Raw genomic sequence first — 63399 nt, 5'->3', positions numbered from 1 at the left:
ATATAATATAAAATCAGTGTTTAGTTGTTAAATAAAATACAATAATTAACTAAGAATATACAAAAAAGAAAAAAAAATGTTACGACCTGTGTTGATTGCTTTATGGGCAATAAAGCATAACTGCGAGACACTTTTTTTTTTTCATAAAACAAGTGACATGTAAACCGGATGCAGTAGTTCTGTACTGACGTACTTCCTGTTGTCACCACCGTATGTGACCCCCAGCTACAAGAGACACCAGCCTCCTCCTGAACACACCTTTCTGACTCCTATTTTCTGAAACGTAGGTTGACTTGTGTTTTTTTATTTGCTTTATTGTCGTGTCGCTGCTATTAGACGTCGTTTCGGCCTCGTACTGAACGCGACGTGTCTTTAAACCGGGCTTAAACTAAGGTCAGCGCCACACGGCTGCTTACCGAGGTAAGCTAATAAGCTAGTGAGGGAGGTGTGTGACTTTCTGGTGGACCAGACCAGCCATTTTCTACTCTCACTAATGCCACCGGGAGATTTACTCGGCGAATATCGGTGTTTCAGCTTCAGGGAGGGACCAAAACAAAGCTGGGGCAACGAAGGACAAGAACGGGTTGCGATAAAATGGTTTCCAACGTCCGGGCGGCCATGCGTGTTTTGCAACTAGTTGAAGATGAACAAACCCGAAGAAGGAGCATGTGGATATGCTTGTATGGTGAATTGAGAGCTTCATAACTTTTAATTAATTAATTTATTTTTTGTAGAAAGTTATTCCTAAGGTTCACCTTTCATGAAAACAGGTTTACCTTTGTATATTCAGAGAAGTTAATACATACGTATTGATTCAGTATGGCTAATTTGTTTGTTTTGTGAGCTAAGAAGCAGAATACCGTACTTTATGAATGTTTATTGAATGTTCTAATGTTTTACTTAGTAAATATACTTCCATTTAAAGCGATTGTTACACCAACAAATGTGTATTAAAAAAAGGTTATGTGTAATAGTAAAGGGAGTAGAAGTAGCTTGTTTTGTTGATGATAGGTTAAAGGCATCTCCTGTATAAATAAACTAGTCGAGTTCATTTTGATGACGCCCCAACTATCTGCAGAAGTTCAAGGATCAGGCATTCTCTTTGAACTGTGATCTTCAGCTCTTAAATAGATTTTCAATTGGATTAAAATCAGGCGAATGAGTGGGTCATTCCCGCAGGTTTATGTTGTTGTATGTTCAGGATTGCTGTCTAGTTGAAAAAGTTCACACTTGTCTCATCCTTTGATTTATATCAGAAATGTCCATTTTTCTGACAATGAATCTGCCAGTAGCTTACACTGAACAGCCCCACCTCCAAAGTTCTTTGTTTTTAATGTTGTTTTTTAATTCCTTTTCCAAACTATTTGTGCATCATGACATCCAAAGATTTTAATTTTGATTTCATTGTGCGAGGATCGACAGTAGTCTCCAAGCTTTTCATTGATTTGTCTACAGGTAGACCTGGGGAAATTACATATTTTTCTGGACTATAAATTGTCCCTTTTTATTATGTTGTTCTTTTTGAGACCGTTTTCAAGTAATGTATTGATAATAGAATAATAATCTCAAAGGCCAACAAACTTTAACTTTGTACAGAACAGTTAAGACTGAAACTGGAAGATATCATAAATATACAAAATAGAACGCAACAACTGAAACCATAAATAAAATGCAGGATTTCCCCCAGAAGTCTAGCTAAGCCTGGTGGTAGGGTCCACCTGTCTCCCCACCGTGTTTTTGTGTTAAAAAATGTTGAACGTTGACAGGAAATTTTGGAAAGAAAACATCAAAAACAATACAGAAGTCGTCTTTATGTAGGTTGTGTATAATCAAATGCAGTTATCTGTTTAACAAGGTAAATGTCTGCTAAAGATTACTTATGTTTTATAAACCGAGCTTAATCAGTCTTTGCTCTTAATGTCACTGGTGTATATTAAAAAAAAAAAAAAAAAAAAATTGAAATAAGCCAACAACGCTTAGCCTGGTGGGGAGGTAAGTAAAGCCTGGTGGCTCGCCAGGCTTATAATAATGCTTTGGTGGGAAATCCTGATATTGTCCTTCAAAAAATATAAATCATCAAAATGTAAATGATCAAATTTCAATTTATTTATTATGCGATTAATTGATTAACTGCGTATTGCGACAGGCAACTTAAAACAGGTTTCATTTTGTTTTCTTCATTGTCGTTTATTGTTTTCATGCAAAAACTGCACCTGCTACATTCAGGTCTTGCTGATGTTCTTTTTAAAAGTTTCCTTGATTCTCAAATCACTTCTCTGAGGAAACTTACAAGGACTTCCTGGTCCTCTCTGGTTCAGGGTGAAATTTTTTATTTTTTTTCTTCTTCCACTTCTGAGCAACATTTAGACGGTCAGCGTTGCCTCAGCCTGATCGTTGTCCTTTTCACTCAGCATCTAGGGTCACCACCCTATCCATGTGTGTTCCCTGATGGGCAGCTGGTCCCCCGGTGCCGTGCTGGAGCTGTACAGGGCGCTGCTCCGCGCAGGGCGTCACCTTCAGTACACCGACCGGAACTACTACCGCCGGGCCGTGGCCCGTGAGTTTCGGCGCTGCCAGGCCCTGACCGTACCCGAGGATAAGGAGGAAGCGCTGAAGAGGGGCCAGTTCTTTCTCAAAAGCAGGCTGGGTGGGCTTATGTAGGGCGGGGGGGAGGGGAAGGAAACACCCGGTGGTGGGCTCGAGAGGTCGTCAGGATCTGCAGGTCGTCAGGTAGCGTCAACAAAGAATGCTTGTTTTAATTACCAAACCTGTTTTGTATTATAACCTCTTGACAATGGAACAATAGCTTCTTCTTCTTCTGCCTTCTTTCTGTTGCTATGACCAGGTTTGTGTGTTTCCGGCAGCAGGATGGCGGGCGTGAACGGGGACCGCAAGGGGAAAAAAGATGACAACGGGATCGGGACTGCTATCGACTTCATGCTTTCCAATGCCAAACTTGTCCTGGGGGTGGGCGGGGCAGCCATGCTTGGCATCGCGACCCTCGCTGTCAAAAGAGTACGTCTGACTATCCCAGTCTCTTTTTTTTTTTTTTTTTTTTGGTTACCTCCACATGTATGATTTAGGAGAAAACTTCCCTCCTGGAGGCTTGACCTGAGACTCTGTTGTTTGTGCAGATGTATGACCGGACCATAAGTGCCCCCACCAGCCCCACCAAGATGCAGCAGATGGGGAAGAGAAGCTGGGAAGAGCCCGCGTGGGTGGGCTCATCTCCACGAGTTCTCAACCACGACATGAAGTCCACGGTTAGCCGCTCCCTGCAGTCTCTGCCCACGACCTCTTGCTCTTTTGAACCAGGTGAGGCGGATATTCTTCTGTCACTCTGAGGTCATCGTTCTATTTTCAGATGTGCGTGTTTTTTTGTTTTTTTTTTTCCTGTGTTGCACAGTATTTGAGTTTATGAAAAAGACAGTCAGCCAGGTGTCCTTTTTTCTTCATCTGTCGACAGACGGCTTCCTCGGAGGATTGTTACTCTTTCTTTACAGTGGGTTTGGACCTTCTGTCTTCCCATAGCTGATGATTTCCTGATGTTTTTAGGTTCCTGATAACAAGACCACCTATAGAATCACCCTAAGTAATTTATTGCTTTTAGATTTAGTGTTGTTGTTTGCCACCTCTTGATAACGCAAATGTAGTGCTTTGCAAAATCCTTCATATCCCTTTGAACTTTATTCCATTTTGTTACCAAACAACAAACATTAAAGTATTTATTATGTACTTTGTGTGATAGACCAACATAATGTAGAATGTAGTTGTGAAATTTTCAAGTGTGCGGATTCTCAGTTGGATTCTGTCTGTCTGCAACTAACAATTATTTTACTAATCAATTAATATATCAATTATTCTGACAATTAATTGGATGGCCCAAAAAAATTCAGTTAACCACCTAATCCTTTATAACATACAATTAGAAATACATTAAAATATGCAAATAGAGAAATAATTAAATTGTTTTTTTAAATTAGAAAATTGATTTTAGTGTCTAAAATGCAAAAACTGGATTTGTTTAGTAAACACTTAATCTTTTGTTGCAAAGGATGCATCCGCACTTTAAAAAATACTTGAAAATCTTTTTTGCACAGTTTCGGCTTAATTACTGCTCTGATTATGTTTTTCTTTCAGCATATTGCTTCTTTTTTGTGTTTGTACTTTACATTAATTGATTACCAAATTAGTTGATGATTATTTCTTTAATGGATTAAGTTCATTATTATTCACTAATTGAAGTCTAGAGGCAGCTGGTCACACTGTCAGAAAGTTTAGATTATTTATTAAAAACCTTACATTTGTTTAAGGGATTTGATGACGTTTGCAAAGAACAGCATCCGTCCCTCGGCTTTGAAGTTTGTTTCCCTCTTCCTCTCTCAAAGTTCTGCTGCATTCTTAACAAAAGTGTCTCCGTCGTCTCCTCAGACTGCCTGCGCAGGGCCGTAGGTCGCTCCGCGGTGGGAGGAAGCGGCGCCACCCAGTCCAGCCTGATGCAGGCCCGCATGCGCCTCTCCCTGCAGGAGCGTCTGTGGGACTTCTACCAGACCAGGGTCAACATCCCTGCCGAGGAGCAGGCCACGGCCAGGAGGGCGGCGCTGGACATCTGCGCCGAGCTCCGGGTCTTCCTTCACGCCAAGCTGCCGGACATGCCGCTCAGAGAAATGTACCTCAGCGGCAGTCTCTATGACGACCTGCAGGTGAGCGCCGTCGCTGCTCGACCGGTTCCGGAAGCGCGGCCCGTACCATCGGCTAATTTGCGAGTGTGTTGAAACGAACACTTCCAGAAAGCGTATTTTAGTTCTTTTTTTCTTTTTGTTTGTCTTTGTAATTGTAAAAATAGTATGATTGAATGATTTGAAGAGAATAAGAAGAAATAAAGACAAAAATGCTTTAGCCATATTTTGCTAGGCTGCTTCTGAAAAAAATAAAATAAAATCAAGTACGTACTGTATATGTGCCTTTGTGGAATGATGGAGTAATAAGTTTGTGTTCCTCACAAACACATTGGATATAGTCTTGTACAGTCTGATAATGCCTTTAGTTGATCTCGTAAAAGATGTGATCATTATAAAAGTAGGTCTTTTTTTTTTATTTGTCTGTGGTGAGTCCACCAGAGGACAGACACGTTGACGGCACAAGTAGCTAACAGTCCTGAAATAAAAAATTTGTACATTTCTGCTAAAAAAAACTCAAGAAATTTGAGATTATTAGAAATTTTCTAGAAAAAACCCCTGAAATATTCTGGGTTTCAAAAGTTGAAATGTTTTGAATTTCAAAGTTTAAGAGATTAATTTCAAAATTTCTGTTTCTTTTTCGCTCAAATTTTCAGGTTTTCAAAGTCAAATATTTCCAAGATTAATCTAAAAACTTCTGAGGTTTATAGAGAAAATTCTCTCCCTTTTTTCTATCTACAATGGCCTTAATACACCTTCAACCATTACACTAAACAAAATTATGCCAATTAGTATTCATTAAGAGATTACAGTATCTAGGAAAATAGGTCTTCTCAAAAGTAGTATTTACTTGTAGATATGCCACATTGTCTCAATGTGTAGTTTAAGAATAATCCAGAAGTATTTTTTTCTTCAGCGCCTGCACAAACTAGCCAACGGTACGGATCATGCAATGGGAAACAAATACAAATGTTCCTCTCCAGTTATCTGGGATTTTGAATGAAAATGTTCCAATCCTGTAGGTGGTGACGGCCGACCACGCCCAGCTGATGGTGCCTCTTGTGTTGGAGAAGAACCTGTGGTCGTCCATCCCCGGGGAGGACACCATCATGAACATCCCGGGGTTCTGGCTCGTCCGCAGGGAGAACCTGGAGTATTTCCCTCGCAGCAGCAGCTACTGGGACCGCTGCATGGTCGGCGGCTACCTCTCCCCCAAATCGGTCCTGGAAGTCTTCGACAAGCTCGTCGCCGGCTCCATCAACTGGCCCGCCATCGGCAGCGTCCTCGACTACATCATCCGCCCCGTGGTTCCCTCGGAGACGCTCACCCTGGAGGTCCAGTACGAGACGGACCGCAGGCTGTACGTGGACTTCCTGCCTCTGCTGGTGATGGAGGACGGAACGTCGCTCATCGCCAAGCCACACCGGCTCGCCGCCGAGCGCCACGAGAACCTGTGGCGGCAGAGCTTCCGCGTGGCGGAGACGGCGCGCCTCCGGGCGCTGGACCAGGAGGACGGCGGCTGCCGGTACGCCTGCCTCAAGGCAGCGAAGGCGGCGTGCAAGCTGAACCCTGCCCTCCACCACCTCAACTCCAGCCAGCTCACAAACGCCATCCTGCTGCTGAGTGAGAAGGAAGGCGACTGGACGCGGGAGGCGCTGGCCGACCGCTTCCTGCACCTGCTGCGAGCGCTGGTGGGACACCTAGAGGCCGGGAGGTTGCCGTGCGCCCTCAACCCCAAAGTTAACTTGTTCTGCGAGCTGACGGAACAGGAAGTGGACGAGTTGGGGTACACGCTCTACTGCGCTCTGTCAGATCCAGAGCAGCTGCTGAGAACTGCTACGGAGCCGTAAAACGATTCCACCAAGCAACCAATTAGATGCCAACCTCAGTTTTGTTTTGTTTTTATTTATGGGGGTCAAATATTCTTCAGTCGTGATGAAGCTCCAGAAGAAAAGAACCTGCATGGGAAAAAATCACCTCTTTTTGTTCTAGTTACCTCTAAAAAAAACATCAGTGAGTCACCAAGACACAGTGTTAAGTCTCCTCAAAGCCATTGTATTAATGAAGTTTAGCCTGTTGTGTTAAACTCAGACCGCCTCTGAGGTCTTTACCTTCCTGTCGTTTAGAAAGAGGAACGCACAAATTCAGCTTTATTTGGACTCCTTGCACCTCCATTTGCAGTTACTATGGCTATTGTTATCAATCTGTTTTTAATCTCGTTTCAAAGGACTGAATGTAATGTTAAGTGTTTGTATGGCAAGCCAATGTGTAATAAAATCCTGATCAGCCTCAACGACGCGGCGTTCTTAAAAATAAAAAGATGTAAGAATCAAATTTCAGCATATCTAAATTTCATTAATTCAGTGGCTGATTCACATATTTCACACTACAGTACCTTGCAAAAGTATTCACACCACTTGAATTTTTATTTCACGTTTTGTCAGCTTACAACCATAAACTTAAATCTGTTTAAGTAAAATTTGTTATACACCCAAACGAGGTGGCTCATGATCTGAAAAGTGTGGCTTGCATTTGTTTTCAGCCCCACTTACTCTAAAATCTTCAAATAAAATCCAGTGCATGAGTAAAATAGACTCAGACCTGTTTATAATTTAATCTACTAAAAGAAGATGAATTATTTTTTTAGTGGCATCAAAACAAAGATGGCTGACCTCGTTTATGCCAAACCGCTTCAACTGCTGGCTAAAACATTTGTTCTCCCTCATGTGTTCACTTGTGACAAAATGTGGAAAAAGGTTCAATTGTTGTGACTTTTGTGCAAAAATGATGTTTTGAACGTCGCGGTTCCAGCGCAATGTAGAGGGTGGTAAAAGTTTAGTTGAGATTCTAAGAGGAGGTCAAACGGGACGAGCAGGAAATACCCGATTTGTTGCCGGTGAGGATACAATAGAAAGCTGCTCTTTGTTTGTTGGAGTAAAAAGGAATTGTATTCTCTAATTGCTTGGATGTGGACACAAATTATCAGAAAATATTTTAATGATGTCTGGTTCATTCAGATGTAGACCCTGCGTTACCCAGATGGAGCCTAAATCTATGTAGCAAATATAAGAGAACCCATAAAAAACGACCAGACAGGCTGCAGCAGGTTCTCCAGTTTCAGTTTGAGCACTTTGTTCATTCTGATGCCTGTAGGTGTGTGTGTAAATGCAGATTAACGTAAAGGATCCAGGCAGTGTTGTGTTGAGCAGCCAGACATTAGATTGGATTACGGTGCAGGTCTGTGTCGCTAAGGCTAAAAGGACCAGGAGGGATCCATTATTAACCTGTAGTCTGTAAGCTGCTTCTGCCTGTCTGATCTTTGTGTTGAACAATAGTTTCCAGGTGCTAATCTTAGGTCACGATCAGGATCTTAACACAGGCCTGCAGGTACAGCGTCTCGCTAAAGTACTCATGCTTCTTGAACTCTACGGTTTGTTGATTTAACGCTGCAGGATCTGAAGTGGAGCCGAACAAATGTGGCTGTCAAGTTTGTTTGTTTTTGCAGGGTTCTGGCAAATCTTCCCTTTCCAAAATTTTCAAAATGTTTCCATTTTCAACATTTGAGCACAGACATTTGAACTTGGTTGGCGTTTGTTTGTTTTTTGCTACGATTTTGCGTCTTGACAAACAGAGACGGACCTTTCGAATTCTCATAGTCATGAGTCACAGCTTGTGATCTTTTACGACTTTATTTGGTGAGAATAAAAGAAGTTGGTGTCAGAACTATCTCTAGCATCTTAATTGGACCAATTTGAGACACTTTTGTGTCATAAGTTTTAAGAAGGTCCAAAAGTTCAAAAAGTTGAGTTGAATTATTTTCAGTGAGTTCTGTTTTTATGTTGCAAATGAAAGCCAAAAGTCCATTTTAACCCCATTTTCTCAGAAAAGTTTCTGTTTTTTAATGGATTAATAAACTTACCTTTCAATGCCCTATTATGCTTTATGCCATACTTCTAACGACTGCATTAGAACCCTGATGCACAAGTTGGAGAAAAGTTACATATTTGTTTTCTACCATAGTAGGAAAATGTTAATGCAGCTGTCAGCTTTGGGAATTTGTGTCAATTGTCTTTGCAAAACATCTTAAGCTCACTCAGAATGGATGGAGGGCATCTGGGTAACATTCAGGTTTGACACAGATAATCTTATTTCGGTCTGGACTTTGACTAGGCCATTGATGCTCATGAACACCCTTTGAGCTACAGCATTCCACTGTCGCTCTGGCAGCTGGAAGGTGAACCTCCAACCTGATCTCAGGTCAGTGCAGCTGCTAACTGGTTCTCTTCCAGAATTGACCTGCATTGAACTCCTCTGTCCCCACAGCATGCTGCTGCCACCGATAAGAGATGGGGTTGGCGTGCAGCGCAGTATTAGTTTTGCTTTACTCATAGGAAAATGTTGGAGTATTAATACTTTTGCAAGGCAGCTTTCCTTTTGTTTTTTTTTAGCCAAAGATTGTGCTCAGTTGCTCAGAAATCAGTGTTTAGCTCTCGGGTAAATCCAGAATATATAAGTTTATTCCAAATTAAAGTGTGGACGAGTAGGAACAGCTGCCAGACTAAAGTAGAGAGTTAGTCACATCTAGAGTCGTTTTGTTTTCACTTAGGATAAAGTGGAAACATCCCCACACATGTAATCTTGTTCATATCGTGTACATTGATCGATTTATTTAATCATGACAAAAGAAACCAAGTGAATATTTTTGTATTTATTAAACATTTGTAACCAAAAAAAAAAAAAAAGAGCTGAATATTTATTTTCACTGATGCAGAACAACATAGAAAGAAAGGTACATATCTGTGCATCATTAAGTGCTTTGGTCAGAGTGTAGAGTTTTCTGTGCATATGATGAGTCTTCCTTTGCATATTAATTTATGCTGTACATTACTACTGTGCTAAAGTCAGGCGTCACCGGGCCACGTCCGAAAATAAAACCCAAAACTGGTCGCTTCTTCTGAGTGGAGGGAAGCCATATGCTGTGATGCATGTAACCCCGAAACCCATGAGTTATTTTTAAACATTGCAGCACTTTGCATACTTCAATAAATGTTGAGATGATCGTAGACTGTCTCTGCGTTTTTGTAAGGACATGATTTGAAGTAATACAAAGCATTCAATATTTTTATTCAGCTTTGAAAAGCTCACATTGGATAGAATTTTAATTCAACTACAATACAAAAAACAAAAAGACAAAATTGGTTTTAAGCAAAGGAAATGAAATCCGCAGTTTGAAAATATACCAGAACAACGTAAAGTTAAATTTGAATGTTAGAACGCAGCTTCACATGAGTGCAACAAATAAGTATCCAAACAGAGGCATCGATGCACGTCAACATGCTGGATTTTCTAGCTTTTAAAAGTGAATCTTTGGAAAATGGTGAACTGTAGCATTTCTTGCTGTGCTTTTTAATTTGATCAGCTGATTATTTTTCTTGAAAGTCTAATTAGAAGTTGAAAGGAAATTTTACCAGTCGTCTACTTGGCGGGTGCAAACCCGACTCGGTCCTCATTCCTGTCAAACACGGTGTAGTACTTCCCAATGAATACGTCTCCCAGGATCCAAAGCGGCCCGGCCGGCGGCGGGATGTCCATGCCCATGAACCCGGACAGACAGATGGACACTCCCATCTGAGACTCCTGCAACAAAGGGGAAGGAGAAAAAAAGACAAGATTATCGTACACTACTGCCCATGAAGTTGGAATAATTCAACTGTATCTGATTCACACACAGTTTATATGAACTTTTTCACAGATTGTGTTCACTTTTTGAGATGAGCAACCATTTTAGATACCTTTGAATTAATAGTAAACAATGCTCTTTGAATAAAATTCTTTTTTTATGCGAGTTTGTTCTCTCTTAAAATGTTTTTTTGTTTGCTTTTATTTAATTGTACGTCAGTAGACCCTGAATACAAACCAATTCCAGCCAGTGATTTTTAAAAAATACTTTTTTAGAACTGATTTTCTTCTGAGAAAACAGTTTGAATGAGTAATAGATTGTTCAGGCTTTGAGTGCAACGTGCAATAAACATGCCGAGTAAAGCTCCTCCTTCACTTTACTGTACATTATTTCTAATAATCAGTCCACTTTAAATTGAAGTGTAATTATTGTGATTCTCTGAATTTTTAAATACATTAATCTAACTCCTTTCTACACTGTATGCAATTACAGCTCACTGAATAAGGTAATCTACCCTTAAAGGTTGGAATTGTTATTATACTTGTTTATTTCGCAATAGACAAGCAGTGGATAAGGGTTTTTGTCGATCTGATGCCCCTTTGAAACGTGATTTTTGAAAAGTACTCAAAAATACATTTTGTATTTTGGTATCCGCTCCTTTAGTGTAATAATCAGTAAAGTTTGAGTGGTTCATTTATTGTTTCTCCTGACGTGGAATGTTTGAAAACACTACTTTTTGGGTTTTCACAAACAAAATAAAGGCGTCAAAAATCTGTGCTCTAAAGAATCTTATTCGATGTAAAATTATTCAGTTCAGGTTCAATCAGGCAAAGAGAAAGTTGACCAAATTGGCCTCTAATTTAGTGCAGTTTCAGCATTTTTAGCAGCTAATAGCCAACCGTAGCACTCACACAGTGCTTACAGAACATTCATAGCCTTATGCAACTTTTTTTTCTACACAAACCTGCCAGATAAACACCTTGAGGCTCCTCCAGCATTTTTCCCCACCAAGTTGTTACAAACTAGAAGACAGAAACTACTTCTGTTTTCTGACTTCAAGAAGTCTCAAATGCAGCATGTGTCACTTTCAAATTCAAGATTTTGCAAAACTGGCTAACTTATGTCATTCCATTAATTCAGTTAGATAGCAGCTAGAAAGAGATTTGAAAGTCAGACTGATGTACTTATTTGCAAGATCACTGCTAGGAAAAACGACGTGAACAAGTGAATAAAATACCTCCCCTAAATAAATACCTTCATGACATAATCCTCCCCAGTTAAGTTGAACACCTTCCCTCCGATGTTGAATGAAACGACAGGAAGCGTTGGGATCTTCTTGCAGTCAATCATGTACTAGAGAGGAAAAACGAGCACGCTGAAGTCGACGCAACAAAAGACGCAAGACTTTTAAGATGTGCGACTTTTACCTCTCCCATCAGCAGAGGCAGAGCGCCGATAGCTTTGTTCAGCGCTCTGACTTCTGCAGCTGGACCCACGATTAGAGACGTTCCCGTGTCAACAATTGCCTGGCAACTGTCTTTGCAGAGCGTCAGCTGGTTGCCCACGTCAACTCTGAAAGGTCAGAAGAACCACAGATTAAAAGCTATTCGTGTGAATTACTGTAAAAAAACACCAATAAATGTCACTTTTGTACAGTCAAACGTGTTGACACTTCCTCTAATTTATTCCAGTTCCTCAAAGCAGCAAAGCCTCACCTGTTCATGTCGATCTGCCAGTAGGCCTTTCTCGTCACGTTGACGTAGTGTAGGTCTCCGGTGTAGTACTGCGGGTCGGTCCCACCCAGCATCAGCTCTCCTCCCACTGCTGCTTTCGGGTCCCTGAGAGTTAAAATCCGTTTCAACAGAAGCATTTTCTCAACGCAAACGGTTTTTCAACAGATTACGTAACACAAACCAAAACCTTGCAGTGGTTTCTTCCTCGTCGCAGTGAAAGTAAATCCCAAAAACATCCTTTGTAAAACGTATTTGTCTTAAACCCACCTGCTGATGTAGACGGAGAAAATGTTCTGTGGCAGCAGCTTGGCCGCCATGGCTGTGTCGAACACCGGGGTGACTTTAGCCACCGATATGGAGGGATACGCCATGCCCAAGACGCCATCGAAGCGGGCAACGGCAAAGGTGATGCCAGGCTGCTTCACCGCTTCTCCAAACTGCTGACCGGGCACGGATAAACCCGCAACCTGCAAGCGACGGGATTAAATCCAAAATGACACAGAGTGATCACTGAATGTAGCTTTAAAGGTCGAGTGATTTGTTTTCTAAACTCACCGAGACGGTGTCCTCACTGATGAAGCCAGACAAGCTGCCTCTGCCGTACCGGATGGCAAACTCTGTTCCGTTCTTCACGTACGTGCTCGACTTTTGGGAGTTGTAACGACGATGAACCCCTGGGTGGAAAAGTAAAGAAAAAAAAAAAACTCTAAAAAGATGGCTTGTTATAATGCAAGTTACCAAAAGCCATTGCTACCACTAAAACCAGAAACTGGTTGTGTTGCAAAAGGCTTCGGTTTCAAATGGAGTAATAAATCCTCAAACTGCTTTGAATTTGAACTCTCTCTATGAAGTGACTGAATTAAAAGGTCGTAGTTGGAAGGCGAACTCACAGCAGGCCAGATCGAAGAAAGCGCAGTGGATAGACGGGACCCAGAGGTTGGAGGAGCCGGTGTCAAACAGGACGGAGAAGTTCTGCGGAGGGGTGCCGATGCTGATGACGCCATAGTACTGGGCCTAAAAAATAAATAAGTAAATAAAATAAAGAGGCTTTTTCACATTTTGTCATATTACAGATCGCAAAATTCATTTTGTTCCAACTTGAATCACAGGATTCATTTCAGAGTCTTGTAAAAATGTAAAATCTGCGTGAATTTTTATTCGGTTCCATCTTTACTCTGATAGCCACAAAACAGAGTCATTTCATTATCTGAGCTTTTAACTTCCGTTTCTGTTTTAGATCTTTTGTGTTTTGCCTTACTTTGAATATTCGAATCAAACCTGCGCATGCAGACTAGCTAGCATGGCTAAATCAGGCAGAGACGTGCTTATGAACAATGCACTGTGCATTTTAAATAAATAAATCCAATACAATCTTTAGAAATCACAAAGGTAAATAAGCAGTAATTTCTTTATGAATCCAGCCGTTCTTTGAAGGCCTAAGAGCAGATATTTCTCCTTTCCTGATCTAAATGAATGCTTCACTGCCAGACTACTGCAGAAGCTGATCATATGTTGAGAATTTGAAGCAGCTGTATTGGATCCAGAGGCAGTTTTTGATACGGGCAGTTACCCAGGGCGCCATTAGAAATGGGGAGGGGATCTGGGGATCTGGGTGAGTTTGCAGTCAGTGCAAGACATTCTGTGACATCCTGACTTCCTTTTACCTGTAGTGCCAGGGGGCATAATTAAGCAAGAACCGCCACTGGCTGGGAAACGGCTAAAACATGCAGAAGCTGGCTCTTGAGAAATCACGTTGGGACACTCCTGTTCTGTCACAATAAGGCTCAATAAAAAAACACATTGGAGTTTGTTGTTTTTAACATGACAAAAATTGTGACAAAGATCAGGAGGTATGAATACGGACAGCCTGAAACTCTAAAGCGCATCACTAAAGGAAAGAATATTTGGTCACAATAAACACTTGCATAATTATGCAAGCTTCCTGTTCCATTGCTAATCCTGTTTGGTTTCGTGTAAAGTGAGCTCTAAGAGTAAAGTCGTCCTAAAGTTGATATTAGGAGTTTTACAGTCAAATATTTGCTTAGATAAATGCATTTCTTGCCAAAGAGCGATCCTTTTTTTAACAGAAAATGTGGCAAACGCAGAAGGTATTCATGTAAAACAGTAGCCAAATGATAGCCAGAGTCAATATTAGCGCTGTAAAAAAAAAGAAATGTGATGAAACATGACGTTTAACTTGGCCGCCATTTCAATCTGAACCGAGGCGCTCTGCAGGTGCACATACATCCATGAAGTTGGTCAGCCTCTCCACAGGCAGCCTGGGGGACGGAGAGCTGTCCGGAGATCCGACACTCCTGGCCAGAGCCCGAAGTTCCTCCACAGTCCTGCCATTGTCGCTCATGAGGCGGCGGAGACTTCTGGTTTTATACAGAGGAACTCTGTAACGACATGTTTATTAGATTAAGACGCGGCGACGCATATGAGCATCACGGGGGTGAAAACACGCTTCCGTGTCCATCGCTCCTCCTCGTAAGCAAACTTTAAAACACAGTTTTCAGTTTTTTAAAATAAACTAATTCATTAACACCACTGGCTGTAGAGGAATTGAACGCGCGCGCGTCCAATTCTGCACTACAGCAACTTAAATGACGCACGCGCATTCCTCAACCCAGTAAGTTGTTAGCTAACCAAGTGAGAAACATTATTTACCTTACGACGGCGGCGCATTGAGTAACAAGCAGCGCCAAGACAACACAAAGCATCCTGACTCGTCTCATGTCTGTGCTCCTTACGAGAGAATAAACCCACTTCCCACTTCAGAAACAAACTGGTCCGCGGTCACAGCCCACTTTTTAAACTGACGCACCCAGCTAAAGGGTCCTTCGGAAATGTCCGGACTCTCTCGGGTATTTCCGTTATGCAGCTCTGTCATTGGATGGAAAAATAACCAACAAGAGGCTCTGATTGGCCGAAAAACGTAAGTATTTGAGTAAACATGTCACTAGTTGTTACGTGAATACAACAAGAACTAGAAAGTGCGACAATGCAAGTGTGAATGCTGAATGCTTTTGTTGAAGATGCCAAAAATGTTTGAAATCAACTGCTGAAGACTTGCAGAAATGCAAGAAACAGGCAGACGCACCAGAACAAATTATAATCCTGCAAAGTGGCTAAATGTTATTATTATAACAGAAAAATTGTTGAAGAGGAGTAAAAGCTTTTGAATAATGGGGAAATTCCACCTAAACAGTATTAGAAATTTCTGGAGAACAGTGGCTCCTAACCTAAACCGTAGGGTCACCGCAGTTTATTAGGTAAAATTATACAAAAGGCTAAAAGTAGCTAAAATACTAATGGTTGCATCTAGGCTTCCACTTGCATGAAGAGTTACAGTAATATATTCTATGCAATGTAAAAAAAAAACTCATGTAAAACCTAAAATTTGAAAAAAGAGAGAAATGTTCCCCTATTCCCTCTGATAAAAACGGTGGGTGAATGAAGTCCATACCTTTTATGGTTCCTGATATATCAACATTTATTTGGAGGCATCATTTAGCAGGGTGACTACAAAAAACATGCCACATGCAGCACGAAAAAACCAATGTCAAAAGCTGAAATTATTCCCAGGTGTCCCACAGTAAAAAAGCTGTTAGACTGCCCAAATTCAAAATGGCCGCTGCCTTGTTTCCTCCATGACAGTCCTGAAACTGCCATGGAGTGACAGTTTCATTGATTGATCAATGGGAATCAATCAATGATTGATTGCCATTGATTGCCATGAAAATAGCGAAAAGTATGCAGGAGAAGAAGCGCGGCGAAATTTACGGAGCAACCAGGAAAGTGGAACTTGATATAAAAAACATGTGTAGGGCAGTAAAGTGGAGGGACCAATGGTTCCCTGGCTCCCCCTGTTCCGGCGAAGCTGTGCAGGTCACTTCCAGTTCAGACTTGTGAGAAAAATTTATTTAGTGCCCACAGATTCTCTTTTCTTTTCATAGTGCATGCTCACTGTGTGCTATTATTACTCCTAGCAACAGTTGCCATGCTGATGACATCATTGTCAGCAGCATGACTTCTAAGGATGCCTCTGTGATGTCATAAAGGCCATCATATGACCAACTGATCAGTTAATTCTCTGGTCAGTCAACAGAAAATTCATTTGGACGTTTTGGACCGATGAAGATGGCTGACCAAAGCTCAGAGAGTGACGTTTACGTGAGACCCAAGGTTTCCTTTTGGAGTAAAGTTAAGAAGACTTGCTCAAATAAAGTTCATCCTGGCCACACAACGCCAGATTATCAGAAGAGGAAATTCCTTAGCGAACTTCTGTGGAAAATCATTGAGAAAGTGGCAGATGATGCCACAATGCATCTGGTCAGAGAGACATTTTGCGAACAACATCGCAAAGCTTTGCTTTTAATTTCAAGAAAGACAGGAAAACTAAATGTGGACGTTCTTTCAGAAGTGTCAGAAGAGTTAAGTGAGAGAATTTTTCAGAGCATTACAAGAGATGCATTCCACTTCGCTTCTGAACTTAATTTGATCGCGCTACTCGATTACCCAGAAGGACACAAATTTATGGCGGAAAAATTCAAACACCACCTGGCGAATCCTGTTCCTCCAAAGGAAATGTTTTCATCGACAAAGCGAAAGATCAGAAAGACATTTTTTCCCAGTGAAGACTTGTATTCTGCTGAAAACTGTCTGAGTGAGGATTATACTCAGGCAGGCATGGATCCAGAACGATTTTTGAGGGACGCGAACGAGCTGGGTTTCAAACGGGGAACCGAAGAAGAAAGGAGACATATGGTATATTTAATTCTTTGGCGGATAATTTATAAGACGAGCTACAGGTCTACCTATGGGGCTTATAAAAGGAAGGACACCGAGCCTGTCCACAGAAGGCTTGCCCCTAGACTCTGGGAAGAGGTAAAGGATATAGATTTTGTCATTTTTGATGATATGAAAAAAAAAATCTGCAATGACATCGTTCAACTTCTCAGCGGCAATGACGATGTAGTTAAAGAAATGCTGTTTAAAATGATAAAAAGTGACAACCCTATAGTTATTTACAAACTTGTACAGTGTTTCAGAACCACCCTGGCAACTCCTAGAAAAGTTCATTTTCAGCAAGACTATCTAAGAAAGACTTGGAAATGGATTCAACATGCTGTCTGCTGTGGAGACGATTCGGACGATGTTCAGACACAAGAACCCTTTTACAGAGGACCAGACGTAGAGCCAACCTCAGTGTTGGGACCGGCCTCAGAGTCAGGACCTGCCTCAGTGTCAGGACCTGCCTCAGAGTCAGGACCGGCCTCAGAGTCAGGACCGGACTCCGAGTCTGGACCGGACTCCGAGTCAGGACCAGCCTCAGAGTCAGGACCTGCCTCAGAGGCAGGACCTGCCTCAGAGTCAGGACCTGCCTCAGAGTCAGGACCGGACTCCGAGTCTGGACCGGACTCCGAGTCAGGACCTGCCTCAGTGTCAGGACCGGACTCCGAGTGTGGACCGACCTCAGAGTCAGGACCTGCCTCCGAGTCTGGACCGACCTCTGAGTCAGAACCTGCCTCAGAGTCAGGACCTGCCTCAGTGTCAGGACCGGCCTCCGAGTTTGGACCAACCTCCGAGTTTGGACCGACCCCAGTGTCAGGGCCGACCACTGAGTCAGAACCTGCCTCAGAGTCAGGACCGGCCTCAGTGTCATGACCTGCCTCATAGTCAGGACCGGCCTCCGAGTTTGGACCAACCTCAAAGTTTGGACCGACCCCAGAGTCAGGGCCGACCTCAGAGTCAGGACCGACCACTGAGTCAGTACTGACCTCTGAGTCGGGACCGACCTCAGAGTCAGGACCGACCTCTGAGTCAGTACTGACCTCTGAGTCGGGACCGTCCTCAGAGGCAGGATCTGCCTCCGAGTCTGGACCGACCTCAGAGTCGGGACCTGCCTCCGAGTCTGGACCGACCTCAGAGTCGGGACCGGCCTCTGAGTCGGGACCTGCCTCCGAGCCGGGACCGACTTCCGAGTCAGTACCGACCTCAGAGTCAGGACCGACCTCCAAGTCTGGACCGACCTCAGTGTCAGGACCTGCCTCCGAGTGCGTACCTGCCTCCGAGTCGGGACCTGCCTCAGAGTCAGGACCTGCATCCGAGTCGGGACCTGCCTCTGAGTCGGGACCAGCCTCTGAGTCATGACCTGCCTCTGACTTGTGACCGTCCTCTGAGTCAGGACCTGTATCTGAGTCCCTCTGTGTCAGGAACACATCTGACAAGGATCCGACAGAGACACAGCGTACACTAAATACACAAGAGTTTATCAGGGAACAAGACACTCCTGGGAACAATCAAATGGAGGACAGGACAGCACAGCGACTCAAAGACACAGAAACTCAAAATAAGCACACAACTCAAGAACTCAAATCACGACAGTACCCCCCCTCAAGGGCGGCTACAAGATGCCCAAAACAAATCTGAAACAAAAAACACAACAAGGGTGGGCGGAGGGGCGCTGGACGAGGGAGGGTGGGGGGAGGGGGCAGAATCCAAAAATCAACACAAAATGACCCACCAGGGTGGGCGGAGGCAAGAGTCCAAACACAAAAACAGAAAGCAAACCAACAGTGGGCGGGGTCTTGGGAGGAGAAACCACAGGCGAGGATTCGGGAGGAGCTCTAGGGGAAGACTTAGAGGGATCACTGGGACTTCTAGGGGATGACGAGGGAACACGGGGACCGCAAGGGGGAAAAAACCCGGGAGAAACACTAAGAACACTAGAAGGAGACGAGTCAACACTTCGGGGAAACAAAGGATCACTAGAGGGTGACGAAGAAACACTGGGAGCACTAGGGGACTCATAGGAAGCACTAGGGGATGACAAAGTAACACAGGGACCACTAGGGGATAAGGGAACACTCGGAGGGGGCACTAGGAAGCTCGGAAGGAGCAGAGAGCACACTAACTGTGGCGGTAGGCCAAGCCACCAACCTTGAAGCCTGTCGGCTAGGTGCCAGCCTGTCCACCTGGAACCCCAAGACCACGGGGACTGTGGCTGGAGCAGAGGTAGACGGAGCTAGGGTGAGCTCCAGGTGCGGGGGTTGCAGCGACTGCGAGAGGTGTGGCTGGTCCTGGAGACGACGGAGCTGGGGACGGATGTGGCGCCGGCCCCGGAGGCGCAGAAGGCCCGGACGTTGGCGTGGATCCAACGAATTGTTTCCTCTGATCTATCTATCTATATAGATACATATATCTACAGTTGTGTAGATATCTGTAAATATATATATATATAAATATATATATATATATAGATCTATCTATCTATCTAGATATGTGGTGAACAATTTACATAAATTGTAAATTGTTCTTAAAAAGCCATACATATATACTATATATATATATATATATATATATATATATATATATATATATATATATATATATATATATATATATATATATATATATATATATATATATATATATATAATAAACAAATATATATATATACTGCTCAAAAAAATAAAGGGAACACTTTAAGTGTTAAACACCTGTTTAAGTGTTCCCTTTATTTTTTTGAGCAGTGTATATACAGTACAGACCAAAAGTTTGGACACACTTTCTCATTGAATTCAATGAGAAAGTGTGTCCAAACCTTTGGTTTGTACTGTATATAAATCTATATAAATCTATTAATTTATCTATCTAGATAAATAGATACATAGAAAGACCTATGTATCTATCTTCTATCTATCTAGATATATGGTGAACAATTTACAGAAATAGTAAATTGTTCTTAAAAAGCCATACATATATATATATACTGTATATATATATACTGTATATACTGTATATGTACAGTATATATACAGTACAGACCAAAAGTTTGTACACACCTTTCTAATTCAATGGGTTTTCTTTATTTTCATGACTATTTATAAGGCAATAAATCCCACTTATTAACCTGACAGGGCACCTATGAAGTGAAAACCATTTCAGGTGACGACCTCTTGAAGCTCATCAAGAAAATGCAGAGTGTGTGCAAAGCAGTAATCACAGCAAAAGGTTGCTACTTTGAAGAAACTAGAGTATAAGGGGTATTTTCAGTTATTTTACACTTTTTTTGTTTAGTGCATATTTCCACATGTGTTATTCATAGTTTTGATGCCTTCAGAGTGAATCTACAATGTCAATAGTCATGAAAATAAAGGAAACTCATTGAATTAAAAGGTGTGTCCAAACTTTTGGTCTGTACTGTGTGTATATATATATACTGTATATATATATATATATATATAAATCTATCTATCTATAGGTATCAGAGAGGGCTGTAACTTCTGCTTTTGAAGGATAGGGTGGTTGCACCAGTAGCTGTGGGTAATACTGGTTACCTGAGAGCCAGAGTCAATGAGCACTTCATTCCACTGATTTCCACCTCACCTTTGTTTCTAGGGCCCACCAGTGGAGTGCTCTCCCCTCCATCAGTTATCTTTATGTCTTGTGGCTGGGGGTCTGGCTGCTCGCCCATGGTTGCCCCGGTGACCACGAGCTCTACTCGTTTAAAGCCTGAGCAGGGTGGGGATTGTTCCCATTCACCTTACTGGGATCTGGTAACACTGCCCTGCAGACTCTGGCTATGTGCCCTTGTTTACCACATCTGTGGCATGTCACAGTTGAGATTTGGGCTCAGATTGGAGGCCCTATGGGTGCCTGGACTTGTGGTGGTGGAGCAGGCAATGGAGCAGTAACTCTTGCTTCAAGGTAGGTCAATTTAGTCATTTGCTCTGCTTGGCAAATAGCTAACTTTTTAACCAGTTCTGTAAGCTCTGACAACTCTGACACATGGGGGGGGTCTCTTCCACATTCACAGTTGGGCTGCTGCCAGATGCAGTCTGGATCTGGGTGTGAGCTCGCTTTGATTTGTGGAATGACTGGAACTGTTTAGTTTCTTTGGTCATGTCTCTGAGCTCAGCCTGCAGCTCTTGGAAGCTTAAGAACCTGGGCTTAAGTGGAGCGATCCTCATGTATACCTCCTCATCATTAAGACCCCTTAAAAACTGCCAGGTGAGTTTGCAGTCCCGGTCTGGAAATGGCTCTCCTCCTCTTTGACTGTCCTCTACCGCTCTCAGATTAGCTTCCAGCGATATGGCATATGAGCAGGCAGACTCCCCTGGTCTTTGGCTCCGCTCGTAGAAGTCAGCCAGTGGATCTAGGGGGCTCTGTGTGTCCCCATACTCAGCCCTCAGTTCTTCAAAAGCCATCTCAGGGGTTTGGTTATGGAGAGGTAGGTTGAGGACTAATTTCCTGGCCTCGCCACTCAGATGATGCACCACAGTGGAAAACCGCAGGTGTGGCGGGAGCTCAATCGCTTCCAGGAGATATTGCATGTCCCGAATCCAATCCTCCACCAGCATCCTACTATCAGCATTACCGGTGAATATAGGAACACTTCTCACCTGGTGGGTGTGCAGGAATCCGCCGTACGCAGCCCGGCCGTGTCCGTAGAACGGATCTGTATGGTTGTGAGCTGCGTGATTATAATTTGAGGGTTGGGCCTGTTTGAATGAACATCCTATGGACCACTGACCGATGAATATAGTGGAGCTTGGGGCACAGTGGGAGAGCCAGCATAACCGGCGGGGTGCTGGCTCTCTGGCTGATAAAGGTCTGCTGGGTGTGGATAGATGGTTGCAGCAGCAGGCTGCTTCATAATCCGGCTTCTTGTCATAGCCTGAGGTGGTAGGGAAGCTGCAGTCATATGCATGGCAGTCCAAGGTGTAGAAGTATACTGGGGGTGTGCTGTGGTGGCGCAGGGGGTTAGCACACCCCACGTTTGGAGGCCTTAGTCCTCGACGCGGACGTCGCGGGTTCGACTCCCGGTCCCGACGACCTTTGCCGCATGACTTCCCCCCTCTCCTCACCCTCCTTCCTGTCTGCCTACTGTCGAAAAAAAAACGAGCCACTAGCGCCGCAAAAAAACTCTTCGGAGAAAAAAAAAAGAAGTATACTGATCCACATAGGGTGACAGAACTGGGGCTGTAGGGGTGTGCTGTGTGTTTACTCCTCCATCATAGGCCTGGGGAACTGGGGTTGCTGTAGCAACTGTAGCTGCTGGCCATGAAGTCCTGTGGGTTGGTTGGTTGGTTCTGACCTCACTGCTGGTGGTTGGTTGCTGGCATCAGCTGTTGCTCTTCCAGGTCGGTAGGTGTGTGGCACCCCTGGGGAGTCGAATCTGTGCCTCAGTACTGGTTCAGGGTAAGTAGGTGGCTGGATGTTACTGCAGAGGGCATCTGCCTCATTGGGGTAACTGCATAGTCATTCATTATTTTCAAGGATCTCTTTTTTTTAATTTTATGTAGACTGCCAAAATGTATGTTTGTATGTGTACGTCCCCTTTTTAAGTGTTTAATTGTGAATAAATAAATAAATACATAAATAATTGTGTGGCACAGTTATTTTGAATCACTCCCAAAATTCCAGTTAAACTTATATAAATTATCAGAATAGAATCACAATATAATAAATATTTCAAACAAAATGTAATTATTTACTCTTTTTTTTCTTCTTGCTATGAATCAAAGATAAATAAATAATTAAATTATCTTAACGCACTCCCAAAATTCTAATTAGACAAAAAACAGGATATCATCACAATAGAATAAATATTTCAAACAAAATGTAGTTCACAAAAAAAAAATATTTTTTTTGACTACCTTAAACAGTGCAATAAAAGTGACACAAAAATAATATGTTGCAGCTTTAGCTTCACACTCTAACTCAGATTGTCATACACTCAACAAACTACCGTTGGGTAACCGGGCTCCTGGCGTTGTTGCCTGGGTGATCTTGAAGCACCACGATCCGGGTCATGGCACCAAAGATGTAACCCTGTCCGTGTGAGACGACACCTCGCTGTTCCTTAGACTCTGCATTGTGTTTTCTTTAATGGTGGTTGTCGGAAGGAAACTTGAGGCATAAATCGGACACACACGGCGGTTGAGATCGTGGTTCAGACCGTTTATTCGGACCAACCGACAGCGCAGCGGCTTCGCCTTCAGAGTTCACAGCAAATACTGCGTGTCAATATAAGTCTCATTAACGCAGTTACTATTATTGTTTTTTTTTTTTTTTTTGTTTAACAGATACAGCATATATTTAAAAAAAAAGAAGAAAAAGACAAAACGATAAAAAACTAACTACTTGGACATTAAAAGTAACATGTGGCTACAGTGAGGAGCTGGCGGTCAGCATTGCTTACGGTCAGAATTCACAGCAGATACTGACCGTTGTTCTGCCAGCGCACCGTAACTGACGCCAAGTACGGTGTTCCTCAACGGACACACTTTACCAACTTCCATAACTCAAAGAACAAATCTAACATTTTGGTGGCATCCGCTGACATATTTAAGCCACTGCCCTACATTAGCATGCATTATATTTTTCTCTCAGGTTAGGGAGATTAGCATTAGCCTTTTGCCTTAAATAAGCTATTGGCCATTTTCTTACTTGTTAGCCATGTTTAATATACTGAGTGGAGTAAGTCAATTACAGACAACATTCTAATGATATCCCACATGCTATTGACAGCATTTAGAGAAAGATATGTTCAGCCTACTTTGATCAGAAAAACTAACTGCTTCAAACAGTTACAATTCTGTCTCTCCCTTTCTCTCTCACTCACATGACAGTTGAGCTGCTCTTTAGAACTACAATGACTGAAGGTTAGAACTACAACATGGCGGACACTCAGTGCCTACAAAAGAGGTCTGAGCTGAATGTCAGAACTACAAACATGGAGGAACTGTCAGTTACTACAGAGGAGGACTGAACTGGCCTTTAGAACTGCTTGTGTTTTGGGCTTTTTATAACTGTTTTAATGCAATCACTGTTACACATGGGATTAGTTTGGCCCTTTGAAATGAAGCTTACAAAAAATTTCAAAATAAAAGGCTTGACATTTTTTCCATAAAGTAATTGCTGCTGTTTTTGGCTTTATGCGACTGGTTTAAATAAACCACTGTTACACTTTGGATTAGTGTGGCCATTTAACATAAAACTTACTGAAGATTTCCAAATAAAAGCCTCAATATCCTCCTCAGGATAGTGCACTATAATATTAGCCAGCATATTTTTTTCTCTCAGGTTAGGGAACTGCCTTGGCAATTTCAAAATAAAAGCCTTGACAATTTTTACATCATGTAATTGCTCTTTTGCGCATTATACAACTGATTTAACAAACCACTGTCACACATGGGATTAGTTGGGTCCTTTGAAAAAAAGCTTACTGAAAATTTCAAAATAAAAGCCTCAATATCCCTCTCAAGTTAGTGCACCACCACAGGCGGTGCAATAATATTAGTCTGCATTATCTCTTTCTCTCAGCATTAGCCTTTTAGCTTAAATGAAATATTAGCTATTTTTTCTGACTTACTAGCCATGTTTAGTATGCTGAATGGAGTAAATGAAGTATAGACAACATGCTAGTGATGTCCCACATGCTACTGACAGCATTCATGCTAACATTAGCATTTTTGCTCATTTTAGCTTATACACTTACTTTATCATACTGAATGATGCAAGTCCATGTTAGTAAACATTCTTGTCATTCTCCTCATGCTATTGATTACATTGCAGCTTTCTTTAGCATTGATGTTAATTTTTAGCATCAGAATGCTGGGTCCAAACCGACGGGCAGACTTTGGCAGGCCCCGGTTAAATTTCTTCAGGGATTTTCTAGTTTTATACTGCTATAGTTCCTGTCATTTCTTTCCGCATTGCGGAGCCTTCTACTAGCGTATGCTATAACTCTTTTCTGCTTGCCTTGCTGTTGATAAAGGACTGCTCCTAATCCAGCATTGCTGGCATCTGTTTCAACAATAAAAGGCAGGGAAAAGTCAGCATAACCCAACAGAGGAATACTGGTCAGCTTCTCTTTTAGTAGGTCAAATGCTTTTTGGCACTCATGGGACCACAACACTCCAAATGATCTCTTTGAACCGGAAGAACTAGTATTTTTGAGACATGCATTTACCACATCATGGAGAGGGCCCGCTATTTGTGAAAACCCGTCTATGAACCTTCTGTAGTAACTGCAGAATCCCAAGAATGACCTCAACTCTTTTAGTGTGTTGGGGATTTTCCACTGTTGCACTGCTGCTGTTTTCTGAGGGTCAGTCCCAATGCCCTCAGCAGATATCTCATGACCAAGGAAACGCACTTTTGACTGAAGGAAATGATCGCTGGTTTTCAGTTGTAATAACTGAAGCTGTGCATTGACTCTAGATCGTTCCTAGGTCCTGATTCGTCTCATGTCTGTGCTCCTTACGAGAGAATAAACCCACTTCCCACTTCAGAAACAAACGGGTCCGCGGTCACAGCCCACTTTTTAAACTGACGCACCAAGCTAAAGGGTCCTTCGGAAATGTCCGGACTCTCTCGGGTATTTCCGTTATGCAGCTCTGTCATTGGATGGAAAAATAACCAACAAGAGGCTCTGATTGGCCGAAGAACGTAAGTATTTGAGTAAACATGTCACTAGTTGTTACGTGAATACAACAAGAACTAGAAAGTGTGCATTTCCTGCGACAATGCAAGTGTGAATGCTGAATGCTTTTGTTGAAGATGCCAAAATGTTTGAAATCAACTGCTGAAGACTTGCAGAAATGCAAGAAATAGGCAGACGTACCAGAACAAATTATAATCCTGCAAAGTGCCTAAATGTTATTATTATAACAGAAAAACTGTTGAAGAGGAGTAAAAGCTTTTGAATAATGGGGAAATTCCACCTGGCTCCCCCTGTTCCGGCGAAGCTGTGCAGGTCACTTCCAGTTCAGACTTGTGAGAAAAATGTATTTAGTGCCCACAGATTCTCTTTTCTTTTCATAGTGCATGCTCACTGTGTGCTATTATTACTCCTAGCAACAGTTGCCATGCTGATGACATCATTGTCAGCAGCATGACTTCTAAGGATGCCTCTGTGATGTCATAAAGGCCATCATATGACCAACTGATCAGTTAATTCTCTGGTCAGTCAACAGAAAATTCATTTGGACGTTTTGGACCGATGAAGATGGCTGACCAAAGCTCAGAGAGTGACGTTTACGTGAGACCCAAGGTTTCCTTTTGGAGTAAAGTTAAGAAGACTTGCTCAAATAAAGTTCATCCTGGCCACACAACGCCAGATTATCAGAAGAGGAAATTCCTTAGCGAACTTCTGTGGAAAATCATTGAGAAAGTGGCAGATGATGCCACAATGCATCTGGTCAGAGAGACATTTTGCGAACAACATCGCAAAGCTTTGCTTTTAATTTCAAGAAAGACAGGAAAACTAAATGTGGACGTACTTTCAGAAGTGTCAGAGGAGTTAAGTGAGAGAATTTTCCAGAGCATTACAAGAGATGCATTCCACTTCGCTTCTGAACTTAATTTGATCGCGCTACTCGATTACCCAGAAGGACACGAATTTATGGCGGAAAAATTTAAACGCCACCTGGAGAATCCTGTTCCTCCAAAGGAAATGTTTTCATCGACAAAGCGAAAGATCAGAAAGACATTTTTTCCCAGTGAAGACTTGTATTCTGCTGAAAACTGTCTGAGTGAGGATTACACTCAGACAGGCATAGATCCAGAACGATTTTTGAGGGACGCGAACGAGCTGGGTTTCAAACGGGGAACCGAAGAAGAAAGGAGACATATGGTATATTTAATTCTTTGGCGGATAATTTATAAGACGAGCTACAGGTCTACCTATGGGGCTTACAAAAGGAAGGACACCGAGCCTGTCCACAGAAGGCTTGCCCCTAGACTCTGGGAAGAGGTAAAGGATATAGATTTTGTCATTTTTGATGATATGGAAAAAAAAATCTGCAATGACATCGTTCAACTTCTCAGCGGCAATGACGATGTAGTTAAAGAAATGCTGTTTAAAATGATAAAAAGTGACAACCCAATAGTTATTTACAAACTTGTACAGTGTTTCAGAACCATCCTGGCAACTCCTAGAAAAGTTCATTTTCAGCAAGACTATCTAAGAAAGACTTGGAAATGGATTCAACATGCTGTCTGCTGTGGAGACGATTCGGACGTTGTTCAGACACAAGAACCCTTTTACAGAGGACCAGACGTAGAGCCAACCTCAGAGTCAGGACCTGCCTCAGTGTCAGGACCGGCCTCAGTGTCAGGACCAGCCTCAGTGTCAGGACCTGCCTCAGAGTCAGGACCGACCACTGAGTCAGTACCTGCCTCAGAGTCAGGACCGGCCTCAGAGTCAGGACAGGCCTCTGAGTGTGGACCGACCTCAGAGTCAGGACCTGCCTCCGAGTCTGGACCGACCTCTGAGTCGGGACCGACCTCAGAGTCAGGACCTGCCTCAGAGTCAGGACAGGCCTCAGAGTCAGGACAGGCCTCCAAGTGTGGACCGACCTCAGAGTCAGGACCTGCCTCCGAGTCTGGACCGACCTCAGAGTCAGGACCTCCCTCTGAGTCAGGACCTGCCTCCGAGTTTGGACCGACCTCAGAGTCAGGACCTGCCTCAGAGTCACTACCGACCCCAGAGTCAGGGCCGACCTCAGAGTCAGGACCGACCACTGAGTCAGAATTGACCTCTGAGTCGGGACCGACCTCAGAGTCAGGACCGACCACTGAGTCAGTACTGACCTCTGAGTCGGGACCGTCCTCAGAGGCAGGACCGGCCTCCGAGTCTGGACTGACCTCAGAGTCAGGACCTGGCTCAGAGTCAGGACCTGCCTCCAAATGCGGACCTGCCTCCGAGTCAGGACCTGCCTCAGAGTCGGGACCGGCCTCAGAGTCGGGACCTGCCTCCGAGTCAGGACCTGCCTCAGAGTCGGGACCGGCCTCAGAGTCGGGACCTTCCTCCGAGTTGGGACCGGCTTCTGAGTCAGGACTTGCATCCGAGTCAGGACCTGCCCCTGAGTCGGGACCTGCCTCTGAGTTGGGACCAGCCTCTGAGTCATGACCGTCCTCTGAGTCGGGACCTGTATCTGAGTCTCTCTGTGTCAGGAACACATCTGACAAGGATCCGACAGAGACACAGGGTACACTAAATACAGAAGAGTTTATCAGGGAACGAGACACTCCTGGGAACAATCAAATGGAGGACAGGACAGCACAGCGACTCAAAGACACAGAAACTCAAAATAAGCACACAACTCAAGAACTCAAATCACGACAGTACCCCCCCTCAAGGGCGGCAACAAGATGCCCAAAACAAATCTGAAACAAAAAACACAACAAGGGTGGGCGGAGGGGCGCTGGACAAGGGGGGGGCAGAATCCAAAAATCAACACAAAATGACCCACCAGGGTGGCCGGAGGCAAGAGTCCAAACACAAAAACAGAAAGTGTGGGCAGAGACGCAGGACGCGGACCGTCGTAGGAGGTCCAGCAGCCGTCTGCTGCACTGAGGCCGGTCGCTCGGAGGCAGTGGAGAGGAGTCCGTGGTGCCACTCGGACGCAGCGGAGAGGAGTTTCTGGTGCCGCCCGGAAGCAGCGGCGAGGAGTCTCTTGTGTCGCCCGGAGGCAGCGGAGAGGAGTCTCCGGTGCCAGACAGCGGCAGCGGAGAGGAGTCTCTGGTGCCACAAGGAAGCAGCGGAGAGGAGTCTCTGGTGCCACAAGGAAGCAGTGGAGAGGGGTCTCTGGTGCTGCCCGGAGGTGGCGGGAAGGAGTCTCTGGTGCCGCCAGGAGGCAGCAAAGAGGAGTCTCTGGTGCCACAAGGAAGCAGCGGAGAGGAGTCTCTGGTGCTGCCCGGAGGCAGCGGAGAGGAGTCTCTGGTGCTGCAAGGAAGCAATGGAGAGGAGTCTCTGGTGCTGTCTGGAGGCAGCGGAGAAGAGTCTCTGGTGCCGCCCGGAGGCGACGGCGAGGAGTCCCTGGTGCCGGACGGTGGCAGCGGAGAGGAGTCTCTGGTGCTGCCCGGAGGCGGTGGCGAGGAGTCTCTGGTGCCGCCCGGAGGCGATGGCGAGGAGTCCCTGGTGCCGGACGGCGGCAGCGGAGAGGAGTCTCTGGTGCTGCCCGGAGGCGGTGGCGAGGAGTCTCTGGTGCCAGATGGAGGCAGTGGAGAGGAGTCTCTGGTGCTGCCCGGAGGCGGCGGGAAGGAGTCTTTGGTGCCAGACAGCGGCAGCGAAGAGGAGTCTCTGGTGCCGCAAGGAAGCAGCGGAGAGGAGTCTCTGGTGCTGTCCGGAGGCAGCGGAGAGTAGTCTCTGGTGCTGGACGGCGGCAACGGAGAGGAGTCTATGGTGCTGCCCGGAGGCAGCGGAGAAGAATCTCTGGTGCCGCCCGGAGACGACGGCGAGGAGTCCCTGGTGCTGGACGGAGGCAGCAGAGAAGACTCTCTGGTGCCACCCGGAGGCGGGGACTCGGGAGGTGCAACCACAGGCGAGGATTCGGGAGGAGCTCTAGGGGAAGACTGAGAGGGATCACTGGGACTTCTAGGGGATGTCGAGGGAACACCGGGACCGCTAGGGGGAAGAAGCTCGTGAGAAACACTAAGAAGACTAGAAGGAGACGAGTCAACACTTCGGGGAAACAAAGGATCACCAGAGGGCAACGAAAGAACACTGGGAGCACTAGGGGACTCGGAGGAAGCTCTAGGGGACGACGAAGGAACACAGGGACCACTAGGGGACAAGGGAACACTAGGGGGCTACAAAGAGTAACTAGGGAGCGACAAAGGGTCCCTAGGGGCACTAGGAAGCTCACAGAGGGCACTAGAAATATAAATAAATAAAAAAATATATCTATATAAATATAAATCTATATAAATCTATCTATCTAGAGGCTGAAGCAGATAGATAGATAGATAGATAGATAGATAGATAGATAGATAGATAGATAGATAGATAGATAGATAGATAGATAGATAGATAGATAGATAGATAGATAGATAGATAGATAGATAGATAGATAGATAGATAGATAGATAGATAGATAGATAGATAGATAGATAGATAGATAGATAGATAGATATCTAACTATCTAGATATATGGTGAACAATTTACATACATTGTAAATTGTTCTTAAAAAGCCATACACCTATAAATAAATAAATATATAAATATATATATACAAATTTACATCTATCTATAGATCTATCTATCTATCTATCTATCTATCTATCTATCTATCTATCTATCTATCTATCTATCTATCTATCTATCTATCTATCTATCTATCTATCTATCTATCTATCTATCTATCTATCTATCTATCTATCTATCTATCTATCTATCTATCTATCTATCTATCTATCTATCTACACACTTTTACAGAGTACATTTGATATTCCTTTAAATCTTAAAATGAATGCTAAACAGTTTTAAAAAATGTTAATTTATCTACTGAAACCACTAAATACAATTTAACGGTATTGTACTTCTCGATAAATGTTAAAAATACAGTCTGTTAATATTCAATTATTTATGGGGTGTCCTTGAAAGTCTGGGGGCTCTGTAGAGCTGCTTAGTTTACTTGTGCCTTGGGCCGGCTCTGGGTTTTAGTGTTTTAAGATCACAATCCATAAAGTCTTTTCTTAAACAGATCAACCGGGTTCTATTTTTCCTCCTGCAGTGAATAAAAACTTTTTAAGAAGTAACAAATTCCTTCAAATGTAGGTGCTGTAATTTGATAAAGATATTCTCTCAACTCCAGGGCTAGTGCCAGAAACTTGCAAGACTAGTTTTTCAATAATTTCCAGGGTGGCTTTGCTCTGTTTAAAAATAAAAAAAAGAAATTAGTAAACATTGCAGTTATTGTAATCAATAATAAATATCAATCTCGATGTGGGTAAATATATATAAAAAATTTTATTATCATTTTTGAAGTTAACTTCTTTGCTATTATGATATAAACAGCATAATTAGTTCTCAATTTCTTCACCACAGTTTCCAGGTGGCGTAGTGATATGAGAGATGTCTGCGGAAGGATATCTCTACCCGCTCTATGCTTCAGCTCTATATCCCCACCGTTCTACAGCGGGCGCCATTTTCCTTTGAGCAGAACAACACCCAGAGCAACATCGTAGTTAGACATCGCTGTCTTTGCCGAAATGGCAGTGTAAAAGTGTGCCGCGACCCAGCAGCAACAAACAAAACAGTGCATCCATCCAGTGCACTGAGTCACCTCTAACTCAGAAACATGTCGTAAGTATCATTTTTGTTACTTTTTGTCGATGACAGCTGTTCCGGCCGGCCTACTTCCCGACTGATAAGGCTGCCGGTGTTTTTATAAGGGCAGCAAAATCATTACAAGGGAAATGTATGATTATTTGATATGTATTTTTTTATGATTATTCAAACATTTTTTCTTTTTAAGTTAATGTCATAACTTATAAAATTTGTAACATTTATTAAAATAAAAAAAAGCAAAAATAAAAAAGCTCGACAAGCCTTAGTAATGTAGTTAGGTACGTAATAGAAACCCAAAAATATTTATGTCCTTTTCAAATGTCTGTCATGCTCTAGTGCCAACGTGGCAGAAAATAGATCATGTGTGTGTTGTGTCAAAATGGCGGCTTTCTGTGGGTGGAATTAGAACAAAAGTAGCCGCTGTTGTTAAAGGAGGTTTTTTTTTTTTTGTTTTTTTTTTGAGACATTGTTGTTACGCATTGACGTCAGAGTCATGCGGCTTGTATTAAGGAAGAGACTGGTGATGTAAGGAAAGTGCAACTGCAGTCATAGGGGGCAGTGTTTATACAATATGCAGACGTTGTTTTTTGTTCAGGCACAATTTTTAGGAGAAAATAATTTATTTAAAATTTGCTAAACATTTCCATTCAAAGTTATGAATAAAAATGAACTGCCTTTCTTAGGCAGGGTTGACTCCAATAGTGAAATTGTGACATCTTATGTCTTATTACACATATGCATAGAGATGGATTGATATAAAAAATAATCATTGAAAAGCAAGATTTAAGGGTTTTGCATCCACACCTTTAATTGTAAGTGTGATGAAAGTGCTAAAAAAGCTCAAAATATACCTTCATTATAAGTATATATAAATAAAATTTAGGAGTTTGTTATATTTTGAGGTAAATTTAGGTGCATTTTGTCTGATATTTAAATTTGACATATAGTACATCTTTCCCTCAGTTATAATTATTATAAAAATTAACACCCATTTGAAAATGATGGATCAAATTTAGTTAAGTGGGAGTTGTTCTTCTTATACTCAACCGTGGTTTCCTTGGTTTCCATGTGAAGTTGCCTCTTACATCATGGCCGACAAGCACAGGTTCTAAGTAAAAATAGTCAAATGCTACATCTGTTCCTGCAAAATAAACTTTTCTTTTTTTACATGAAACATTTCTTATTCATATAATGTTTCACAAATCTTTGCTTTCCACCTTTCAGGTCCCACGTGGAAACCTTCAGCACTGCTGCTTTTGACAGCATAAAAGAGTTGATCGCCACCCTAACTTCGTCACACGCCCTTTTTGTGACCAACAACCACCACTATGACCATGACGATGACAAGCTCACAGTTTGGCCTGGAAGACATGGAGGCCCTTCTCTGGGGGCCTTCCTCTCCCATGGTTGATGCCATGGACCTCGCGTTTCTTCACCCTGACAAAGACGGACGACAGGAAGGCGGAGGAGACTCGCCGCCGGGGCGTGTGTCGCCCCTCGCCTCCTCGGCCCTTTCTTCTTCATCCTCCCCTCCGCCTTTCTACTCTCCTCCTCCCTCACCGCCAGCTCTTGACCTCGGTGGGGACAAAGCCGGGATGGAGTCCGACCTGCTCCCCCTCTCTTGGTTGGACCACCCTGTTCAGCCGAGATCGAGTCAGATGGTTTCGGGGGACAGCAAAGGTGATTACGGGAAATGTCTTGTGTATATTTGTGCGAGGATTGGTACTTATGGTGTTTTTGTTGTCTCCAGACAATGCGCTCAGCGATCTGGACTGGATGGCTGAGAGGGTGGATCTAAGTGACTTTGACCTGGACTCCCTGATTGGCTCCTGCAGTCCTGTTGAAGATGCCCCCAGCTCTCCAGAAGATCTCCTTGCTTCCCTGGATTGTCCCATGGAGCTCGACTCCTTCCCCCTGCCAACCCTCTCAAGTGCTCCTTCTGCTTCCTTTAACCATGTCCCTTCTGTCTCCGGTTCCGACCCCTCTGTCACTGCAGTAGGCGAGTCTGAATCTCTCACTGGTGGGCAAGAGGTTCCATCCTCTCCGCTCCTGGTTCCAGAGCCTCAAGAGGAGCTTGAAGTCAAGTCAGAACCTGCTTCTCCCGGCCCGTCCCCCTGCGTGGTCGACTCCCCATCCTCTCCGGCCTTCACGCTGGACCTGGGAAGCGAGGTGGACATCTCCGAGAGCGAGGTGAAGCCCGTCGTAGCCTCCGTGGTGCCTCAGGTACCAAAGATCGTACTCTCGCTGTCCCCGACGCGCATTGTCCTCGTTCTGACTCCCAAAAACGGCGTCGGGGTCACACCGGCCGCCGCTCCTCGCTCCCCTCCGGCTTCTCCGCCGCAGAAGTCCCCCAGAAGCAGACCCTACCCTGATCCCAAGCACAGAACCAGCCCACCCTCCCCCAGCACTGATGATTTAACGTCTGGCCTGGCTGCAAGCGGAACTGAAAGGTCAACTTCGAAAGCGCCAAGGGACAAGAAGCAGAAGAAGATGGAGCAGAATAAGACAGCCGCCACGCGCTACAGGCAGAAGAAGAGAGCCGAGCAAGACTCTCTACTGGTGGAGCACGCTCAGCTGGAGAGGAAGAACGTGGAGCTGACGGAGAAGGCCGAATCCATGACCAGGGAGATCGAGTATCTGAAAGAGCTGATGGAGGAAGTTCGCCAGACAAGGCTTAAAAAGGGGCTTAGTGCTGACCCCTAGTGGTCAGACCTATAGATGATTGATGGTCTCAAATGAAAAGGACTCAGCAGGTTTTCTTTAATCCAAGCTATCAGTATAGCATGTCTTGGAATTTAATTCTACATGTATCTAACACCGGTATTCTACTCCTATCATGTATTAATCATTAAAAAAATATAGTATTTCCCACCCAGAATATATAATCTTGTCTGGAGCTACTTGCATGTTCTTTCTCCCAGCTACGGACCTGAATATAGCCTGAATATAAGACATATTTTTAAAGTTTGTGTGTATGTAGACAGAATCTCTTAATAAAAGAGTCTTAAACCAAATGCCATCTCATTATTTGTTGTAATAACTGTAGAGCAGCGAGACGTTCTTTCAAATGGATGAAAAAGAGTGAATAGGTATTAAACCACGGAATACCGAAGTGGAGATAAAGGTCAAAGGTGACAACTTTTGTCCCCAATTTTAGCTTCATATTGAGTTACAATAAACCGTCATGCCACCTTTTGCCACATCACACCTTGATTTTAACATTTTACTGATCACCACTATGGTTTTAAACTTACTGACTCATTTGATAAACATTGAGATAAATAATATAACTACCTATTTAGTCTTGACGTCTTTAATATTAGGCTACCCCTGGGTTTTTAAATCGGGTTCAAAATTCCCAAACCGAGAACTAAAACAGCTGATTTGGGGGAATTTCTACAAACGGTATAATTGCATCAAATCTAAGCTGCTTTACACAATCTATGTTCCTGCAGTCAAAATATGTTGTGAAAGTCAAAAGGCAATTTTAGATTTTTGTCATTTCACTGTTCAATCATGTTTGAGGTAAATAGTTTGCACTCTGAAGAAAAAAAATGTTTTAAAACTCCAGAAAAAATTGGGGAATTTGAGCCAAGAAAGTGTGGAATATTGTCTCCAATAATGTCAGTCAATATTTATTCCAGACAGTAAAGAGAAAAAAAAAAGTAAAAGCAAAACAAAAAAAGATGAAAAAGAATCCACTGCTATAAAACGTTTCGGTTGTCTCGTCAGATGAGACCAAAATTGAACTTTTTGTGACCCTTTTTTCATAATGCAACGTGGAGGAAATCTAACAATAACAAAAATAACCGTCACTCACAAATCAAATTCACTGTGAGACGTGATGGTGACCACAGCATATAGTGGGTCACCGTCTGACACAACCTGTCAGAGGCTAAGCAAGACTTAAGAGGTGGCTTATTGACCCAGTTAAAGTAAAACATAAATGTATCCACAAATTTGTGTCAAGTCTTAAAAATTGATGTTCTAGGAATCTTTCTATCCAATACGGCTTACACAGAGCAAGCGGTAAAAATGACAGAATTGCACCAAAAAGTCGGTCCTTCATGGTACTGACTCGAAAGGGGCTAAATACAAATGTAAGCTGCACTTCTCAGTTTCTTATTTGTAAAAACAAAACAAATTAAACCCAGATACCCTTTCCTTTAAACATCACAATCATGCACTAGTTTGTCTCTGTGGTTAAACACATGGCCGACATTTTGAGAAAATACCATCTTTTTGTCTGAACTGTCACCTTAGGGGTCAAATTAATGTGTAAACTTTAACATTATGTTATAGTTTGTGACCTGAAGCTAAACTTTAATGGACGTCCATCTGTCATGGACCCGGTAATGTAGAGTGGGAGGCCGGTAACGAAGCCCGCCTGACCTGCAGCAAACCAAACACACGTGACATTCAATCAAATGACGGTCACGAGAAGTAAATCTAACACTCGCAACGGACGAAAAACACTTTAAATGGTCTTGTTCCAGGTGGATTTAGCTTGTGTAACCACATCTCTTACTTCTCATAATACAATAACTAAAAGAAACGTCTTGCTGTAGTTAAAGCCGCGCATCTAAAGCAAAAGTGCACATTTGTCACAATGTCTGCAGGGAATTGGGTTTGGATGCTGACGTAGGCGAAGTCCAAACAACATTACCCACAAAAATGCTTGCATTCATCTTACAACCGGCCCTCGGCGGACGGGCAGTAATTGGCCCGGGCTGCCATCCAGAAAGCTTAAGGGGGAGATCTATACTTCAGTGGAAGTGTGCCAGAGAGAAAATGGAGCAGAGCAAATATGCAGATAATTTTCTCCTGGGGAAAAAAAGGGACTGTGGGGGGATAAGAGGACGAAAAACGTGACTATCTGAATACTGCAGGGTACGGATTCATAGAAGGAAGCTACTACAATTATAGAAGTTTTCCAAATTGTGTTTCTGTTTAAGATAATTGCATTTGTAATGTGCTGTTGGTGGAATCCTGCTTGCTCAGCTCCTATTTAGTGGTTGTGACCCCTGTTATTTTCTGACTGACAATGATTTTGTTTCTGGTGCTTTACAACTAGCTCTCAATATCTATAAAAACCCAGCAACTTTTAAAATCACTAGCTAGGTTTTGTAATTTGGCCTCGAATTTGACAAAGACTTGCCCTTAAGTCTGTTATTAAAAAGTAGATCATTTCATCGACGGAACGATGCCAAAATCAGAAACGTCTTTTCTTAAAGCGATGCTGAAAAGCATTTCCGTTCCTGATGTCCCTTCCAGGATGGATAACTGTAAAGCAGTTTTGGCTGAGTGTCCAAACAACTCGCTCCAAAATGCTGCCAAGATTGAACAGTTACCACAAAGAAATATTCCCGTTAACACAGTGCTGGTCTTCCTACAATGACTCAGTTTGAAATCAAACTTAGAAAGATCTGAACCGTTTTCAGAATTTCCTGGTCCAGAACTGTGGAACAGCAAAATGACAGCAATACTAAGTTATTTTCTACCATTTTGGATGCATTATGTATTTATTTTCACCATGTTTCAAAGATTTCATGTCCCACTTAAGTTGTTTAATTTCACCAGGAAACAAATTCGTCCATCCATTGTCTAGACTTGCTTAAACTTGCTGTGTAATGTCCAGTAGGATGGTGTCTATGTCTAGTGGACGTCACAGACCATCACAAAGACACACAACCGGGCATACACTAAGACCAATTTAGACCAACCAGTTAAACCTAACAAATGTGGAAGGAAGCCAGAGTACCCAGAGAGAACCTACGCATGCACACGGAGAACATGAAACCTCCAGCGAGAAAGACAAGATAAAAATGTTTTCACAATTATTCACTACTTTGTGTTGGTCCATAATAAAACTCCCAATAGAAAACATCAAACTCTGAACCTAGAAGTCAAAGTAAACACTACAATCACAGGCAAAAAAATACCCACTAGTATATTTGAACCTTTTTATTCTTGTCAGAGGATGAACAAAATACTGATGACGATACAATAATCACCACAGTCCGTAACGTCACTTTGGCTGCAGTAGAATGGTAGAAGTTACACAGTGCAAAAATGCTCAGCTAAGACCTTCACACTTTCACGTATTTACACAGCTATACACAGCTTATACAACATATTAACAATTATAGAGCGAGACTCGGGTGACCGTTTCGCCACATCCTGGTAGGAAATTATAAAGGCATGCTCATCACACTAAGTGCTGCTATAGCCTACGTCACTAGGAGAAGCGCGGAGTCGGTGAAACGCAGAGAGGGCTGGGCGGGTCAGGGGATTTTCTCTCTTTTCTCCTCACGTCATGTAAATAGAAAATGAGATTTGGCTGCCTTGGCAGTGGTGTCCGTCGCTTGTTGAACAGGCTTCTTTCGGCTGTTCCGTGCTGTGAACTTCCTTCCCCCTTCGCTTCCGCTTTCCCAGACGAAGGCGGAAGGAATTTGAATGCCACGCCAGAGAAAGCCACAGGTTTGTTTTCAAGCAAGAGTCAGAGGGATAAGAAAGTGAGGCTGCCTTCAACTCTTCAGGCACTCGTTTGTTCGCATGCGATGTCTTTACATGCCGCGGACAGTTGAATATATATATCTATGTATTTCTTTTAATAGTTTTTTTCTGCTAGCTAAAAAAACATCACCACGCATGTCAGGAGCGGATGTCTCGTGGATGTAGAAAAAGGTTAGCAGGTATTAAAAGCTCCTGCGTGAGCTTTTGAATGGTCCATGAGGTTATTTAGTTTGTGTAGCATGCAAAAGCTTGGCGTAGCGCTTTATGGACACAGCTCCTTGGTACCTCGCTCTCACGGTTTCGGGCTGAGGCACAGAGATGAATCTACCTTGTCAATATTTGCGCGGGGTTGCATGACGGTAGCCTTCGCTGCTCCACTGGGATCTGAGGCTGCACGGTTTCTAGGCAGCCGTTCCTTTTTCCTTTCTTCTTCTCCTTGAGGAAGAAAGACTAAGCAACAAAATATGCTCTATATTACATTAATTTAATAGTAATCGTATGTTCTTTTAGCACAGGAGAACCGCATCTCCTAATCTGAACCCTCAGGATCTCTGGATGTGACTCACTTGAAGTTTAGCGAACAGCGTTGACCAGCTTTTTCCTAAATGTGCTGTATTTTCAGTCTGAAGGGATCAGTTCCACCCTCAACTACCTGAGCAGACCCTAATCAAACTTTAATGAAGGCAAATTTTATAACCAGGATGTGAACGCAGGATGAAAGCTTGTGTCTCCGACGTGTGGAGCACAGTTTCTGAAGTTCGAGAAATCAGGAATCGCACTCGGACTGCAATTTTTTTTCCCCCCCTCTTCATTCTCAGAGTGAACATAGATAGATATACAATAACGTCTCTTTGACAGCAGCAGAGTACGGAGTTTATTCCTAGTGATATTCAGATCCGGTTAGTAAAGGCTGAGCTAAGTGAACAGTGGGTATGGTCTCTATAACAAACAGCTACATGGCTCAATTCTGGTTGCTAACACGTTTGTTTTGTTCTTCCCTGAATCTCTTCAGAATTACTGAGGGACACTTTAAATGAGGTGAAAGTTACATGAGGTGATGCTTGGGGTCTACTTGAAGACAAAGACGGGGAACACTGCCCACCCCTCCTCTTTGGGGCGCCTCGTCACTGCAGCTGGCATCCCCGGCAGTCGTCCTCCGGTTCGGTGTTGTCCGAGGAATAAGAGCTCTCCTCGCTCACTGCCAAACGAAAAAAAACAACGTTAGTTTTTATAGGCTTTAGCAAGACGTAACACAAACTGAATTTCCTTTCGGTGGAAACTAAATGGGTTTCCAAACAGCCAGTCTAAATGGGTTAGACATCAATCTGGTTCAGTTATTACAGCTAGAGACTAGCGATCAGGCCCTAAATCTGGGTGTAGTGATGGACTCAGACCTGAACCTTCAGAGTCACATAAAGGCAGTTGCAAAGTCGGCCTTCTATCACCCGACGAACATTTTCAGGATTAGAGGACTAATGTTTCAGTAGGATCTAAAGAAACTCATCCAAACTCATCCCAGTTCTGAAATCTTTACACTGTAGCTCATTGTATAAACTTCACAATACTTTAGTTAGTGAAATCACTGAACAACTTGCATACATTAATACGTCAAAGATTTGTCGTCGTCGTATCAACCTCCCAGTCCACCCAGGTTTCCCGGTTCTAGTCTGCTCTGCATCCCCAGAATCAGAACCAAACAGGGAGAAATAGCACTCAGCTTCTATGCTCCACTAATCTGGAACAAACTTACAGAAATTTGCAAAGATGCTGAAACATGGAGTTCCTTTAACTGAAAGCTAAAAAAAAAACAAAAACACTTTTTGAATTGCCTGTGATTCATAATAACATGCTGCTGAATTGTGTTATACAAATAAACTTGACTTGACTTGATGTTATGGACTGCTTCTCTAGCGCCTGAACCCTTCATGTTCAGGCTCTTTGAAATACAATTTCCTTTTATATAAAGGAAATCTGGTGGTAAACTGAGAGTGGGACATAACTGGGTGTTCCAACAGGCTAACAGTCCAAAACAAATATCCAAATCAACTCATAAGGGCCGTTCAGTTGGGAAAGGGGGCCTTCTATTCTACGAATAGTGGTGCCAGACATTGTGCCACTGGTAAATTTGTTATTCTTAAAATGATTTCTTACAAAAAAAATGTTTCTACACCAATAAATAATGTACTAAGAATAAAAGTTCAACTTCTGTACATTTTTTAGATTACGCTAGCTCCAATAAAAGTTGCTTGTTTTAACTCTGTATAGAAATATTTATCAGGGGAGCCACTGAATATGCATCTGCAAGAAAACAGAAAGGATGTAGAAACCCAAATGTCATGTGGTGACTCAAAACGTGCCCAGATGATTCCCTGTGAATTTCCCATCAGATTACAGGTGAAGGTTGAAGTTCGGCCTTCTATCAACGTTCAATTTGAAAGCGAGAGGCAGCTACGTTTTGAATGCAGTCGAAGGCTTCTATGTGGTGCACATCTACGCTTGTGAAAGATTATGGCTGAATGACAGAAAGAAGTTTAGGAGCAGGAAGGAACGAGTTGGGCGGCGGGTTGAAATGTTCCACCAGTCCTGCCTCCGACGGAAACAACTGGTCTGCTGCTAAGAGGGCTGAAATCATAGCAGAAGGGCTTCAAGCCAAATTTAAAAGGTCATTTCTAAAAGGCAACAAAGTTGGTGATAAAAACGGTGTCCAAACAATCCCGAAACCTTCGAAGTTCTAAATCAGAATCAACATTTATTCCCCTCTACACTTAAATGTTTCAGATCATCAAAGTCATTTTAATATCAAATAAAGGCAACAATGAATATAAAAAAACAGTTTTCACAAGATGCTTTCATTTACTAAAGTAAAACACCGTTAAAAATTAATTGCCTGCCATACCCAATAACTGCTTGTAGACCGTCCTTACCTGCAGCAGCAGGCAGTGAATCTTTTACATTGCTGTCAAAGACTTTGGGCACACTCTTCTTTGCAGGGCTATTTTTAATTTATCATCGTCTCGGGGCGTTTTGAGGCAGAATGTTTAAGCCAATGCCAAAGCATCCCGATCGGGACTGGGCCTCCCTGAAACATCAGATCCGCGACTCCAATGTCTCTCTGCTCGGCGTTCTAACCATACAGCCAGACGGAGAATTAAAGGATGGAATATCCTCTCTGCTGCTCGAAATTGAGCCGTTGGCATATCACGACAGTCGTGTAGCAACCGCCACAGTCTTCAGTCAGAGATGTCCTTAGAGTCACTGGAAGACTGGCTGCTACAGGAGAAGCTTTCTGCCCACAGCGCAAATATCCACAACAACTCCAGACAGTGATGATCCTGGAGCGTTTGGGTTTTTCTGGGGTTTTATTTTGACTATGTCCTCTTTTTTTATTCATGCTCAACCTAGATTATTCTGTTTTCAGCTTTGTTTATTCTTGATTTTCCTTCGATCAATGCTTCACTTTTGTTATTCCTTTCTTCCTCCTCAGTTGCTATCATGTTCATTAGCCTCTTTCCCTCAGCCTGCCTCCCTGGTCTCCTCTCCCAGCTGCACCCTGTTTCCCAGTCAGCCACTTTTCAACTAATCAAGCTCTTTCTTTTCTTTCACTCACTGCTGGATTCTTCCATTACTTATTTCTCTGCTCGCTGTTCTCCCGCACCACTTAGGTTATTTTGCATTGCCTGTCTATCAGCACCAAGTCTAGATTTCCCCTGTGCACGCCTGTAAGTTCTTGAAGTCGCTACATTACGTCTCCTGCCTCCGTCTCTGCCCGCATTCTGGGTCCAACTGCAATACCCATTATGAGACTTAAGACACATTTAATTTCCCTTTGGGATAAATCCAGTGTTTTGTTTTTCTTAGCCATGCAGATATGGGCTTGCAGGTGTGCTTTGTATTATTATCCTTAGTAAACTACGTGTGCTTGAGCAAATTCAGGGTTTCCCTCAGTGTATTATAAGCCTGGCGGGCCACCAGGCTATGCATTATTTATTTAAGTCTTCTAAAATATTTGCATTTTTTAAGACTTTATAGTTGGTGTTTAGGTGTTAATCTTCCAATCTTTCAATAACACATAATTATCAAGTGATTTTTTCAAATTTCGTATCAATTTTAAACATGTTTTAACTCAGAACAACGACAGGCCGGTGGATGAGCGACTGCCCTAACACCCAACCACCGGGCTTAGCAGGTTTTCTGGGGGAAACCTTGAAACTGATGGCCGGTACTCTCATGGCAGAGCGAAAGGGGATGGTGGCTGATTTTCACACCTTTGCAGAGCGAGATAAGATCGGAGGATGAGATCGGTTTCTCATATAAGTATGGACCGATCGCCTGTCTCCCAAAATTAAGGAAATTGGGTCCAATTTATTGACCAGCCAATTTATCACGCTATCTAAACATGTACTATAAAAGTTTTAAAGTATTCCTTACACTTTTTATTAAGTAGTGCCGTATTACATTTGCTCCATTTCTTCTTCTTTTTTTGGTGTTGTTTTTAACACCAATCTGCCAGTGGGCTAGAGATGGAAATCAGCCACCTCACTTTGATCTCATGTACTTTACAAGCTAATGTTCATGAGTAAATATTGACACATTTTTAAAAAATACACTCAACTGATAGTTCCACTGCTTATGCCAAAATCAAAGCAGCACCGAGCCATCCCACTACCACCACAAGGTTTGACAATCGTTCTGAAATGCTGCTCTGTTACTTTTCCACCACGTGTAACAACTGTTACCTTCTTCAAAGTTACACTTTTTATTATCATCAAACGTTTTCACCAAACACCTAGCGAAACAATCAGATATTAAATACAAGACAGGTCTCTGTGATCTTTTTTTCTCCCAGCCTCGCTCTTGTATTTTTATCATGAACTCTGTTTTAACTGGAGCAAAAAAGGCCTGTAGTGATTTTTTCACATCTTGTCCTAGTTGTCTTTGATATAAAATTTGTTTGGTGGTTATAAAGAGTCGATTGTGACAAAGAAGCAAAAGTAGAAGAAATCTGTATGGTAGCTGCCCATTTTTTCCTTTGTGGCAAGAAGAACACCGGTGAACTCAGAGAATGAAACGGTGAGACTTACGCCACTCGGTCTGGATGGGGAGGAAGGCCCTGTCGCCGTTCTCCCTGATCATCTCCTCTATCCTGTCCAGAAGCAGCGACACGCTCCTGTCCTTGCCGGGCGTCTTACTGTCCAGCACGTGGTAATAGTTCCCACAGTACTCCAGCAGTCTCTGCAGCTCCCGTCCTCCCCGGAGGATGTGCTCCTCGATGGGCGTGTGTCCCAGCCAGTCGCCGCAGCTGAACAGCACCATGGTGTGGAGGCAGGCGTTGTCTCCGAACAGAGTCTCGATGTGCGCCAGGAGCGTCCGCCTCTTCCTGGCCGTGAGCGACGAGACGACGGGGAGGACCAGCAGCAGCGTGTGGGGCCCCGGCCGCAGGAGGGCGGCCCCGCGCTGCGACTCCTGCCGGATCCGCTTGGGGGTCCGGCTCACCGAGAACCAGTCCCAGCCCGGGGTGTCGACGATGGTGACCCGGCGGCCGCACACCAGCGCTTGCCTCCTAAGGCACAGCTCCGTCTCCTGGCCCGACTCGAAGAAGCGACGGCCCAGGATGGAGTTCCCCACCGAGCTCTTCCCGACGCCCTTCCAACCCAGCAACAGCAGCCTCAACTCTGGAGACCCAGTAAAAAAAGAAAGAAAAAAAAGCACAAATGTAAGCAGAATCAAACATCAAGGTCCCCCCACCCCCTTAAGCACCCATCTGGTCTGTTGTTTCCGCCTGAGCAGCATTAACAACACATGTTCACTTTACCCTCTTGAACACACACACACACACACACCTCGGGGAGGTCCTCCGATCATCTGCTCCCTCTGCCGGGCGTGCTCCTCCATCCTCATCCGCTCTTCCTCCAGCGCTCTCCGGGCCTGCTCCTCCTCCAGCAAAATCAATTCATTCACCTCAAAGTACCAGCCTGCGTGAAGGAATCGATGAATAATTCACCGAGTCATTTTAGGTCAGCTCCGCAACACAAATGGTGTCTGGATTAATAATGCAATGTTCAGAGAAGCCGCATAAATACTGCATAAGAGGTGCTACTATTTATAACGGAGTAATAAGTCATAGCCGCAAACCTTGGTTGTCGGTGACCAGTTCTTCCACCTTCTCCATTAGCTCAGGTACCTGGGTGTTTTCCTCCGAGTCTTTAAGGGTGTTATCAAAGGCATGGTACCTGTGAAAAGATACGAATATCTCATTTTCCAAACCTGTTTTTTCACAAATAAAAAAATGCAAAAAGTGTGGCGTGAATTTGCATTCAGGGGTTTGGAGTCGTCGTCTCATTTCTTCTTGCGCCTCTAACAGGTTTTTGTCCCCGAGACGAGATTACCTCTCAGCTGAGGGAAGAGGGAATCTCATCCAACTCAGACGAGATTCCCTGTCTCTGCTGAAGATTCCCCACAGCTTTGGGCTGCCAACACCAAGTTTCACCAACAGAAGGGTCTGTGCAAACTGTGCAGTGTTTGTTTCCTACCATATTTAGCAAGTCTTTGCCTCATCAAACTAAAGCATCTTCTTCCATGTGGTTACATCATCTACACCGTTCTGGTAAGCCGGGCTTGTTGGGGCTTCCTTAAGGCCAGATTTGTGGAATGACAACGCTCGTTCGACAGACCTCTGCTCTAAACTAAACAGTCACTGATCTCTTCCGACTCCAACTATGGCCCTACCTGCTTCCACATCTCTCCACCAGCCACTGCAGGGCCTCTCCAGTGTTGGATATGTGCTCCTCGATGAACACGCCTTTGGGCAGCTTGTCCACTCCAGTAAAGAGGACCATGCAGTACCTCCAGGTCCCTCCACCCAGAGCCCCCAGCTGCTCCTCTGCGGCCTTCTGTTCCCTGTCACCAAACGGCTGGCTGATGGACACCACCAGCAGGATGGCGTGCGGTCCGGGAGGGCACAGGATGGCGCCCATGCAGGGGCCCTCGCTGTCCAGGCTCGGCGGGGGGCGAGCCGGGCTGTCCGACTCGGCGCCGGCGTTGTCGTCCGTGTTGCGCTCATCGTCGTCCTCGGGGTCGGCCGGGACGGCCCAGGACGGGGTGTCGACCACCGTGACCCGTCGGCCGTAGATCTCCATCTGGCCCACGTTGCTGTGGGTCGTCTCCGTCCCGGCGTCGAACATCTCGTCTCCGAGGATGGTGTTAGCGGAGGAGGTCTTGCCCGATCGGGGCCCGCCGAGGATCAGCAGCCGGCGCTCAGGGGGGTGGCGGCCCCGGTGGTCTCCTATTGGCATAGAGAAAAATGAGATTGAATGATTTTGAATAAACCACTGCTGCCTCAGTTATTGGTACCCACAATAATCGCTTCAAAATATCTATTTTTTCCTCAGGAAAATTAAAATGTCCTGTCTTTATCTGTAATTATCTCAAATATTTATTAGATCTTGGGTATGCATAAAAAATAAACGAAGGATGTAAATGAAATAAACTGCAAAGATTAATGTTGACTGGCGGTTTTCTTTTGCAATTATTATGTAATATTTGTTGGATCCTACTATTATACACAGAACAGTATAACGAACCTCCGACAGGCTTGAACGGAACGATTGACTGGTACCCATCATTCTCAATAGCGAGAAAAGTAAATCAGAAAACGGGCATCCAAAAAAGATTGTATTAGTGGTCCGGAAAAACGGAAGAAAATGAAGTAGAGGAAGAAAAAGGCTAAAGGTAACACATTTGTTGGTGATGTGGGCTAGATAAGAAAAGATGCAACGCTTTTATAAAATTTTGTTAGCAAAATGATTTGTCCTGCTAGCTAGCCTCGGATAATTGTTAGAATTTGTTCTAACAAACAAATTAGGACAGAACGTAGCTTTGTGACGTTTCGCGGTACTAAATGAACGTCAAACGTCCAGACCTGCTTATTCAGATTCTGTCACGACACTAGGGTCCTCCGAACAATTTCTCGCTTAGGGTCCCCAAAAAGCTAGAAACGGCCCTGTTTTTCTCCAGTAGGTCCAAAGAGAGCGTGAAATCGTAAAATACAAATCTTGTGAGCGACGGAAAATAACTCGCATCGAATCTTCAGTCAATCATCTGAAAGATCCAAATTACCACAGAAATGGTTCAACAGCACAGGACCACCTCAGCCCCCAGATCCAAAATATATTAAAAAAACCTGTGTGGTGAACTGAAGAGAAGAGAGCATAACACAGGGCTAACGTAGGGAGGTAGAAACCTTTGAGTCAACCTTCACAGAAGAAGACTAAGTGCCGTCCTCCAGACACAAAAGGTTGTATGAAGAATGAATAGCAGGTGTAGCTACCTGCTATTCAGGTGTGGCATTATCATATGCCCCGATAATATCATATTATCGGGGCATATGATAATCAGCAGCAGTGGGCTGATTATCATATGCCCTGAGTGAAGAGTTATAAGTCAAGGAGAAATTTTGATGAAATAGCATCAGAGCTGAATGTGGATGCTCAGCAGCTGGCAGGAGAAGCGACGAACGCCCCGAGAGGATGAGGAGATGAGGAGCCGGGGGGGAACTTCATTGATTTCCTCCCGCAGAGGACTGCTGATGAGACTTTCTGTGCATGTAGCTAATTCCAAGCGGCGCAACAGTTTCCCTATTTAGAGGAAACTGGGAAAGAAACAGAGCTGAGAGTTTTCCCAGGGACGGTGTGGTCAAATGAAGGTTGATGATGTGGCACCTGTTCCAGCAGAGAGAGAGAGAGAGACAGAGAGAGAGAAGAAGGAAAAAAAAACACTTACCGGTGTCAGAGGCAGAGGACACAGCAGCCATCTTGAGCGTTGAACCTCTGGCTTCCTCCTCCTCGGGCCCCCTCCTACGTCTCCTTCTCGCCTCCACGGTGGATTCCTTTCCTCTGGCTTCTTCAGAAAGCGAAGTGGCGTACACAGGCCTGCTTCTCGGCTCCTGCTTTCACTTTAAGCCTCATTCTACTGCAGTGTTACTCACTTCATCCTCAGTTTCTTGACTCCCACTCGTCCCTCATGCCCCTCAGCCCTCCTCTGTAATCTGCTGTATCTCCCACAGCTTCCTCCTCACATTAACCCCTCTTCAATGTACCACTTTCTCCTTGTCCACCAACGCTTTCTCCTTTGTCTTCTTCTTCTTCTTTTTATCTCTCCAAGCAGACGGGAAACATTGTGCAATGCAGGAAACTGGATGCCAAATCCACCCCTGCCTCTGCAGCTCCAGAAGGATGTCTCGTCATTTCTTTCTTTCTTTTTTTTTTTGAGGCAAAGAGGGGGAAATGTTCCTCTTACTCACTCCAGCAGCAGCAGAATGGACCTGTACACAGACTGCAGTTAGGAGGACTGATGGAAGGAAGGATAGACGGAGAAAGAGAGAGAGAGAGAGAGAGAGGGAGGGTCAGAAATAAGAGCAAGAGAGGGAGAGAGGGCGGACTCTTCTGTTTACAGCTGGCTGCTGTCCCCAGGTGCTGCATAACATACAAACACAATTAATTATATAACCCCTGCAGTCAGAAATAACACAAGGCAGAAAGAGGCACTCATACATATAAATATTAACACAAGACGGGATCTTATGTAACACCTGAAAGCTCCTATAAATAGCAGATAGCAGTAAGGAGATATAACACTAATATTTGCTAACATGAAACACAGAAATTAGTATCGATATGCGCCAATTAAGACACGGCAAAACCACAAAACAGTAAAAGTCCAAGCCTAACATATTCTGTGTGCACTTCTTTAAAACACAATAACACCGTTGAGGCATTTTTTATAAGCGTTCGTTGCCATCATTTTACGTGTTTTAGCTGCATTACCGCTTGGCCGTTGCTAGGGGGTTCGTTTTGCCCAAGACATCTCGGTATGCCGTACAGCGTCTCCAAGAGTCGCGATTCGACCTCACCACCAACGGTGACGTCGGCGCGTCTTCCATGTTGTGAGTGGCGTCTGCTCAAGCTGTCCTTGGACACGGGCTTTTCTGAGAACAACAAGGCTAAAAGTTAACAAGTTCGGATACTCGCAGTCAGTCGTTTGCGAGATCAGGGACAAAAAAATATAATGAAACGATATTTGTGAATTTATGTAAGAAAGTAAAATAAATACAAAACACCGACCTTAACTAAATGTACTATAATAAGAGTTGTTGCAATGTCAAGTTTCACTTTGGGTTAGTTAAAAGTATTGCTCAATTGCTGAGTTTATTATTATTATTATTATTATTATTATTATTATTATTATTATTATTATTATTATTATTATTATTATTATTATTATTATTATTATTATTATTATTATTATTATTTCCCTTTTCACATTTTATTTATTTCGGGGTTTTTTCAAATTTATTTAAACTTTAATTTAGTATATTTTTTTTATTATATGTTGTCATATCTATAATATATATTATTTAATAATTAAAAGCCCAAGATATCAGAAATATCTTTGGTATTAAGTTCTAGATAACATTTTATTATTATTATTATTATTACTATTTAAATTTCTTAACTTAGTTACTAAGACTATCTATCATACTTACTACTATAACATAATATGTAAATCATTGGCACAGATCGGCCTTGAACAGATTCCAAAATTATTTCCAATTGTGTATATGTGTTGTACAAAGTTACGCATGACATTGCAATGATCATCCAAAATATTTGAATAGACAATTTACTTACTTTCCTCAGACAAAGTTTTTCAAGTTGTATTTTATGACCCTGTGGAGAGGAAGAATTTGGGGGAAGGGGGAAATTTATAGCTTTCTAAGACTTGACCAATGGGGTTTAATCTAAGTTTGGAGAGAAAACAAAAACTTTATTTTGTTTGGAGTGGAGCTGTTGTACTATTGCAACACTGTGTCTTACGGTGTTAATTTAGTAGAAGTACGTAGTTTAAATTCTGATAATGTTTTAAGTAGAGAGTTCTTTCAGTTCATAAAATTATAACAATTTCTGTCGAATATTTGCGTTGTGGTTCGTACTCCAAATCAGAAGGTGGCGGTATTGCACCTGTAAGCTGTCGGCCATCCACCAGCGAAAGAAGAAGAAGACAAAGCGGAACGGGAGGGATCCATGCGAGGAAAGGCGTGGAAGCCGCCTGGTGGTTTTATGCAAAAAGCTTCGGGTAGACGGTTTTCTTTTAACATCCTCGTCCGGCAAACATGGAGGGAGACGAGGAGTTCATGAAGTACCGCTCTCCGCTGGTGTCTAGATATGCAAGCAAGGAAATGGCCTATAACTTCAGCGACAAGAAAAAATTCACAACCTGGAGGAAGCTGTGGATCCTACTGGCCAAAGCCGAGAAGGTTTGACCCGCTTTTTCTTTACTTCGCTTTTTGTCCCACTTTGAACGACTTGTGAACTTTTGAAGCTTGCGACCTTCACAGACCTCTCAAATTTCCCGGTCTAAATATAGTGGAGGACCGTGGCTGCAGCACATACGGAAATACTGCTGGACTACAAATACTTTTGGCCATCTACATAAAAATAGTAACTGGATAAATGCCTCTGTGATTAATAATGCAAAGACTATACACAGAAATAATACAGGAAACTCTAAACAGATTACATTTATTAGTTTTATTATGCGGTTTAATCTTAAATAGTTGTCTAGCACACTCATTAATTCCCAGTTAATGAGTTATGAGGATTCATAACAAAGAAATGAAAAGTAGAAATTAGTCATCTAAAGCCTAACCCAGTAATTCTTCAAGAAAGTCTTTGCCTCCACCTGCTTTTGTCATCATAAATCATCCAGTTAATTTTAATATATATGATGGTAATTAAACTGCTATGATGGTTGAGGCTGTTTAATTGCTCCATGGCCTGTAAGATGGAACCATAAATTCAGTTATCTTAGTCTCTACAAGGAACAAAATGACAAACTTGTTTGAGTGGCCTACTCAAAGTCCAGACTTACTGTTTAGTCTCTCATGTTCAAAAAGTGTCTGAATTAAAATCAGTTCTGCAAAGTAGAATTTAAAAATCTTGCATAAGACATGCATCCAAATGCCATTTTGTGTTTATGCAGGTTATTTTTGTCTGGCTTTTCAAATTTGTTATGCTGACAAATCAAGAACGTCTTTATTAGCTTTGGGTCGACCAAAACATTACCAATTACTTTTTTTCTGGCAGTTTTAACAGATCACTATCTCTTCATATCCTTGTACTTTTATCAGGACGGTGCATGTGCCTCATTTGTCTTTTCCACTGTTGATGTTGATTGAATAGATTTTGTTTCTGGGAAAGTCATCCATAAGTGTTATCATAGCCGACTGCACACGTTTCAGTGGATAAGAAGGGTTGCAAATTTCCCAAATTCTGTTTATATTTAGTCACATGATTGCAGGTTTGGGATTTATGACATGAATAAAATGTGCCAGCCTTACCTTTGTGCACATTTGATACTGTGATACCATTTGATTATTTTAAATTTTTTTTGGCATGTCCAAAGATTTTATTTTATTTTTTTACATGAGTGTCTCATCTTGGAGACATCACAAAAACCACATCCACACTACTGACATGGAAAGCTCAAGTTCTACTGAAATGTCATGCTTACGCTAGGCAGATGCTTTGTCTGTACTAATGAAAAGTCATTCATCTTTTATGCAGAGTGTTTAAAGTTTCTGACTTCTCTATTTTTCTTTATTAGCTGACTAATAATTACTTGACCCGGTTTCTACACTCACAGACTGTGTTGAGCTTTGAACATTCATCCCAAAATCAACGAAGGGTCATTGAGTATGATAAGAAAAAACAAAACAAGTACATGAGATTACTAACCCAGTTTTTAAAAAAATCAGATACATTTTCCACAATTTATCCAAGTATGCACACAACGTGTAAGAGGAATGCATTAAATAAAGTTAAATTTATTAACTTTATTTGACATTTTACCAAATGTGCTTTTTTTGTTCATATTTGGATGAACACCCCTCATACTCCCCAAGGTCATGTGACCAGACAGGACACAGTTCAACAGCATCTTTACCCTGGAGCTCTTCTAATTCGATCAGTTGCCCTTTGAAGGGGCCGAAGTGAACATTAACAGACCCTTTCTCACAAGTGCTGCCTCACATGACATCCTACACACAGATTCACATTCACTATTTGGGGTTACTGTAGTGTTGCTAGGACAGGCACCGTTTGAATATAGCACAGTATTTTTCTGTAACCAGAGACAGCACTTGAAGTATATTTGTATTCTGACCTTTGTAGCCTAGCAAAGTTCCTTTTTTTTTTTAAGCATTTGGCTTTAAACTGTCTTGGTTTCATGTGTTCAGTCGATATATGTGTAGAACTGGCCTGTCTACTATCTGACCTTTGATCCCAGCTGGTTTCAGCAGTGTGCTCATGGGACCAAGCTGCTCATTCCTATGTAATCGAGCCGTTATCAGATTCCCATTGACTCTCCATAAAAAGAAACATTCCAGACTCATCAAGATATTAGGAGATCTCACGAGGTCGGCACATGCTTGTCCAAACTTCAGTCAACTGCTTGTGTTTTTTTCTGGTCAACCAAGTAATGCTGACAGTTCAACAAACTGCTAGGTTGTTGGTGTGGAGGAAAAATAAGCGTGTTCTTCCATTGATTTCCATTAATGGTAAAGTTTCAGGGTCTGGGCATTTAACTATCTTACGGATCATCAGTTATTTATTTTCCACAGTACAATCATACATTATCAGTTTTACAACTTTTCCTTTTCAGTGGCGTTTAGGTTTGTACCTTACAATAATTTGTTTTACTTCCATGTCCAAATTCGTTAAATCTGTCAGTAGTGTGATCGTCACCTGATTGATGTTGTAAAGTTCTGTTCTGGTTCTGACCATCATTTTCCGTCCCTTGGCATTTCTCGGTAAGTTCCTCCCAACAACTTTATCACCAGAGCAGTTTGTATTATATCAACAATCGACGTTTTAGTGCGAAAGTTTTAACTGCCCCTAAGGCAGCAATCTAGCTGCGTTCCAAAGACAATGTTCACTTAGGCTCATTAATGTCATAATTTTGTTTCTGTACATGTTGTTTGGGCCTATAAGATAATGCCATCAGCTGCTTGATAGAAAGGAAGTTTCAATATTTGACGTAAAATTAGATTGCAGGCTACAGTTGTCCTCCATTTGGCTCAGACACGGAGAAAATAAAAGCTGCAACTGAAGCTATAATGGTTAAACATAAAGGAAGATGTGGATAGTGCTAATTGACAAGGTCTGCAAATGTCGACAGTGTTTGTAAACTTTACAGTGTAAAGAAAGGCATTTTCTTAGCTGATCAACTTTATGCTCACAAACAACTGAGGCGTTTGCCTCACTGATCAATTCTTGCCTTCTGTACATCAGAAACTAAAGATGACTGCGCATTTGTGAGTGGTAAAGTGTTTTGTGTGTTGAGTACGAATAGAAAAGTGTTCAACAAACTCACTCTATTTAGCACGTACTTCCTGTAACAGAGGTGTGGCTAGAGAGTACTTTTAGAAGTACTTAACTACTTTGGACAAGTGGAGATATATGATTTATTTATGCCTAATGTTGACGTTGACTTGTTTTCAGACAGCCTCTCAGTGTACACAGAACAACACTTTATGCTCACAAACATTTGATTGGTTTTGTATGTGGTCTTATGACCATAATATATGAAATTTATCTTGCTGTCAGGGACATCTAGTGGCAGCAGTCGACATTACCTCACCTACCCTGTTTTCCTTCAGTTTCTTCAAAAACACCCGTAATCGTAAACATCTGATTAGAACGAAACTCTACAAACCCAAACACTGGAGCTTGGCGTCGAGACATCTCTGCCTCGTCATTCCCCCTCAGGAATTGGGTCTGCCGATCACGGACGCTCAGATCCAGGAGATGGAGAGCCACGCCGAGGACATCGACTTCGCCATGGCCGCCGAGGAGGAGCGGAAGCTCAGGCACGACGTCATGGCTCACGTCCACACCTTCGCTCACTGCTGCCCCTCCGCCGCCCCCATCATCCACCTGGGAGCCACGTCTTGTTATGTCGGCGACAACACCGTCAGTATTTCTCCGACTGCATAACCCGAGAGGAAACCGTGCTGTGTTTATTTACATTCTCCACCTATTTTTGTCGTGTTGCATCTTTTCCCCAGGATCTCATTATGCTGCGCGACGGCTTTGACATCCTCCTCCCTAAGGTGAGGCTCAGATGTCGGTCTTGCAACAAGCGCCCCCACCCAGCTGTGCATCTCAGCTGTTTGGTAGCAAATCGGCGAGCCGGAATGAAGAGCTGCGCTTATTTAACGCCAGATTTGAACTTTACGTGACATCCACGTGTTTATGTAACAACTGAATCTTCCTCCAGCTGGCGAGGGCCATCGACAGGCTGGCAAACTTCGCAGAGAAATACAAAGACCTTCCTACGCTTGGCTTCACACACTACCAGTGAGCCCGTCCACATGTTTTTCTCCAAGTTTTTACTTTTCTCCGTCGCAAACCTTTGCTCCCCCTCCTCAACTCTCCTCCTCGCCCCAGGCCCGCCCAGCTCACCACCGTAGGGAAGCGGGCGTGCCTCTGGCTGCAGGACTTGGCGATGGACATGCGGAACCTGCAGCGAGCCCGTGACGACCTGCGTTTCCGGGGGGTCAAGGGGACGACCGGGACCCAGGCTAGCTTCCTGCAGCTTTTTCAGGGGGACCACGATAAGGTAGGAGAGATGAGGGTCGCTGGAGCAGCAGGCGACGGAAGAGATTTGATGGCATTCGTGGCGTTTTTGTGCCATCAGGTGGAGGAGCTGGACAGGAAGGTGACAGAAATGGCTGGATTCAAAAAGTAAGATATTTTTATGTTTTTTTTTTGTTTTTTTTAACTTGGCATCAATAACTGATGTAATGTGAAGATTAAGCTATAGAGGCGGCTCATTTTTCCTTTTTTATTTGTCCGCTGTATTAAATTATGTTGTGTTTGCGAAACATTAGAAGACCGCTCTCACCTCCACAGTCTTCATCTCGTCCTGATGAACGTCCTGACAGCAGCTTTATGATCCAAACCCTGATCCGAGAACATCGACCGTCTCTGGACATTAACGTCTTTGTCCTTGTCCTCAGAGCTTACCTGGTGACCGGACAGACGTACAGCCGTAAAGTGGACGTCGACTCTCTGTCCAACTTGGCCAGTTTGGGCTCTACTGTCCACAAGGTATTACGGAGGACATAAATGTCTCCACCTAGTGGTTTTCACATGTAAATGACGTTGATTCTCCTCTTCAAACTGCTCTTTAGATTTGTACGGACATCCGTCTGCTGGCCAACCTGAAGGAAATAGAGGAGCCTTTTGAGAAAGAGCAGATCGGTGTGTTTTGCATGTTACAGCAGGAAGTTGTCCAGAAATGAAAGCTTAAGATAGTTTAAAGTTTAAGAAGTCGTTGCTCCCTCGCTGCAGGTTCCAGTGCCATGCCCTACAAGAGGAACCCGATGCGGGCAGAGCGCTGCTGCAGCCTGGCTCGGCACCTGGTGGCGCTAATGGCCGACCCACTGCAAACGGCGTCGGTCCAGTGGCTGGAGAGGACGCTGGACGACAGCGCCAACAGGTGTCATTACCAACACATGCAACAGATCTCACTGTAGACTAGCTAAAACAATCACTACACTTCTCTTTCGCTGACTCGCAGGAGGATCTCCCTCCCAGAGTCCTTCCTGACCGCAGACATCGTCCTCAGCACCCTGCAGAACATCACAGAGGGTCTGGTGGTCTACCCGAAGGTCATCGAGAGGCACATCCGCCACGAGCTACCCTTCATGGCCACGGAGAACATCATTATGGCCATGGTGAAGGCTGGAGGGAACAGACAGGTAGGACGGCGTTTCTGATCATCAGATAAAGACAACCTGAAGGAATTCACAATTTATTTATTTGTAAGTTATCCAACACAATTCTTTTCCAGTCATTTCTTGATTATACTGGTGTGGCAGGTGAAGCTTAACTTGGCGGTTCTGGCTTGCAGGTTAGCGAAGCATGAAATATCGGCTCTAGCAATTAGCCGATTCGGGCTGCAAAGAACGATTATTTTACTTATCGACAATCAATCTGATTTTAAAATTGTCATCTGCAGATTTCTTTTAAGTATATACAGTATTTTTAGTGCTAATTAAAATACATTCAAATATCCAAACAAACAAATAATTCAATTGCTTTTTAAAATAAGAAAATAAATATTTTCTTAATACAATAACAGCTTTCTTTAGGGAGCGTTTGACCATTCCTAGCGAAGGGTTAAAAAAAACTTGTAACATCAACGTGAAAAGCTCAGTGATTTCTGCTTGACATCAATACTGTAAGGCAGATCTGGAGTTTTTTGGGAGTTTTTTAGATGATTGAATAGCAAAAAGTGCTCAGTAAGAGATTATAATTGTTTTTATGTAATTTTTTTATTTTTTACAGAATTTTAACCGGCTGAAGCTAAAATAATGCCACTTGAGGAGTTTTGGATTTAACACATTTACAGAAAGGTGTTTTTTTTTTATTATTAACAATTTATTGATTAGTTAATTAGTTGACAATTATTTCAATAAGTGATTCGTCACTATAAATACAATTAATCGCTTCAAGCCAGAAAGCCGATGCTAGTAATTTTCTTTGACACATCGACCCGATAAATAAAGTTGGGCCAATATTAAGAACTGATATTTATTTCCATCTTGTTGCCATTTGTTTCTGGAATGACCATGTGGTATTTGATTAGAAAGTGACGCAGCATAGGTTTGTGGGTAGCTTCACGGAAACAGAAAAGCGGTGCAGTGGGTGAGCGAAGTAGTTGTTTATTTTTTTCATGGTGTTAAAAGTGTAAATACATCCAGTACCGGTAAATATCAGTTATTGGCCATAACAGCAATATTAATATCGGATATCGATACACTTACAAGGAGGACGGTGACATTTGATCCGTAGGCCCAGGCTGGTTTGGAAACTCGGATCGTCTTTATCTGTAGTTAAAAACTGACGACTTGAGACTGCCCTGGTTATCAGGGATACCGTTCTTGTTTCCCTCCAGGACTGCCACGAGAAGATCCGGGTTCTGTCCCAGGAGGCGGCGGCTGTAGTGAAACAGGAAGGAGGCGACAATGACCTGCTGGCCAGAGTCCAGAGAGACCCCTACTTCACCCCCGTCCTGGGCCAGCTGGACGCCCTGCTGGACCCCAGCACCTTCATCGGCCGCGCCCCACAGCAAGTGTGTTAGACGGCCAACGTGACGCTGCATGATTCTTCGACCTGCTGCTTTTATTTTGGACAGCGAAGTTTCAGAAACCTTGCCTCGGAACATGTTCACAAAGCGAAGTTTTTTTTTTCCCCTCCCTTTTTTTTCTGTCCTCCAGGTTGTGAGGTTCCTGTCTGAAGAAATACGCCCCCTGCTGGAGCCCTTTAAGTCGAAGATGGATGTGAAGATTGAACTGGAGCTTTAAGGATAACAGGCACACTAATACCCGTATGGACAAAGTTGAGAGAAAGACAGTTGAATAAAAGTGTTTTTAATTCTACCTGCTGCTGCTGTGGTTCCTGCCGCCTGATGTAGGAGGTGAAATGGCGCCTGTGAGGAAGTTTATCCTTAGAAATGTTCGAATGAATGAGCTATTAACCACCGAGGGCTGGAGACGGTCGTTTGAACTTGTAGTGAAAATAAGAATCTAGTTTAAAGAAAAAGAGGAATAAATGTCAACTAATTTAGTATTCGGTTAATCATTAAATGGAGCATGCAGTATTGCGTATTTTAAATACAAAATGCGCATTTTGTATTTAAATGAAAAGAAAACGCATTTGTCTGTAAACCTGTTCTGCCCAGAGCTCCTCAAAGCGACATAGTTTTAGCCTTACCTGATTCAAATTCTGTAAAAATATATTTTAGCAAGCATCGTTTGCTATCCAAATATTAATCCAAAAAATAATCGACAGATTATTGGCCAGTTCCGTTTTTTTTCTTCATCTCTGGACATTAGTAAAAACTGCAATCATCTAGCAGTACCCACTTGCAAGCACAAGGGGGCACCATTTACCTTTGTTTTATATAAAACTTTTTATATATATAAAAAACGCTTTAACGTTTAATTCTAATCAGAATTGGTTCTTTAAATCCACTAAACGTTTATTTTTTTAAATCCATGTTGTATTTGCTTACCACTGATTTATTTTATTTTTTTTATTTTGAATGTGCAAATTCAGAAGGGATTCAAAGTCCCCATCTTCACAAATCGGAGGGATTTGTTTAGATGGGGACGTTTACAGAGCTAAACCTTGGCCAGCAGCGGCGCTGTGGAGCAACCTTGACTCTTGACGTCTTCACTAACTGATGGGAAAACGAAGATCTGCCTCCGTGCCAGTATATATATATATTTAGTTTTTATTTGGAAGACGCCTCCAGTTCAGTTAAAAAAAATCGTCAGGGCTGTTTAAGATGAGCAAAACAAAGAATCTCCCACAGATAGGCTGACGGTGGGAGAGGCCTCACTCTTGGCTCAAACTTTCAAACCGTCTCTGTTTACCCAAACATAATGTCTTTGGTCCCTGTTGCTACGATTGCGCGACACTTTGTGCTAATCCGCAATTCAGCTTGAATTTTATGTTTTATTTATATCAGTAAAAAATTTGCTGGGGTGTGTTTGTGTGCTAGTGATGGGAATGCTGAGCCCTTGGAGTCCTCCTATGCCTTGACAGCATTCTTTCACATACTTCATGCTGCGTGATGACCAGAGGGAGGCTTTGATGCGTGGGCACACTGACCAGACGGGCAGCTTCCAAGTCTGTGGGAAATTCTCAAGTCCTGACCCGTCCTGCTGGGGATTTCGGACCCACCCTTGTATTGTAGTTCTGCTGTCAGAAGTCCCTGTTTGACCCATTTGCTGCAGCTTAGTCAACCACCTTGAACTTTTTTTTTTTTTTTTTTTTTTTAAAGAAGGCAGTTTTTAAATCGGAAACCTCTTTTGCTTTTTCATTTTAGGCCAAATCAAGGTTGTGAATGTCCTCAAAGGACCGGTATTGATAAAACCCATTAACATGATGAGTACGTCTTACAATTATTAAACATCTTTTCATATTGATGTAATTTGGCAGTATACAAACAAAATCTGATGGGATTTGATTAATAAAAACACAGTTATTACGAGTCTAGACTCTTAAGCGGGCCACATAAAAAAACTACTGCGGGGCCAATTTGGCCCTCCAGGCTTTGAGTTTGACACATGTGTGATTGATCAACACATAGTGTGCTTGTGGGGTGGATGATTTCGGAATTATTTATTTATTTTCATCTGAAATGTGTGGTGTGGATTTTTATTTAGCCCTCATATTGTGAAACAAACTTTGCAGAGTCACCTTACAGCAGTGACAGCCGCAGGTAAGGGTAGGATATGTGTCAATGAGCTTTGTGCATCCACAGACTAAACCTCGACATGTCTTGCCACAGATTTAAGGGCTGGACTTTGACTAGGCCGTTCAAACATTTGAATATGTTTTGGTCCAAACCATTCCGTTGTCTCTCTCTCTGGTTGTCTTATCATTGTCATTGTCGTCGGTTTCTTCCAGGTTTACATTCAGCTGCAGCCATCTACCCAGCTCTTAAAAATAAATATCCCTACAACATCATGGTGCCACCACCACTGTGTGTGTGTGTGTGTGTGTGTGTGTGTGTGTGTGTGTGTGTGTGTTTCCATGTGGTCTAGGGTTGATGCCCGTCAATCAGAGTTACCCTGAACCTCTTTACTGTTTACCCAATTCATCATTTGGATTTTGTTTAGGGATATCTGAGTCATCAGAGCTAAAGGGCAAATTCAAGTATTTTCAAATCCGTCTGTTCCAGCACAACAAAGTCATGAAGTACATTGCATTTTGTGATGGTATCTGAGTACTTTTGGTAAATCCCTCTAATTGTAAAATACAAAATGTGTGTACGCTGCTCTGCAGCCGCATTACTTTCCCGGCATGCTGCTGAATTCAACAGGAGCTCATGCGCAGGAATTCAGAAGGAGAAGCGTGGCGCCAAAATACCATTGACCCCGCTGTTTTCATTAGTGAGAAGAAAAGGCTTCATAAAACCCCCAGTAGCGACGTGCAATGAGCTGGGAGGCCCTTGATGTACATGTAAGAAAAAGAAGAAGAAGTTTTCTGGATTTTCTATTGAAGTGTGGTGAGAACATGGTTTGTGTGACACCAGCTTTGTTGCTTTTGACTCGGACTCAAGAGGGAAGGTACTAGGGGAAGCGCGCTGTTTGATTCTGCTCCGTAATCTCTCCTAACACCTTGCTCAGACGCTGGTATTCCTCTTATCCACGCAGCGAAACGAAAGCAATGCCTTCCTATGCTGCGACAGGAGCGGCCGCCTCCAGGAGAGTTATCAGACATGGGAGTGGCGGATCTGTAACGGTGTGACCCGTCAGGCTCTTCTTATCCTGCGCATTCCACGTCCAAAAGGGCTTCTCGGGGCTGGAAGCACGCAGAGGATGATTAACTGTTGGAGGAGAGCAGGGTGATGATTGGCAGGAATAGGATGGATGCAGAAGAGAGATGGAATTGTCTAGATTTCCAAGAGCTTGATCCGGGGACAGATAGGGAGACTGCAGGCCGGCAAGAAAGTCCCAAGGGGAGAAGAAGAAGAAGAAAAAACCCAACAGAGGAGTGGGCATCAGCAGCCGTGATCTCACCCACCGCTCCTCTCTTTGGCACCGCCTGCCAGAAAGCTGCCCTTTTGCTGAAAAATGCCAAGTGCACCACATTCCTCCGGCCACACAAAGGCCCTCCCTCGTCTCAGCTGCATAGGGCAATCAGACAAGGGGTAATTACATAATTAGGCTGACCCATGCTGCTGTCCCACTGGTGTGCCGATTAGGTCACATTTATGTTGTCAGACAATAAAGCATGCTGACCCTTATCAGAAAGAGAGTGACTTTCAGCTTTAATGGGTTCAGGATTTTTTTTTATTTATCTTTTGCTGCTGAGGTTATTAGCTGAGTTAACATCTTACCTGCAGGAGAGGAGATAGTTTATTTTATATAAATCGAGATGAGCTCTTACCTGGAAGTAATGACCATGACCAAAGTATGCAATCCATGTCATTTTGCCCCTTTGCAAGTTTTTATTCTTGATTCTTACATGAATGTTGCTGTTTGGTCCTTGCAAACAAACCATTTTGTACCCATTTACTTTCTACTATAATATTGTCTGAGGAATGGTTGTAAAAACATTCACATTTCACACAGAATTTCATTTAGTTGTGTATTACTATCTGAAAACTTTGTATCACACCTATTTGCATTTATTTAGTTTAATATATATATATATATATATATATATGTGAGGCAACAAATTGAAGTCTGTGGACTTTAAGACATAGCTAACATAAAAAGCTGTGGGTTTATGTTAGTTAATTGAACAAATAATTTAACAATTTCTGATTATCATAAAAGTTTCCCTTTCAAAATATTTCATTTTCACTATTACAAAGCAGCAAACTACACATGTAAAACGTTTCCGTTTTACATAGAGCACACAGGAAATGAGTAACTTCAACAGGATGGAAGAAAATAAAACGATTTCATTGGATCTGGGGAGTTTTTTTTAATTTTTTTTTTACTGACCCCACAAGGACAGCCAGTGCAACAGTATGGCTTAGTTAAAAAACTTCATTTACAAGGTTATATTTTCATCACATAATCTGTAATAACATAGTTTTTTAATCGTACGAACTTTTGATTTCTGAAAGGCTTTACTTTCGCAACACATAGTTACTGTAACCGGAAATGGTTCACATTTTCTGATCTCAGTGCATGTTTCACTCAGGAAGATCATTGATGGTGCACACCCTCCAGCCTCCAGCTGTAGTGTAAGTAATCATCCTATTCTGTTTAAATATCTGCCCAGTACAAATAGATTAAAGATATGCTTTACACTGTTCAAAAATTCCACTGAGACTTGGATTTGTACCAAATGAAGAGGCAAGGTTGGCTTCATCAATGTCCTCACTCACTCTGTGGTTACCTAGCAACAACTTGTTGAGTAACTTGTCGCAGCAGCAGTTTCAGGTTTTGCCATCGTGACTCATAGTTGCTAAGAAACGGCGCAGAGTGAAAGCTGGGGATGAAAACAGGAAAGGTCACCACACCGTTTTGGCAATATTTCAGATATTTAAAACAAAAAAAAAAACCAAATCAATAATTATCAGTATCAACCAATATGATACGTTTACATTGTGATGGGTTTTTCAGCTGTATCGTCCGGCTCCAAGTCCCATTAACCTTGTGCTTGTTGGCCACCATATGTAATCTGCACAAACTATTCATAAATTGCTGAAGTTTGACATTTTCTTGTAAGGAGTGGTGTCAGGGGAATCACTCCGCCAAATGACAGCCGTGGTAACAGAGATAAGACCCCCGCTGCTCCCCAGTCGATTCAGGATCGGCCGTCCCAGACGAGAATTGAGCCAGTGTCTCTCTCAGCTGGCCAGCGGCCAGCGGTCTCCCCTCGCACCATGGCCTTGGCTTTGGGTGTGTCTCCAGTCGCACGGGACAGCACAGAATAGACTATTGTTGCTCGCACAAGACAGAGGGGCAGGGGGCGGCGGAGGGAAGAGGTGCTGATCCCGATGGCGGGAGACTCAAGACAGCGAAAGGAGAAATAAGCTTTCAACAAGCAGGCCGAAAAGCCCACGGACAGCGACGCATGCCTTCCCTCTGCTGTTCACTTGCACCTATGATTATCCCATCACACACACTCACATTGCAATTCAGCCTGTTTTTCCTGGTCTGGTGGTATGCGCTCAGGGACAAACGTGGGGCACCGTGCGCTCAAACACAAGGCGTCTTCATGCAAAAACAATGCTCAGAAAAGAAAACACAACCAGTTGAGGTAATTTAATATGACTCACTTCCTATTCCCCATCTTAGTTATGACGTACAGATTTGCAAACATCTAACAGGATCTGGAAACAAGACAGGCAGTTTATGAGAGGATGTCCTGTTAAAGTCAGGTGGACTCTGTTGACTAATTAGGTGACTCCTGGAGGCTACTGTCTGGGCTGGGGTTTATTTATAGGTATCAGAGTAAAAGGGGTCGGACATAAACACACACAAGGCTTTTCGGATTTTTATTTGTGGAAAATGGATCCTTCTTTGTCTTATTCTTTCCACTTCTAACGCAGAGAAGCCCAATAAAATACAAAGTAATTGGGTTTTTTTTTAGTTCAAAGTAGGGATGCACGATATTGGGTTTTTGGTTGATATCCGATATGCCAACGTCCTAAAACTCATTTGGCCGATAACCGATACCAATACCGATATGTTTTTTTGCTATGCCTACCTACAGTAACTATATGGTGTCCTCTACTGTGGAATTAAAATGCTGCATTATCTTTGTCAATTTACTCTGCTGCCAAATGCAAATGCTAAAAAGGAGGCTGAAAAGAATGCAACACTTTCAACTTGCATTATGTCTAATGTGAAATTTATTCATGACGTCAGCTGTCTCTGAGACAAGGACAACACTCAAACAGCGCAAATTTGTAAATGTTTACGAAACCAAACTCAATCTGCTCACAGTCGTGCACTAATATTTAACAGTTTCTTATGACGTCGTGCTGTACTGCAGGCGTCATTCTCACTTGTATTTTGACAGAATGGCCGATGTCCGATATTAAATTTTACAGCTAATATCGTCCAAAACAAATACCATGCCGATAATATCGCCCCTAGTTCAAAGAGTGCATATATTGCTTTTGGCAAAACAACAAATATTTAATCCGCTTTCTCATAACTTTAGCCTTGTGTAACTGTCCTCCATCATGCTGGAAAATCTTCTATCATCATCACATAACTGTACATGAACTGTCAATCCTACTACTGCAGGATTAGACAAAACTTTGAGCTAGCCCATTCCCTCAGTTAAAAAGCAACCCCCACTCCCTTCAATGCGTCACTGCTGTCGCAACACTTCCCATGGTATTGCTCTTCAAATTCCCAAACGTCCATAGTGATCAGGAGGATGGAGTATCTTATAAAACTTTGTCAACCTTGGACTTAATGCCTATTTTTTTGTCTTTCCTGGCGTTTTTCTTGGATAGAAGTCAAATTTTTTGTACTAGGCCTTTATCCATAGGTTTTGACCTCCCTGTCCTTGCAGAAGCTAATGTTGAGCTAGCTCTGAACTGATGCTAATCCAAACCTAAACCCTCTCCAATGCAACCAGACCTCCATTGATAAACCTGAAGACTATCCAACGGATTTATTCCAATCTAGTTATCATTAACAGGTTTCACCTGTTAATGATGCTGAAATGAACTTGACTGGTTTTATTCTTGCAGATAAAGTGAAGTAAAAGGATTTTCTTTGATGTGTAGTCATGGATTTGTTGGCAGAAAGCGGAAGTCAGCCACGATCCAAAGATGATGAAGAAGAAGCAGAAGAAGTAGGTTCCTCTATAACCCTCTGAGACTACGACAGAAAACTCAGAGGACTTCAAAGAATGTTTCCACCTTTTCAAATTCAAACAAACCAACGGTTGAACCAGTACCGCATTTATCATGTGTGAAGAAAAGTCTCGTGACTCAGGAATTTTGCACAGTGGCTTACCTTTTTCTGACGTCAGAAACGGCAGATGAATAACCCCGAAGGAATTTCATTGTCTCTTCTGAATCGAGACGAGTGTTTGCCGAAAACATCAGCAAACAGTCATTAGTACTTAAAGGGCTCCGGTTGT

At 43.0% G+C, this 63399-nt stretch overlaps 6 protein-coding genes across 8 annotated transcripts; 4 read left to right on the top strand and 2 right to left on the bottom strand.

Annotated features, from left to right (window-relative positions):
- The first annotated feature begins 2665 nt into the window (after positions 1 to 2665).
- Positions 2666 to 9742, top strand: mief1 (mitochondrial elongation factor 1). 3 transcript variants are annotated; one of them, XM_023348836.1, is made up of 5 exons: positions 2666 to 2730; positions 2865 to 3015; positions 3135 to 3315; positions 4432 to 4703; positions 5702 to 9742. In XM_023348836.1, exons 2-5 carry the CDS (start codon positions 2869 to 2871, stop codon positions 6527 to 6529), a joined length of 1428 nt encoding a protein of 475 aa, XP_023204604.1. In that variant the 5' UTR covers positions 2666 to 2730; positions 2865 to 2868; the 3' UTR covers positions 6530 to 9742. The 3 variants fall into 3 exon arrangements, with proteins under 3 accessions (XP_023204604.1, XP_023204603.1, XP_005806115.1); XM_023348835.1 differs by having other exon boundaries at positions 2679 to 2730; positions 2846 to 3015; XM_005806058.3 differs by having other exon boundaries at positions 2681 to 2730; positions 2868 to 3015.
- Positions 9743 to 9782: 40 nt separating this feature from the next.
- LOC102225207 (cathepsin D-like) lies at positions 9783 to 25411 on the bottom strand. The gene is made up of 10 exons (XM_023348838.1): positions 25357 to 25411; positions 14763 to 14830; positions 14338 to 14491; positions 12983 to 13106; positions 12648 to 12766; positions 12360 to 12559; positions 12075 to 12197; positions 11787 to 11931; positions 11614 to 11712; positions 9783 to 10316 (listed from the first exon to the last, which is right to left on the bottom strand). Exons 2-10 carry the CDS (start codon positions 14828 to 14830, stop codon positions 10155 to 10157), a joined length of 1194 nt encoding a protein of 397 aa, XP_023204606.1. The 5' UTR covers positions 25357 to 25411; the 3' UTR covers positions 9783 to 10154.
- Positions 25412 to 28354: 2943 nt separating this feature from the next.
- Positions 28355 to 29256, top strand: LOC106700038 (S-antigen protein-like). Its single transcript, XM_014473589.1, has 2 exons — positions 28355 to 28377; positions 28488 to 29256. The coding sequence occupies exons 1-2, from the start codon at positions 28355 to 28357 to the stop codon at positions 29254 to 29256; spliced, it is 792 nt and encodes a 263-aa protein (XP_014329075.1).
- Positions 29257 to 31028: 1772 nt separating this feature from the next.
- Positions 31029 to 34197, top strand: LOC102223838 (cyclic AMP-dependent transcription factor ATF-4). The gene is made up of 3 exons (XM_005811730.2): positions 31029 to 31198; positions 32408 to 32863; positions 32934 to 34197. The coding sequence occupies exons 2-3, from the start codon at positions 32512 to 32514 to the stop codon at positions 33884 to 33886; spliced, it is 1305 nt and encodes a 434-aa protein (XP_005811787.1). The 5' UTR covers positions 31029 to 31198; positions 32408 to 32511; the 3' UTR covers positions 33887 to 34197.
- Positions 34198 to 37132: 2935 nt separating this feature from the next.
- LOC102224097 (GTPase IMAP family member 8-like) lies at positions 37133 to 47604 on the bottom strand. Its single transcript, XM_005811731.3, has 7 exons — positions 47521 to 47604; positions 46478 to 47169; positions 44426 to 44981; positions 43832 to 43929; positions 43540 to 43671; positions 42781 to 43371; positions 37133 to 38897 (listed from the first exon to the last, which is right to left on the bottom strand). Exons 2-7 carry the CDS (start codon positions 46506 to 46508, stop codon positions 38824 to 38826), a joined length of 1482 nt encoding a protein of 493 aa, XP_005811788.2. The 5' UTR covers positions 46509 to 47169; positions 47521 to 47604; the 3' UTR covers positions 37133 to 38823.
- Positions 47605 to 48737: 1133 nt separating this feature from the next.
- adsl (adenylosuccinate lyase) lies at positions 48738 to 56201 on the top strand. Its single transcript, XM_005811732.3, has 12 exons — positions 48738 to 49010; positions 52522 to 52725; positions 52821 to 52865; positions 53033 to 53112; positions 53203 to 53374; positions 53453 to 53499; positions 53775 to 53865; positions 53949 to 54018; positions 54109 to 54256; positions 54338 to 54518; positions 55718 to 55894; positions 56040 to 56201. Exons 1-12 carry the CDS (start codon positions 48867 to 48869, stop codon positions 56124 to 56126), a joined length of 1446 nt encoding a protein of 481 aa, XP_005811789.1. The 5' UTR covers positions 48738 to 48866; the 3' UTR covers positions 56127 to 56201.
- Positions 56202 to 63399: the final 7198 nt, after the last annotated feature.

This window comes from Xiphophorus maculatus, chromosome 16, assembly GCF_002775205.1.
Source record: "Xiphophorus maculatus strain JP 163 A chromosome 16, X_maculatus-5.0-male, whole genome shotgun sequence".
Classification (NCBI taxonomy): Eukaryota; Metazoa; Chordata; class Actinopteri; order Cyprinodontiformes; family Poeciliidae; genus Xiphophorus; species Xiphophorus maculatus.
The sequence above is the reverse complement of the archived record's forward strand: the minus strand, read 5'-3'. Positions and strand labels throughout refer to the sequence as shown.

Coding starts and splice junctions, on each gene's coding strand:
- adsl (XM_005811732.3), top strand. CDS start 48,867: ATGGAGGGAGACGAGGAGTTCATGAAGTACCGCTCTCCGCTGGTGTCT. Junction 52,866..53,032: donor TTGACATCCTCCTCCCTAAG/GTGAGGCTCAGA, acceptor ATCTTCCTCCAG/CTGGCGAGGGCCATCGACAG. Junction 54,019..54,108: donor TTTTGAGAAAGAGCAGATCG/GTGTGTTTTGCA, acceptor CCCTCGCTGCAG/GTTCCAGTGCCATGCCCTAC.
- LOC106700038 (XM_014473589.1), top strand. CDS start 28,355: ATGACCCACCAGGGTGGCCGGAG. Junction 28,378..28,487: donor ACCCACCAGGGTGGCCGGAG/GCAAGAGTCCAA, acceptor GCTCGGAGGCAG/TGGAGAGGAGTCCGTGGTGC.
- mief1 (XM_023348836.1), top strand. CDS start 2,869: ATGGCGGGCGTGAACGGGGACCGCAAGGGGAAAAAAGATGACAACGGG. Junction 3,316..4,431: donor CTCTTGCTCTTTTGAACCAG/GTGAGGCGGATA, acceptor TCGTCTCCTCAG/ACTGCCTGCGCAGGGCCGTA. Junction 4,704..5,701: donor GTCTCTATGACGACCTGCAG/GTGAGCGCCGTC, acceptor CCAATCCTGTAG/GTGGTGACGGCCGACCACGC.
- LOC102224097 (XM_005811731.3), bottom strand. CDS start 46,508: ATGGCTGCTGTGTCCTCTGCCTCTGACACCG. Junction 44,982..46,477: donor GTCCTCTGCCTCTGACACCG/GTAAGTGTTTTT, acceptor CTATGCCAATAG/GAGACCACCGGGGCCGCCAC. Junction 43,372..43,539: donor GATCGGAGGACCTCCCCGAG/GTGTGTGTGTGT, acceptor CTGGGTCTCCAG/AGTTGAGGCTGCTGTTGCTG.
- LOC102225207 (XM_023348838.1), bottom strand. CDS start 14,830: ATGAGACGAGTCAGGATGCTTTGTGTTGTCTTGGCGCTGCTTGTTACT. Junction 14,492..14,762: donor CAATGCGCCGCCGTCGTAAG/GTAAATAATGTT, acceptor ATGTCGTTACAG/AGTTCCTCTGTATAAAACCA. Junction 12,560..12,647: donor TCAGTGAGGACACCGTCTCG/GTGAGTTTAGAA, acceptor CGTCGCTTGCAG/GTTGCGGGTTTATCCGTGCC.
- LOC102223838 (XM_005811730.2), top strand. CDS start 32,512: ATGACCATGACGATGACAAGCTCACAGTTTGGCCTGGAAGACATGGAG. Junction 32,864..32,933: donor GGTTTCGGGGGACAGCAAAG/GTGATTACGGGA, acceptor TGTTGTCTCCAG/ACAATGCGCTCAGCGATCTG.